This window comes from Thermobia domestica, chromosome 2 (genome assembly GCF_964235325.1).
Source record: "Thermobia domestica chromosome 2, izTheDome1.hap1.1, whole genome shotgun sequence".
Taxonomy (NCBI): domain Eukaryota; kingdom Metazoa; phylum Arthropoda; class Insecta; order Zygentoma; family Lepismatidae; genus Thermobia; species Thermobia domestica.
In genome coordinates, this window is record NC_137455.1 from 280,412,961 (window position 1) to 280,474,801 (window position 61,841).

The 61,841-nt window shown below is 34.6% G+C and overlaps 1 protein-coding gene across 1 annotated transcript; it reads right to left on the minus strand.

The window, feature by feature from the left end:
- Positions 1–55,431: 55,431 nt before the first annotated feature.
- Positions 55,432–60,302, minus strand: LOC145679815 (uncharacterized). The gene is made up of 2 exons (XM_081750342.1): positions 60,236–60,302; positions 55,432–55,933 (listed from the first exon to the last, which is right to left on the minus strand). Exon 2 carries the CDS (start codon positions 55,927–55,929, stop codon positions 55,471–55,473), a length of 459 nt encoding a protein of 152 aa, XP_081606468.1. The 5' UTR covers positions 55,930–55,933; positions 60,236–60,302; the 3' UTR covers positions 55,432–55,470.
- Positions 60,303–61,841: the final 1,539 nt, after the last annotated feature.

Consider the following 61,841-nt stretch of genomic DNA (forward strand, 5'->3'; position numbering starts at 1 on the left):
CGCTCATGCTCAAAACACGGCATTTATATGCATTAAGGCAAGAAGACACACATAAAACATACATATAACAAAGAAACAATTCAATATTTCACATCAAAATATAAACTAAGTGATCTTCTTTGCAGACAATTCATTTTAAAAACAAAAGGTAGGAAAAGGGTAAGAAAAATGTTGGTGTTGTCAACTTAGAATTATTTCTACACAAGAAATAAAACCTTTTACGTGCAAAGCTGTTCATCAATTACTGTGTATAAAGATGGATTTATTAAAGGTATTTAGCATCCACTTTCCAGTGACGGTATGTTTCAATCATTGAAAAACCAGAGACGGTATGCCTGCATCACTGAAAAAACAGGCGGTATGGCATACCACCGCATACCGCCTCACTTCGACCACTGATGTTGTTCAATTGTAATGGAGTTTGAAACTGCAGTTTACACACAGTATGCAGAATATTGGGCATGGTCGTGGAGTAGATCATACTCGTGTAATAATAATAATAATAATAATAATAATAATAATAATAATAATAATAATAATAGTACAAACCTGCGTTAGTTACTTATCCATGCAAAAATTAGAAACTAGCCGTAGCTCATATGATAGTCATTGATTGCTATCAAAGGGGCTTGTGTTCAAATCTGTTAGTCATTTATTATAATTTTTCATTGTATTCGCGAGTCAAATACATTTGTAGTCACGAGTCATAGCATTTTTTCAGTTTTGGTCGTAGTGTTCCTTCTTGTTAGATTAAAAATTCTTGACACATCCTTTCAACGATACTGTTTACACCTTAACACGTTTTCATTAATGTTCATTGAATATAATTGAAATGACCTCTAACTAATGCAAAGTATCCTTAATCATGCTGTTCTCAGATTATTCCTCAAATTTACATGTTTTATGAATGTGTCAATAATACTCTGTATCAGCTAGAGGTCATTGTATCTATATTAAATGAACATGAATTTGAAATAAATGTTATTTTCTAAGCAAGAGGATTAAAAAGTATGTCTCAAGCGGTATTCCAAAAGCTAAACCTTTTACGCCCAAAAATGAAAACACTCTGCACAACAACTGAAACACGACCACTTCGACACATTTAAAAGATAATAAATGGTCGACATTTGAATACAGGTTCTCTAAGTAGCAGTCTAGACGTGTGTGAAGTCGGCCCCCACATTCAAATTTCGACTCTAAACCAAAACCAATCGTTTGTTTTTCGTTTATTATTGATTGCTTTGAAGAAAAAATTGTTTGTTTCGAAAAATTTCAAGAGATATTTACAAAATAAAGTTGGGGGAACAATTTCACACGGGCCCCCACTTTCAAATTTTAATTCGAAACTGAAGCCAATCGTTTGTTTTCATTTGTTATTGATTGTTTTTGAAGAAAAATCGTTTGTTTCGAAAAATTTCAAGAGATATTTTCAAAATACTGTTGGGGTCTATACTTTCAAATTTTGATTTGAAACCGAAGCTAATGATTTGCTTTTCGTTTGTTTTTCATTGTTTTGAAGAAAAATCATTTGTTTTGAAAAGCATAAAGAGATATTTGCAAAAGAAAGTTGGGGGCCCAACTTCACACTGCTCCCACTTTCAAATTTTGATTTGAAACCGAAGCTAATGATTTGTTTTTCGTTTGTTTTTCATTGTTTCGAAGAAAAATAATTTGTTTTGAAAATCATAAAGAGATATTCGCAAAAGAAAGTTGGGGACCCAACTTCACACTGCTCCCACTTTCAAATTTTGATTCAAAACCGAAGCTAATTATTTGTTTTTCGTTTGTTATTGTTTGTTTTGAAGAAAAAATAGTTTGTTTCGAAAATCATAAGGAGATATTTACGAAATAAAGTTAGGGTGTAGCTAACGTCACCCTGGTCTCTCAAATTAAAATTTCGATTCAAAATCCAAACAAATCATACGTTTTCGTTCGTTATTTATTGTTTTGAAGAAAACAAGAAGTTGTTTCGAAATATTATATAAGAGGAATTTACACTTTCACTGGCCTTCCCTCCACTTCACACACTTTCAAACTTCGATCAAAAACCTAGCCAATCGTTTGTTTTTCGTTTGTTATTGATCGTTTTGAAGAAACAATGTTTGATTCGAAAATCTCAAAGGAATATTTACAAATTAAAGTTGGGATGGGGCCGAAATTATCCTGGTCCATCCACTTACAAATTTCAATTGAAAACCGAAATCAATCGTTTGATATTCTCGTATGTTTGTTGTTCATTATTTTAAAGAAAGACTAGTTTGTTTCGAAAACCATAAAGTGTTTACAAAAGAAAAGAGTGATGCAACTTCCCAATGGCGCCACCTCAAAATTTCGATTCAAAATCCTAAATATATTCTTCTGCACTATAATCTCTACTAAAACCAAAGTGGCAGAAGTCAACCATTTGTGGATTTAACGTTCATCGCTATTGAGTACGGTAATAAATAGAAGCAGGTTCCTGCAATCGATTGAACATCTTAAGTACACATGTAAGTTTTATCCTGGAGTCTAGTAAAACCGGAATTGGTAGAAATCCACTACGATTGCACATTGTAAAAAATTTCACCTTAAATTTACTGACCGATTACCGTCAACCCTCGTTGCCATCCGATTACCCTAAATTTTACGGATCTCTGTTTTTTCATAGAAACGGTAGTCCGTATATTTAGAAGCAAAATAATATTTACCGTGTTTAGAAACAAATTTGTTACCGTATATTTTACGGTAATTTACCGTAATATTTAGGGATCGTTTTTTTTTAAAAAAAAAAGCACAGGTGTGTTATTACCGTAGAAGATTTACGGTAATCATCACACCGATTCCCTATCTAGAGGACATTGCCGGTCCAGCATGAACTCTTGCTAGATCCAGTAAGAATTCTTGCTGGGCAATATATATTGATCCAATTTTCATCGAATTGCTGGAAACTGTATCAGTACACACACTGGCTAGCAATATTTTTTGCTGGAACGATGCAACTAGAGTGCACACTGGTCTACTGTTGTTAAAGAATACTTAACTAAAGAAAGCACAAAAGTGAACGAAAGAAGCGTTGCACCTACGACATGCATAATATCCTTAAGAATAAAAGTTGAAATTAATTCTTAGTTTGTAATATCAAACCCTTGTTCTGATATCATCTTGAACATACATTCTTTTTTTTAAAAAAAAAAAACATACCAATTTTGTCGTATTGAACAGGACACCAGAAGAAGGGTTCGATATTATAAACAAACAAACAAAAAACTGTATTTCTTGAATTTTATAGCTGAGTTTTCGCACGCTTTGGAGATGTAGTTGGAACAGTCCTTTTAAGATATTCATAAATTGATATTCTGTTGCTGTATTAAGACTAACTTTATTGCATGTATTGTCGCTATGAGTACCAGTAGACTAATAGACCTCAAATATTTTAATCAGCGATTCATTAGATTAGTAGCATTATTACGGTTTCAGATAACAGAGCAGGCACCCTACAACATAGCTGAAAATGACCAGAAGTACGACAAAACAAGTGTAAAACCATATGACTTCTCACAACACTGCCTACAGTATCCAGTATCCGTTATCCCAAATTAATAAATACGTGTTTGCATAATTATGTAACACTGGCATCAATGCTCAAAAAAAAAGTCACCAAACTTCCAGAGTATCGAACTTTTGCATATTTATTAAACGCTCAAATGTATTAACAAGACACCAGAACAGATTATATTTACTCAGAACAAAACTAAAGATAAAAACAACATTTACAGAAATATTTTTCAAATCTAACAATTCAATTAATTAAGAAAAAATAGTGACAGCATGGGCGCCCAATGAAAATTTTCTAAGGGACTCATCTCCCTGGTGGGACTCTAGGTTACTATATATCCTATTACATTTGGTATTTTTTGTTTGTATTAAGAAATTTAATACGTTTTCATTAGCTAGGGGAGTGAACCCCTGCCCCTGCTTCGGGCACACATGAGTGACAGTATACTTTTATTTCTGTAACATGAAAAATTCCAGTTGATTCAACACAATTTATGTAATGCTGTACTAAGTACGGTAAACTACGAAGAACTTTTCCTAAAAGTTTTTTTTTTTTTTTTTTTGTATTTCAACATTGTGATTCTAATTCTAGCTTCACCACCACTCGTACTTGTTTACATTATCATAAGAACTTTAGTTTATACATCCAGCAGCTTCTTGGTTTCGCATCTTTGCACTTTGGAGCGATCTGCTTGCCACGATAGACAACTAAAGTTTTGTTTGCATCGAACAAAGTTCAAATATTAACATAGTGCTTTCCCATACATTAGCTTGCTTAATGTTGAATTTCCAGGATATCTTCAACACTAGTGCTGTATATCACACCAGAAAACCACACTAAACAAACAAACAAACAAACAAAAGAAAGAAACGAAACAAAACAAAGCACAACACATCCGAACCTACGCGCCATCAATAATCGATTAGAACATGTGCTTTTTTTCTCCAATGCGCATGCCCGACACAAATATCTGACAGGAAAACGGTGTCCTACCATTATTTTAGAAAAATGATAAACCGTATATTTTTCATGGTAGAAGGCACTTATTTTCACGGTTATTGCTTACAGTGCTGGTCTCAATATTGCTCTATATACAGCAAAAAATAGTATAGTATGAAAACAGTTATGTAATAGAGAACAATTAAATGTAATTCGGTTGATGTTGACAACCAAAAACAAATTGAAGTTAAAACTACAATACGACCAACCATATGACTGTAGCCACAGCCACATGATTCTAGTTCGAACGTCACACTCTGGAAGAAATTCTGCTCAACTCGGGGGTTATAATTAGCAGCTAAGCCGGGTGAGCTCGTACCAGATTCTGGAAGGATGACCAGTCTCACCTATATTAATTTTTTAAAAAACACGCTACTGCCATCCCTTCAAAAACATTTCCCGGAACAGGTTGAATTCGTTTTTATGCACGACAATAGTGCTGTTCATGCATGAAGAAAAACGATGGAATGGTTCGACGATCATCCTGAACTGATCTGCAATAGATTGATATCCCAAACCTCTTGATCTTAACATCATAGAACATCTTTTTGGTTCTCTGGTTCAAGAATGGGAAATACGTCGACAGGACAAGGGTATGTTATTGTAGTCGTATAGCCTAAAGTAAAGTTTGCTATTGTAGTCGTATGTGAAAATTTTATTTCTTTCATTTTTCTTCTATATTTAAACATCTTGTTTCTTTTGCAGCTCTCAGTCAAATTAAATTCTCTGTTATCCTTATTACTATAAATTCCACTAGAAATTTTGGCAAGAGTGAAGTTTACGTTTTTATATGTTTTGTTATTTAACATATAGAAACATTTTTACGTATTTCCCATTCATATGTTGTTATGATATTTTAATAGTTAAGTAACTATTGCCTCAATATCTCAAAGAGCGATCTTTTAGTTTATTGCATTACTTTCTGTTAATGTTTCTAAATGTGAAAGAAAAATTACCTCTCACGTTCACACAAATTCAAAGTTTTTACTTTTGTTTAATGTATATTTTATTCTCCTTTCTGTTAAGAGTGAACGCAAGCCTCTTGTTTTCCAACAGAACATAGATAATTTAGTTTCTTCTTTCATTTATACTCGTATTCCTAGGCAGAGACAACACATATTTCCTCCATTTTATTGTCTCTTTAAAAAAGTCACGCAATAACTCATACCTTTGGTTTGATCTTATTTGTTAGCTATAGACTTCATGTTTCTCGGTTCGATTTTTTGCCTTCTCTACTTGTGCTCAAAAATAAAAATTGTAGTGCGTGAGCGGGAATCGATCCGCGGACCACAAGATCTTCAGACTACCTATCGAATACTCTATGAGGGATGATGGGTGGAGGAGACAAACTGATTTATTTGTTTCGAGCGACATACGCACATTACTCTGACCTCGTTAGTTCGATCCGTGTCCGAATTTACCCAACTGACTCGGTCTTCGAATTTTACTCGTAATTTCACCAATAAATTATTATTATTAGTTTTAACGCTACATGAACAGTTCATAAAGCATTAAAGAAACGACACAAATTATAAATAGTCATCGAACTTGCAACTCTACTCACAAGAACGATTCTATTCAAAGCGTCACTTCACCTTCCTATTTAAAAGAAGGGCGAAACAAAATGCATTATTGCTACCAGCTAATAAATATTTATACTCCATTTCTTGTTGTCGTAAAATAATAGTTCTATCTGTAAATTCATAAACGTAATAATATTATTACGTTTATGTGTAAACCTAAGAAGCAGCTGACATACAGTATATCTCTTTTGTTCCTATCAATAGTTTCGAACATGTGGCTTCTTCTTTCATTCTTTGGTTATTCTAATAAATAATAATAATAATAATAATAATAATAATAATAATAATAATAATAATAATAATAATAATAATAATAATAATAATAGGCTGTTTTCGTCAGAAACTTGTGTCTTTAACATCTACCTAGGTATAATGTAGAACTTTGCCGACAACAATACATTGGACATTGTATATAAAAAAGATCGAAAAACGTTATTCACCAACTCATTCTCCACGGTTTGAACTGCAAGAAATGTATTTCTACGCGATTTGCTTTTCTCGTGTGACTAGATAATTTTAGAAAAACTATTGTTGTAAAGAAAATAAAACATATGCCTTCAGCGGGAATCGATCTGAGCACCCTATGAACTCGAGTACACGTTTTTACCTATTACACCATCAAGACTTACGTAGAAGGAAAAGGATACATTCAGTGATTTGTCGAGAGAGTCACTTTTCAATATTTTTCCTTGTTTCATTTTTATTACGTTCACTCTTTGTGTTTTTCGTACAATGCATGAAAAAGCAAATACATTTTTTGCTACGGTGTCCAGGATTAGTTTTAACTGATCAGCAAAAAAGAAACTACTGGCGAAATGATATGGGGTAATATGTAGTATTTTATTTTCATGCCATTGACAGCAGCAAGGGGCGAGATTCTATTCCGCGAAAAACATGCATTTAATTGTTTGACAGGTAGTACTATACACAGTTACTAACTTCTAGAAATGTATAACCTTACATTATTATAATTTATATTATTATTAATAATAAACAATCAATTCTGTCGCGATGTCGTGGTCGTTAAGTAGTGTTGACACACAAAAAAAAATTAAGACCACTGTCTTACTTAATAATATTCAATATCATACTTAATCCATTACGACAGGGACATGCACATAGAAACTTTGAGAACAATCTTCGACGCCCATGCTCTTCAATGGAACTCGAATCCATGACGAATTATGATTCATGATCTGAAGTCTAATGTCCAAAGCCACTCCGCTATTGCAACTGTCTATCACTGAGCCACCATGTCTCATCATGACGTCAGTGTTGCATTCGGACGCAAAACCAGAAACGTGAATTCTTAACATTACCAGTGGATGAGTAGTGGTAATTCGAGTGATAAAGAGTATCAGATTGTGCTGAATCCACGTCCATGTCATAGTCGAAGCTATACCCTGAGACAGTGGATAACAATCTATAAAGGTAACTATGAAAGTTCTGTCACTTTTTGTGGAGGTTGGCTTTTGTTCAATTGCTTGGTTGGTTGTTTTTTGTTCAATTGACACTCACACTGTGAGTTCAATGCGAATGGAGATAAAGCGAAGACCAGTTGTTGGTGTGGGTATATCCAACATACTACTTGGTTGTCGCAATTCCGTTACACTGTGAACTTGCGTCAGGAATTAACATGGGACCTCCACAGAGCATCAAAAGGTCGTGTATGCTGTACTAGTTCAAACTGGAGTCAAACGCCGCTGCAGCCAGGCCTTTGGTGAGGGTGTCGTGACTACCCGGACAATGCAGCGGTGGTTTAACAAGTTTAAAGATGGAGACGAAACACTCGAAGATGCACCACGTGCGGAAGACCAACATATGTACAAAATGAACATCTTCAGACAGCATATGTGGCTAACAGTGGCCAGACGTTTGAGGAACTGGGACTACAATTCAGTGTGAGTGGAGAAACATTCGGCAGCACCTCCATCATCTTGGGAAGCACTACAAGTTGAGTTGATAGGTCCCACATGATTTGACTCTGGGCCAGAAGGCAACGCGAGCAGACACTTGTATTTCCTTGCTGTCTCGTCTGAGGAAGAAGCCATTTCTGGACAGGGTTTGACATGTGATGAGAAGTGGCTCCTGTACAAAGCTCTACGGGTCCGTCATCATTGGTTAGCATCCCATGAACAGGTTCCAAAACAGCCGAAACCAGCACTGCACCGGAAGAAGTTCCTCCTGTGTGTTTGGTTTACTGCTCGCGGTATCGTGCATCGGGAACTGCTACCAGCTGGTCAGAGCATCAATGCAACTTGTACTGTCAGCAGTTGAGCAGTGTTCAAGAAAAACTCAAAACTCTAAAGCCAGCACTTCTGAATCGGAAAGAGGTCCTCCTATTACAGGACAACGCCCATGTGACTGGGAAACACTATTGCATCCGCCATACTCCTCGGACATTGCACCGTACTATTATCACCTGTTCCATTCCTTGGACAAGCACATTAGAGGACGCCAGTTCAAATCCCTAGTAGAAGTGCAAAGGGCACTTGATACCTTCCTCGCTTCACGGCCCACCAAATTCTACTGCGATGGAATCCGTGGCCTTCCAGAACGTTGGCAGAAGGTCGTCGATGCTAATGGGGACTACTTTTGATCTTCCAGGTACGTCTTAGGTGACATATCGATGTTCGAAGGTGGTGGGTGAAAAAACGACAGAACTTTCTTAGTTACCTTTATATTTTGACTGACGATACACTTTACTGAACACCACGACATCGTGACACATTTGATTTATTATTTATTAATAGTAATTCAAATTATAATAGTGTACCACCGGATCCGGACCCCATTGTCAAAAAAAAAAAAAAAACTTCGTACTTGACATACATTGTACTCATTCTTAATGATGTTTAGTGGAGAAATAATTGATTGTAGCATAAAAACTTGATCTTGCACCTTTCAGTATATAAAATCTTTCTTCTCTTCTATTTTGAGAATATAGACGGTCTTACTTAACAATTACTTATCGTCTGTTATAGAATAACAACGATTCAATTTTACACAGACACAGTGTCTTGTAGTATTCCCCCTGCTCCAAAAATCTTTGGATCCCTCCAACAAAAATTTCTTTGTGCGCACCTGCTGTAAGGCTGTAAATTAGATTTGTATAAATCAGTGATTTTATGCAGACTGATTATTAAATGCTTTATGATTTTAAATTTTAAAATTTCGCTACACACCAAATGGGACTCTGCGACACGCCGGCTGTTTATTACTAGCCTCAGAAGTGAGGAGTACATATAGTTTTACACAGAGAACAACAATACATTAAATAATATACAGGGTGATTTTTTTAAAACTCATGGATTTCATTTGGGTTTAGAATGTCTAACTGAAGTCAGTAGTTTGTTACCATTATTTCGACATTCATAAATATTCATGAGTGTCGATAATTTGTACATTGTAGCACTTCCTAATGCACATTTGAAAAAATGGATACACCCTTTTACGCATATTAATGACACATAATGTATGCAGGTGCGGCCGGAGGTTGTATAAAGAACATGACACGTAATAAATTGGTTTCCGGTGAAAAAGAAATGTTAATTGGACAAGCAGAATACAGAAAAGACCTTTCGGAAATAAAATATGCAGATCACACACGTAGAACAAGGTAATTCATTAATATGCAGCACATGTAACGCGGCAGCTGCTGGAGAATATTCTAGAAATTTGGATCGTTGGAATGAGTGAAAGAAAGTACTAGAAACTTCCAGATCTTTTTTTTTTAAATTTATTATTGTTGGAATAGGGGAAAGAACACACTCGAAACTTCTGGAAAGATTGAAGGGTATGAAAAATACTGATGCATTTGCATGATGTGTACATTTAGAAAGAATACAGCAGGAACATCAAGTGTTAACTTTGCGAAGAAGATATTTTACTACTAGGAGAGATTGGAAGATTGGTAAGTACTAACGTTGTAGTTTTCTTGTATTATACTTGTTCATTTTTATATGGGAAAGGGACATATTGTAATTGTCTGGAGTATAAGGGGAAGGAAGTGTTTGGTTTTATCGGGAATTGATTGCGGATTTTCCGGCATTGAAAATGATATGACTCGGTGTACTTTTATGGAATTATAACTTGACTAAGATATAGTATAATGTAATATGTAGGGAATCAACATTAATGATTGCACCGGGAATCGAATTAGTATTCTCCCAGGTGGAGAACCGTACGCTAAATTGTATGCTTGAAGTGTGAACTTATTACTTATACATAACTATGAATTGTGTAAGACATAACAGGTATATATAAATTATATTGTACAGAAAGTTAGCAGAATGCGCCCCCGGGAATCGAACCAGGGCTATTCCACGTGAAAAGCCGTACGATAAACATTTTGCTTAGCAGATATTGTTACTTATATGTAGCTATGAATTGTGTAAGACGTATAACTGGTATTTAGAAAGTATATGGGAAGTTTTATTGAGCAGGGAGTCATGACACTGCCGGAACTCGAACCAAGACTGCCCCACGTGGAGAACCGTACGCTTGCTTGCACTGTAGACTTTTCTCAGTTATAAATGGTATATTTTTACTGTGTATGAAGAAACTTATATTGGAGAGGTAGTTAACAGAATCTGCACCGCGAATCGAACCATGGCTCTCTTACATGCAAAGGCAATATGGTTGAGAACATTAGTGCTATGTTGAATATCATATTTTTTGTAATTTGAAAAGTCGTAATAGGGTAACTAAGTACACTTTTTTTCTTTTCTGTTTTAGGTGCTGAAGCAAATAAGTGATAGGAGCGAGAAAAAGCAGAGAGCACGAAAGACGTGGATTTCAATTGGATCATCACTTAAACAGAGATAAACTAATATTCGGTAAGTATTATTATTATTATTATTATTATTATTATTATTATTATTATTATTATTATTATTATTATTATTATTATTATTGTTATTATTATTATTTACAAAATTTTGTTTGTTTTCAGGTTTTTTAGTCATTGTATACATATATTGATTGCACTTTTTTATGTCTTGTATTTTACAGAAAAAAATGGAGTTTTACTTTGAGGAATTTAACGTGATTGATGAAACCATTTTCCAGGGAAGACTGAGAGGGTTGGATACTGCTGAACGTGTTTTACATACGTGGCAGCAGGTAGTGGACCTGCAAGCAGCAGGGTATATTGGATCGTCTGAAATTGTAAGTGATCTACTATCGCTTTTGTACCTATATTATAAAAATAATCAATATATCATACTGAATAATGTTCGCTCAGGAGCGGACATTATAGAGTTTTTTGACCACGGATTTTTCCGTGAAGATCGATTGTATGATGCGGCATTTATGTCATATTTAAATTATATGGCCTCTGAGAAGGGGCAGTTAGAGCGAGTGAGTTATAAAAGTGTATCCGCGTTCTTTTCATTTACGGGAAATCGAGAAAATGTTCAATCAGAACATAATGATGATGATGATGATGACTCATTACATATTGATTGGGCACTATTAAATGAAATTAATTTGGATGAACCATTAGAAATTCAAAATTCCGAAACTGACTTTACAGAGATGTTGTGGCAAAAATTACAAGAAATTGAGGAAGAAAATGCGCGTGTTGATCGTCTGAATAATGCACATTATTCAGAAGATATGCGGCCCACAACTTCTCAGCACCCTCCATTGCGAGGGTATGGAGGGAATGAAAGAGAGTGTAATATGTTTGAAATTGTGGGGAGAAATGTAAGAGAGTACCCGCGTTTCAATATGAAAGGGGTGGAAATTATTGTAAAACCAACGGTGCAACATATAATCACAAATCCCATGGATTATATTACATCCATGATGGATTATGCGCTTTCTACTCTATAATCGGATACACTACCCCACGATTTTGTTGGTTTAAGAATAAATTCCGACCGAGATCTCCTGAATAAAGAAGTGTTTGTTCCATGGCGAAAACGTCAAAATTTGAATACCGATGTGGTTCTTAGAACGGTGGAGAACGTACTCAATAGCAATGAATCATTTCTTTTAGGGAATCAATTAGAATTTCGGTTTGACATCGTTGAAGGATTACACGGACAGGGTATACCTAAACGCGCAGCGGTAAGAAAATATGCAGAAATGAGTATTTTTCTCAAGGATCATGTGGTGGCCACAAAGGCTAGTGATTTTCTTTGTCTGCCAAAATCCATAGTATATTGGATTACGAAACATGAACAAAGTAAGCAGGCTTTATATGATATGACCCTGCCTACACGCAAAACATGGGGAAATAAAGCACAAAAATTGTGTAACGATGCGAAAATGTATGTTGAACGGAAACAGGGATTTGATTTGGAAGATGTAGTTGCTTTTCAAAATTATTTAGTGAAAAAGAATTATCAAATTGTAGTATATGAATTACCGGAAAATTCCAGAACACCTGTGGTACGCTACCCAGGAATAAATGCTGAGAAAAAGATATTTATTCTGTATCAGAGAGGGGATACTGTGGGTCATTTTCAGCCCATTAAGAATATTAATTCATTTATGGGTAAGACAAGTTTTGCTTTTCGTGCTTGGAAGGATTTTATGAAACACGTGCGGCTCACCAATGTCAGATGAGATGTTCGTACTGTGAACATTTTCATAGTAAAGAAACTAACGCGAAATTGGTACATTGTACACAATGTAATAGAAACTTTGCTGAAGGCACTTGTTTTACTAACCATTTAACACTAAATAAAGTAAAGAAATCCACATGTGATTACGTGAAATTGTGTAACGCATGTGGTGTAATTTACGATGTGAGAAAAAGAAAATCAGCTCATGTATGCGGCGACTACTATTGTAGTCTTCGTAAAGTGCACGTAACTGTTGGCCATCGATGTTTCGTTCAAAAGTGTAAACTAAAACGCACTGAACGGTTTTTGTATATTATATTTGATGTGGAACCATGCTATTAGCACCAAATGAGAAAGGTGAACGGGAGCATGCCGTAAATTTATGTTGTTGTTTGAATGTATGTTTTCACTGCATAAATACTGGAGTAGATAGTTTGTGTTTCAAGTGCGGAGATAAAATATCCGGGAACCGTATGTTTTCTTTCACAACTATGGAGGCGTTTATTGAACATGTGCTTATGGAAAGGCCAGAGTATCAGATTATTGTGGCACTTGCTCACAATAATTCGCGATATGATGGTCTATTTTGTGTGCGGACACTTATTGAGAAACAAAAAATAACTCCACATGTTCTTATGCACGGTCAAAAGATATTTCAAATTAGTATTAGTAATCGTTTTTATTTTCGGGACACTTTTCTTTATCTTGGTGTAAAATTATCCAAATTACCGAAAACCTTAGGATTGAATGTGGAATTGAAAAAAGGAGATTTTCCATACCTCTTTAATACAGAGGAACATCAAAATTACGTTGGAGAATGGCCAGCATTGTATTATTATGACCCGGACTCACGTAGTACGGCAGACCGGGCAGAACTTATGCTGTGGCATGAAGAGCGAGTACGGAATGGTGATATTTTTGATTTTCAGAAAGAATTGTTGGAGTACTGCCGGAACGATGTGCGTATATTGGCGGAGGCAGTAATTAAATTTACCTCCATGATTGAAGAGAAAACAAATGGTATTCAATGTTTTATTTCCAGCACAACAATCGCTAGTCTAGCAATGTTGACGTACCGGTGTCATCACCTGATTGAAAACACAATTCCAGTTATTCCTCCAAACGGGCTCCAACTTACTCAACAACAGAGTATTAAAGCATTAAAATGGTTGAAGTATATGGAACACGTAACAAAGAGATCTATTGTTACTTCGAATAATGCGTTGGAGGAACGGTTTGGCAGATATAAAGTCGATGGTTTTGACGCTAAAACAAACACTATATATCAGTTCATGGGATTTTACTGGCATTCCTGTAAAAGCTGTTATAAAGATAATAGAAATAGCATTTTATGCAAAGAAAATGGTGCGTACAACACTTTTGAAAAGAGATACGAACAAACAGTGCACTGCCGCAACTATTTGAAAAAATTAGGTTATAATTTAATAGAAATTTGGGAATGTGAATGGGATGCAATGGTAAAACGTGATAAACGCATACAGAAGATTCTCGAACAACGGTGCAAACATATTCGTGATCCTCTCATTCCGAAATCTGCCTATCAAAGAGGTAGAACAGAAAATTTTAAGTTATATGTAGACTGTGCAGAGGACGAATATGTAGTTTACGTATATGTCACTTCGCTTTATCCCGCAACAATGTGTAAACGAGGCATGCCTGTGAATGTACCTAAAGTACACAATGGCCCCAATTTCCCCAATGTGCGAAACATTCATGGACTTGTAAAATGCAGTGTTCTTCCACCCCCCGATTTATATTTTCCAATCCTCCCTTATGTTACGGGAGGAAGATTAATTTTTGGATTGTGTAAATCGTGCATGGATGAACAAAATGATGATGAATGTACGCACATAGATCTTGAACGTATCATTACCGGTACGTTTTGTACCCCCGAACTGCACAAAGCATTAGACAATGGGTATGAGCTAATTGAAATTCATGAAATATGGGAGTTTGATTTATTAGTCCCGGAAAAAGATGTTTGTGAAGGATTATTTGGGTCATATGTGAAATCCTTTTTACAAATGAAACAAGAAGCTTCAGGCTTTCCTGCAGAATGCAGTACAAAAGAAGAGCAGGAAAAGTACATTCAAGAATATTTCAGGCATGAGGGAATACAGTTAAATTATGAGAACATAGAATATAATCCAGGCCTGCGCAGTACAGCGAAACTGTTTTTGAATTCGCTATACGGGAAATGGGGACAAAGAACAGACCTTTCACAGTGCACAATGGTTGATACAGCAGAGGATTTTTTAAAAATTTTAACAGATCCTAAATATGAAATTCAAGCTGTAACACCAGTTGGTGAAACTCATTTAATTGTTCAATATAAAGACTGTGAGAGTGAAAATATTCCATTAGCATTTTCAAATGTTGTGCTGGCAGCATTTATAACCTCATGGGCACAACTGTGGCTGTATGATCTACTAACAAGTGTTGGAGAACAGAATGTAATCTATTGCGATACGGACAGTATCATGTTTATACAAAGAAAAGATGAGCAACTCCCATTAAAATTAAGTTCGTATTTGGGTGGGTTAACAAATGAAGTTCCCGAAGGTTGGGAAATACGTAAAGTAATAGCATTAGGTGCAAAGAATTACGCCTACGCTTTACACAATGCTAGTGGGGAAATGAAATATGTCTATAAAATACGTGGAATAACATTAAATCACAGAACAAGTGATAAAATTAATTTTGATAGTTTTTATGATTTAGTGACGGGGAATCGGGAGGCAACTGTAATCGAAATGCCATCCAAAATTGTTCGGAAACCAGATTTGCGCATCTTTTCTCGAAGAGAACTAAAGACACATCGAATGGTGACCAGTAAACGCAGACGAATAGACGCTGACATTGTGACTGACGTACCAAAAAGTGTTACTGTTCCGTATGGCTATAGATCTCATAAATGATTGGCCAGAGACTCGTTTTTTGGGGAATAAAAAGCAGAGTTTCTATCACATTGTGTCATTTGCAACGAAGATGTTACGTTTTGAACATCCGTGCACTATTCTCATAGCCGGCCCTTCCCGTGCTGGTAAAACTCACTTTGTGAATCGATTAATCAAAGAAAGAAATGATATGTTTAATGTTTCCTTTAAAGAAATTGTATGGTGTTATGGCGCAGTTATACCAAACTTGGACGTTGATGCAAAAATACGTTTTCTGGAAGGAAACCCCGATATAAATACTTTTGATATAAATGAAAATTCATTACTTATATTAGATGATTTAATGTCAGAAACAAATGACGATGTGGCCAAATTATTTACCAAGTACGCTCACCACAAGAAATTGACCGTAATATTTATTGTTCAAAATTTATTTCCAAAAAACCGGCATGCTCGAGACATTAGTTTAAATGCACATTATATAGTGGTATTTAAGAATCCACGTGATAAGTTACAAATTGAATATTTAGCAAGACAAATTATGCCTCGTGAAAGCAAACAACTCGTGAATGTCTTTGAGGAAATTACACAGAAACCACACACGTATTTATTGTTTGATCTTACACAACAAACACATGATGCCCTACGACTGAGAACAAATATATTTCCCGGAGAAATAATGCATGTGTACAGTAGTGTTAAAAACGCGGCCACACCGTTTTATGTTTAGTTGGCATCAAGATGTTGAAGGTAAAACATTATAATACGCTCTGCACGCTTGCGAAATGCAAGCCATCCGATCGGAAAGTTATTCTTCAAAACGCACCGGGTGATTTGATTCGTACCATATCACAAGTAGCAAAAAATACTATAAAAGGAAATATCCCCATATCATTAATTCAGAAGCAAAGGCTCCGTAGACATAAGATCTTACGTGCTCTCTCCTCAAAACTTTCTCTTAAAAAGAAAAAGAAATTATTACTACAGAAAGGTGGTGCATTACTTCCATTAATTCTTGGGCCACTCATTGGTGCCTTAGCCTCAACAATTTTTGGAAGATAACATGTCGGAATTACGTAAAATGCTATTAGTTCCAGAAAATGCACTTCATAGAATACAATCTAATTTAAAGACGCATGAAGCACATCAATCAAGACTAGATAAAGATATGAGCGAAATCTTACATCGTACAGATTTGAGTAGAGAACAAAAATGGAAATTGTATCAGCAAGTATTACATCAATATTTACATTATAAATCGGGTCCCACACCGGAAAATCCTATTGCCCTACCCATTGTTGACTCAGAAAATGCAAGTAGTCGTACAGATAGTGGTATTTTAACTCTTGTACCCGATATATTACAATCAGTACCAAAAACACTTCGAAGGAAAACGGATTTATTACTTAAACAACTCATTAATTCACAGAAAATCTCGTGGGATCAAACACGTACAGTAGCTATCGATGGAAATATCATTCCCGGTTCCAATATTATCGATTTAGTAAATGATGTCGTTCGTACACGGAAATATTCAACACAACCAGTAGGATTACAGCCATTTAAAACGTTATTGGATGATATTAATGTTCCTCGGGAGTTTGTTAGTTCACGTACACCAGGACCGCCTTCACCTGCTTTTACAACCCCGAAAGTGACTGGCAGTAAAATTCGAAAACGGCATTCTTCTTCGACTGCAGTATCTCCCGCAATTGCAGCTAACGTATTTCGGTATTGGAAAGAATATAAAATGTAAAATAAGAAATGACAAAATTATCAAAAATCTATTACAAGTATTCACATCCTGCATGTTTATCCAGTGTTAGTACATTAGAACGTAAAACAAAATTATCCCGAGAGAAAATTAAAGAATGGTTAGCATCACAAGATGCATATACAATGCACGCTCCAATACGAAAAACATTTCCACGGAAACAATATTATGTTAGTGGTCCTAATGAAACATTACAATGCGATTTGGCGGACATGCAAAATATTGCAAAGTATAATGACGGATATCGCTATATTTTATGTGCAATTGACATTTTTTCGCGGTACTTGTATTGCATTCCTGTGAAAACAAAGACAGGGCCTGAAATGGCTAATACAATAACTTCAATTTTAAATCAAGTGCCATTACTGGTTCACGTTCAAACTGACTTAGGGTCAGAATTTTATAATCGCCATGTAAAGAAAGTGTTTAAAGATTTTGGGATTAATCATTATAGTGCACATTCGGAAATGAAATGTGCGTTAGTAGAAAGAGTAATTCGTACCATTAAAAGTAAAATATATCGTTATTTTACTGCAGAAAATACGTATCGGTACATTGATGTGTTGGATCAAATTGTACACAATTATAATCATAGTTATCATTCAACTATTAAAATGGCACCCGCAGAAGTAAATGATTCAAATATCAATCAAGTGTGGAATACGCTGTACGGAAAGACTGTACATAAGAAGAAATTAACTTGTAAATTTCAAGCAGGAGATTATGTTCGTATTACTAAATATAAACATAAGCTTGAAAAAGGATATTTGCCAAATTGGTCTCGAGAAATATTTCTCGTTGATAAATGTATAAAATCAAATCCTGTAACTTATAAATTAAAAGACTGGAATGGTGGTGAAATTAAAGGAATATTTTATGCTGAAGAATTACAAAAAATAGTCTCAAACAAGACCTATTTAATTGAAAAAGTTCTTCAACGTAAGAAGGGGTGGGTTTTCGTAAAATGGTTAGGCTACCCAGAAAGTATGAATTCGTGGATTCGAGTATCTAGTATTCAGTCTGCATAATGAATTCGTCATTGAAACACGGTTTTTACGTGACGTTACCTTCCAACTCAAGTAGTACACTTTTTGATAATACAACATCCTCATTTCGAGTAAAACTTGCAAGGGCCATAGATTTAAGGACGGAGAGTGGGTTGTGGGCTTAACACAAATTAATATACCGTGGAGTTTTTATAATATTGGTCCGGGTGAACAAATTACAATCGATACATTTATTGATGGTGAATATATTCGATATCCTGTTAAAGTAACGGAGGGATATTATGCATCCATTAAAGCCATCTTAAATATAATTCCCGAGAAAGTACGTATAATAAAATATAATTATTTTAAGAATCAAGTGTATATTCAACATTCCTTCCGGTCACGTGATCGGTGTATTCTAGACATAACAAAAGGTTTACAACATATACTCGGTTTTATGAATGAAAATTCAAATTTTTATAATTCAGTGGTGTATATAAAAGATCAACATTGGGAACAATTTCTGGCTCCTCAGGGAAAATATCCCTGTAACCTTGATTATAATATTCCAACAGAAGTTAACGTATGTGTGGATATTGTAAAACAACAAGAAGAAATTGGACCTTTACTTCGTAAAATTAGTATATTTTACGAGCGGTATGGACGAATCAAAAATATTTTATTTCATAACCCGCAGTACGTGAAAGTTGAAAAGAAATATTTTGATACGACAGAAGTAAACTTAAAAGATGAACTCGGTATAAATTTACCATTTCGTTTTGGAACTTCGAACTTGACACTTCACTTTAAACGAAAATGATTTCTGAAAGCATTGAAGACAGCTTCTACATTACACTGGTTTCAAATGCAAGTACAGATGTTTATCCTAAAAATAGTCCAACTCATTTCATTAATAATTTGAAAAATGCTGTACGTTTAACAGATACGGATTGGTGTGTCGGATTAAGTGAAATACATATTCCTTTAACGTGTCATAATGTCACCGAAGATGAAAATATCGTTTGGTACAAATTAGAAGGTCATGAAATTATGAAAAGTAAAATTACTCCTGGATATTATGCAAACATTGAACACATACTGGAAGAATTAAATAAAGTTTCAGAATTTATACGATTTAACGCTTCCAATATTATTCATGTTACTTCTGAACCAAACGTTGAATTTATAACACTTTCACCTACTTTGGCTATACAACTAGGTTTTCATGAAAAAAATGATCTCATTATTTAAAAACAGGGATTTAAACAACCATACTTAGATATTGGATATCCATTTCAAATTTTTGTGTATACTGATCTTATTGAATATCAATTGGTGGGAGATACGCAAGCTCCCTTACTACGTATTGCAACTGTTGGCAATATGACTTATGGAAAAGTTCAAACGTTACGATATCAAGATATTCACTATATACCACTCTCTAAATTTTGCTTTAACAGTGTTGAAATACTACTAAAGGACCACGCAGGACGAAATTTATCATTTCGTTCCGGGACATTGACAGTGACACTTCATTTTAAACGTTCTCCTGGAAAATGAAAAAGCAACATACGTATTATCAGCGGGGACGTGGCCTTCCCTTCTTTTCAGGTCCAGTTTATCAACGGGGTCATGGGATTGGTAGTTTCTTTAAAGGTTTATTTCGTTTTGCATTGCCTTTATTAAAACAAGGTGCCAAAGCTGTAGGCCGGCAAGCGTTACAAACAGGAATACAAGTTGCAGGTGATGTACTAAAAGACTGTCCATTTAAAGAATCTGTTCGTGCTCGCGTAGAAGAAGCTGGAGAAACATTAAAAACTAAAGCTGCAAATAAACTTAGTCAGTTGTTAACCGGTAGTGGTAAGAGACGTCCACGAAAACGTAAGGCTCCTGCTATTGTACAATTCGGTCCTCCGGTCAAACGTAATCGAAAATATTCCGGTGATATATTTAGTTAATCATGGCTTTACTCAGTGGAAGTAGTCCTGAATGTTGTACAAGTGAACTTGATTTGTTTACTATTCCAATGACTCAAACTGCTATTGAGTCATCTTCCACTGTTGAATATCGTCCGGTTTCTACTTTATCGTCAGAAGGACCAATTGAATTTGTTGTACCTGGTGAAACTGGTGATTTTATTCACATTGCATACTTGTATCTCTATGTAAAATGTAAAATTACAAAAAACGATAATACAAATTTAGTTGCGGCAGATATTGTTGCACCTGTAAATAATTTTCTTCATTCGTTATTTAGTCAAGTTGATGTTTTATTAAACGATAAATTAATTAGTTCATCATCTGGTTCATATCCGTACCGTGCTTATATCGAAACATTATTAAATTATGGTAGTGATGCCGCTCGAACCCATTTAACTGGGGGATTATGGTATAAAGATACTGCAAACCAATTTAATGTATTAGATAATGCAAATACTGGATTTACAAATCGTGCCCAGTATGTTAGAAATAGTGCATCATTCGATATGTATGGCCGTATCCATGCTGATATTGCCGGTGTGGGATGTATGCTTCCTAATAAAGTAAGCTTACGTGTAAAATTACATCGTACAAAAGATACGTTTTGTTTAATGTCTGCTGAAAATACAGCGTATAAAGTCAAACTTGAAGACGTAACACTTCACGTGCGGCGTCTAGATATTGCTGCCGACTTAGCTATGCAAATCAATGCTGGCATGGAACACATTCCGGCCAGCATACCTCTTACTCGTGTTGAAACTCGTACCTATACCATTCCCGCAGAAGTAAGTTCATATAATCTCGATAATTTATTTTTGGGTAAAGTACCAAAAGGTGTTGTTATAGGTTTTGTATCAAACGCTGCATTTAATGGTCAACCACATGTAAATCCTTTTGAATTTCAACATTTTAACGTTAACAAACTGCAATTACAAGTTGGTTCAAAATCATTTCCACCGACACCTCTCACTCCTAATTTTGAAAATGGATTATATGTTCAAACATATTCCACTCTGTTTTCCGGTACCGGTATATATTATCAAGATCATTCACATACAATTTCCCGTGAAGAATTTCGACATGGATACACTTTGTACCCGTTCATTCTATCTCCAACAGGAACATTAGATGATTCTACGTGGGATGTCATACGTGATTCCCCTGTCAATTTAAAATTATCATTTTCTCAACCTCTACAAAATTCCATTACATGCATTGTGTACGCTCAATTTGACTCTCTCATTCAAATCGATAAAGACAGGAATGTATATACTGATCATACAACGTAAAATTTCGTCATTTGAGTGCCATGAGGGTTATTGTTCACTTCTCTGCGTTCAACGATAATGATGATCATATTATTATTAAGGAACTTGCAATTGTAAATCCTGATATCCCCTTTGTACAAAGCTGGATTTTTAAACCACCATATCCATTACATGAATTACGTGTGCCGCTCATACTTTCGAATAAACATCTAGTACAACATGATTATGGTATTGACTGGTACAATGGCGATGTAGATTACTCATTGTTACCTACTATATTGAAACAATATTGTGCTAATACATGTACCTTGTATACTTATGGAAAAACACGTCAGGACTATCTGCAGCAACTATTGGAACGGACTGTTGTGAATTTAGAAGATTTACAGTGCCCAAAAGCGTCTTCCTTGGGATTTCATGTTTACTCTTGTGCTTATTTAAAACATAGATTTGGACAATTTAAGTGTTGTGTGCGTGAAGCTTTATTATATGCCGAATACTTAAAAGTCTATGGTTATGTTTTATACGTAAATCCAAATAGTGCAACGTATGTTCCATCCAAAATAAAACAAGAGGAGGAAAGTAAGGATGAAATAGACTAATAAACATGTATAGTGATCAATTATTACAAGTGTTACTAAAGGACTGTATTACCGGTGCAAATGTGACTGGAATTTATCCCATTGATCGTTTACCTATACTTGTTCAACACCCTGTAGGGCTGATTATTAATTTGGACCAGTCTGATTTATCTGGTAGCCATTGGGTAGCGATCTATATCAATAACAATAAACATGGGTACTATTTTGATTCTCTGGCACAGGGTGTGCCTAAACTAATTCAACAGTTCCTACAAAGGAATTGTAAACTCTATTTTGTAAATACTGTACAAGTTCAAGATAATCATTCTATCATGTGTGGATATTTTGTATTATATTTTCTGTATTATATGATACGTGGTGTTTCATTTGACAAATGTATTGCAATGTTTAATCATAAAAAATTAAAAAATAATGATAAGCTTGTCAAAAAACATTTGTAGATTTTTAGAAATAAATAAATACCAATTTTTTTAAAAGTTTTATATTTTTATTTCTCCATAAAATATATCTTCCTTACAATAGTTTTAAGATTACAATGAAAACATTAAACTTGCTATGCCCTTAGTAAGGGTTGTGGATCGCTCATTTTTCCACCAATAATTCAATTGTTGTGCATTTCGATATGCACATGCCGATTTTGATTCTACTTGCTTATGAAATGAACAAATTTCATTACAAACGGTACCTTGTAATTCTGCTAATGGTGGACAACCTTTTCTTTCCAGATCCACAACGTTTGCTAACGCAAAGATTTTCTTTATCCAAATGGATTTTTCCCCACCTTTACAAAGAAAAGTTGCATCTGGTGCACAAAAATCATACATAATATTCCGAATATGTGATACGAAATAGCCAGTCTTACTAGACCATGACAAGCCATGCAAGTGGTTTGTAAGCCAATCGATTTGTTTTTGGCAACCTATTGGTAAATCGTTAAATTCACATGGTACTTTTACTAAACAATGAAAATTTAAAGTATCATCACACGCAGTAAGACAAAATTCACGTATCACAAATTCATTCGGGGAAATCTTAAATCCCTGTATGTCTACAATATACATTTTATGGCAAACTGAAATTTCACACGAACGTTCCATGACAACTGGAATAAGTTGTCCAATAAATTCAGTATTTTTTAAACATTCACCAGTTTTTAACATAAAGTTTGTGATTGAAATTTCACGATGCCGTTCATGAAAAATTTCAAAGAGTTCTACTAAAGTCTTATCATTCAACAAGTGCTTTTCAAGAAAAGTTCCAGGATTATGCTGCATACCACTTATTCCATTTGAGCGTAAGTATACAGTTATCGTTTCTAACACACAACTTTCACTAATGTTTTGTCCACAATTCTCATTATCACAATACATGATTACTAATAAAAGGAAATCAAACAATTAAACAATTTACCATATGTCCACGTATTTCCCATAATCTTTTTCTAGTAAAATTTTTAATAGAGTGGGTCTATATTCAAAGTCAAACACAAGATCTCGAAAACGTTCAATGAAATTCCATATCATCGCAAAAGGCTGTCCATGCTTTTTTCTGTAAATTGATAATAATTCTTCACGAACTTCAAATTTCGTTACAGCATCTATAGCTTTCCGTTCAAGAGATTCCGTATCCAACACCAAACAATCATGTGTCCATTGACTGCCGTCTCCGAACCCGCATGCAAAACAAATACATATATCGTCTGGTTTCCAGTATATTATACAGTCTTTTATACAATCCAATGATGTACGTTCCACAGTACACTCACATGGCAAATTCAAAAATTCTTCCAACTCCCAATTCTCCACCGGGGAATTACTCACTGTTGGTGAAGGTGTAGGGGGATATTCTATTTCATGATCCACATCAAGTAACGGGAAAACTTCTGTTTCCAGTGGCGGAGGTTGCGGGCTCACCACCGGTTGGGATGAAAATTCTGTTCCCGGTAATACATCCAAGTTGGCCGGGGTAACTTCTGTTTCCAGTGGCGGAAGTTGCGGGGTCACCACCGGTTGGGATAAAAATTCTGTTCTCGGTAATACATCCGAGTTGGCCGGGGTAACTTCTGTTTCCAGTGGCGGAAGTTGCGGGGTCACCACCGGTTGGGATAAAACCTCTGTCCCCGGCAAAGATGACGATTCTGCGAGATCACTTTCGCCTCTTGTACTAAAATTCAAAGGTTTCGGTAAATCCATGCTTTAAAACCAATCTATAACTCCTTTTCACTAAAAACACTGGGTATTTAATATGCTTCGTCCATCACGTGATATCCCATTCCAACGATCAAAATTTCTAGAATATTCTCCAGCAGCAGCTGCCGCGTTACATGTGCTGCATATTAATGAATTACCTTGTTCTACGTGTGTGATCTGCATATTTTATTTCCGAAAGGTCTTTTCTGTATTCTGCTTGTCCAATTAACATTTCTTTTTCACCGGAAACCAATTTATTACGTGTCATGTTCTTTATACAACCTCCGGCCGCACCTGCATACATTATGTGTCATTAATATGCGTAAAAGGGTGTATCCATTTTTTCAAATGTGCATTAGGAACTGCTACCATGTCAGAAATATCGACACTCATGAATATTTATGAATGTCGAAATAATGGTAACAAACTACTGAAGTCCGATTTTCATGTGTTTTGTTGCAAATGATCAAGTCAAGATGGGAGATTTATGGAACTATGTTTACTTTTTAAATTCATGCGGGGTAATATCGGTCATGACTCAAAAAAAAACAGCAAATATTCGCCAGTGTACCTTACAATTGCAATGAGGTGTGATGCGGTATAGAGATTTGAGTTTTCTTCGTAGATAGCAACATCGCCAAGGTCAATAAGAAACAGGAAACCGGGCCGTTGTATTGGGATTGTGCTGTACAGTTTTGTGCTGCTACTGTGTGAATATGATCAGGACACAAGGAGAATAGTGTACTCTTTGAAGTAACATGAGCTTATTGTTAAAAGTTTCTGGAGAACGAAATCTGTTGTTGCTACGCAGAGGGCATTTAGAAACAAATTTGCCTCACGTTCTGCCCCAGCCAGGAACATAATATGGTTGTTAGTGAATAAATTGCAAGAAACAAGATCCCTTCCCAGTCGGGCAGGGAAGTATCGGACCCCGCAGGCGGGTGTTATGGAAATGGTCAGTTATCGACTCCTTAGGTCGCCCAAGAAATCTCTTCATCGTTTGTCGCAAGAAACAAGCTACCCAGGGGCTGCTAAATATGCGATTCGAAGTGGCATTGGTCGCTGGAAGTGTGACGTCACGCGGAAGAGAGGAAATCGCGTCTTCTGCTTTCAGTATATCCTTTTTGTATACTACGAGCATATTCTAACTTCATTTGATTGTTGAAACTACATAGAAGTAGTAATCGCGTCACTTTGCCTCACTTTGGACTTTGACCCCGACCTTTGTGACGTCATAGGTCAAAGGTCAATGACCTTGGCCCGGGGTCAATGACCTAGGGGTACCTAGGACCACCCCCTCTAAATTTTGGCAGGGGTACCTTGGCCCACCCCCTAAATTTTGGCAGGGGTGCCTAGGACCACCCCCCTTAAATTTTGGAAATTGCCAAATCTAAAAATTTGGTGTGGTAGCCTAGGACCATAGTATGTACCTCTATCAGTATTGGGTGTCTATGTCGTTCCCTTTCATGAGTAAAAAATTGCCAAAAAGTCAAATTTCGGGGGTTTTTGACCTAATTTATCTCCTTGGATGAGGTATTATTACCTTATATGATTATATGGTCATGTATAGGGGTCCATTACTTTTCATAACATATGGGTATATTAATGCACCCCTTTAAATTTTTGGGAGCGGTACCTTGGCCCACCCCTTAAATTTTGGAAATTGGCCAATTTAAACATTGGGTATTATAGTACAGGACCCTAATATGTATCATGATAAATTTGGGCAGTCCACCTCGTTCCCTTCCAGGGGCACAAAATTGCCAAAATATAAACGTAAGCAATACGTTATACCACGTGTTTGGTTTTTGGTCGATTTTATCCCCTTTGATGAGATGTTATTACCTTATATGGTTATATGGTCATGTATAGGGGTCCATTACCTTTCATAAGATATCGGTATATTTGTACAATCCTTTAAAAATTTGGGAGGGGTACTTTGGCCCACCCCTTAAATTTTGGAAATTGCCCAATTTAAACATTTGGTATTATAGTACCGGACCTTAACATGTATTATGATAAATTTGGGTGGTCCACCTCGTTCCCTTTTAGGGGTACAAAATTGTCAAAAATATAAACGTAAGCAATACGTTGTACCACGTGTTTGGTCTTTTGGCCCAATTTATCCTCTTGGATGAGGTTCTATTACCTTATATGGTTATATGGTTATGTATAGGGGTCTATTCCCTATCATAAGACATAGGTACATTTGTGCACCCCCGGGAGGGGTACCTTGGCCCACCCCTTAAATTTTGGAAATTGCTCATTTTATATATTTGGTATTATAGTACTGGACCCTAACATGTATTATGATAAATTTGGGTGGTCCACCTCGTTCCCTTCCATGGGTACGAAATTGCCAAATTTTACTACAACCACGTGTTTGGTCTTTTGGCCCAATTTATCCTCTTGGATGAGGTTCTATTACCTTATATGGTTATATGGTTATGTATAGGGGTCTATTCCTATCATAAGACATAGGTACATTTGTGCACTCCTTTAAAAATTTGGGAGGGGTACTTTGGCCCACCCCTTAAATTTTGGAAATTGACCAATTTAAACATTTGGTATTATAGTACCGGACCTTAACATGTATTATTATGATAAATTTGGGTGTTCCACCTCGTTCCCTTTTAGGGGTACGAAATTGCCAAATTTTAGTACAACCACGTGTTTGGTCTTTTGGCCCAATTTATCCTCTTGGATGAGGTCCTATTACCTTATATGGTTATATGGTCATGTATAGGGGTCCATTACCTATCATAAGACATAGGTACATTTGTGCACTCTTTAAATTTTTGGGAGGGGTACTTTGGCCCACCCCTTAAATTTTGGAAATTGCCCAATTTAAACATTTGGTATTATAGTACAAGACCCTAATATGTATTATGATAAATTTGGGTGGTTCACCTCGTTCCCTTTTAGGGTACAAAATTGCCAAAAATATAAACGTAAGCATTACGTTGTACCACGTGTTTGGTTTTTGACCTAATTTATTCCTTTGGATGAGGTCCTATTACCTTATATGGTAATGTATAGGTGTTCATTCCCTATCATAAGACATAGGTACATTGATGCACCCCGGGAGGGGATTCGGTATCATAGTACATGACTCAACATGTATCATGATAAATTTGGGTGGTCCACATCGTTCTCTTTTAGGGGTACAAAATTGCTAAAATATAAACATAAGCAATATGTTGTACCATGTGTTTGGTTTTTGGCCCAATTTCTTCCCTTTGATGAGGTTTTATTACCTTATATGGTCATGTATATAGGTTCATTTCATATCATAAGACATGAGTACATTGATGCATCCTTTAAAAATTTGGGAGGGGTATCTTGGCTCATCCACTCGGTTTTAGAAATTGTTTAATATAAGCATTTGGTATCATAGTACAGGTCTCCAATATGCACCACTATAAATTTGGATGGTCCACATCGTTCCCTTTTCATAGGTAAAGAACTACCAAAAATCAAATTTCGGAGGTTATTGACCCCAATTTAGCATGTTATATGGTTTATTACCTTTATATGTTTATGTTCCCTTTTAAATTTGGGAATTATCAAATAACAAAATTCGGTAAACGTTTTTTAGGGCCCATTGTAGATGTTGATGTTCCTCTTATGGCCAAATATTCAAAATTTAAATGTTATTGACCGGCTTTATTATTGAATAAGTACAGGATTTATTACTTTTTTCATAAGACACAGGTGTATTTGTGTACCAATCTTAAATTTTGGAAGGGATACATTTCTTATTGTCGTATCAATAATTGGTAATTGGATAGTATCTCATTCATTGGTTAAATCATTATGATCACGTGATCGGTTATTGACCTATGATGGGATTAGGAGTTCAGGACATTGGTACATTGAAACTTTGTAGGATAATTTGATAATGCGTCATTGGTTTTGATTATTCCCGCCAAATATAAACGTAAGCAAGACGTTGTACCACGTGATTGTCCTTGATGAGGTAGTGTACAGGGATTCATTTCCTTTGTTGTGGTACTTCTTAAGTTTGAGTACACACACACTTCTAGAAAACAGTTGGTTCTACTCAGGTAAACAATTGACGGACATTATTGACATTATTGAACATATAATGATATGATTAACTCTAAGACTTAGGTATATCAAGAGAAGTATTCTTTAAATTTGGGAATGGTGATAAACAGAATTTTAACATAAGGTGCGAAATTTGAAACAATACATTGAACTTTAGTCACAGCTCATAGTCTAAGATCATTGGTGGTGATTGATTTGAAAACTGATAGCTAACCTTATTGAATCTTATGACTCATAGACGAAAGGCAATACATGCTACAACACTGGCAAAGTTATTGTTAATGCAATTTGATTGGTTGATCACTATCTGTCGTGCAATCTGATTGGTTGATCACTATCTTTCGTGCAATCTGATTGGTTGATGATTTTCAAATCTTTGCTGTATTCAGTTTTAAGTTTTGTTTAACATTTAAAAATCTTGGTTTCGTTCAACATTTTACACTCACTGATAAATATGATCAAAACCGTTTATTTGTTAATCGAATAGTTAAAAACCGGATAAAGTTTGACGGTTAACCGTGAAACGTAAAATTTTTAGTTTGAAATTTTTTTGTTTGAAAATTTTGTTTAAAATTTTTGTTTGAAATTTTTCGTTTCCAAATTTTTTCGTTTGAAATTTTTTGTTTGAAAATTTTTGTTCGAAAATTTTGTTTAAAATTTTTTGTTTGAAATTTTTCGTTTCCAAATTTTTTGTTTGAAATTTTTTGTTTCAAAATTTTTTCGTTTGAAATTTTTTGTTTGAATTTTTTTCGTTTCAAAATTTTGTTTCAAAGATTTTTTTGTTCTAAATTTTTGTTTCAAAGTTTGGTTTGACATTTTTAAAAGTTTGTGCACTCATTAGTAAAGAACCGGAACTGTTTAGAGCAAAAACCTTTGACAACATTGTGGTGCAATAGTACACGTCAGAACCTGGGGTTGTACTTGAAATGAAAAAAACACAATTCATTGAAATGGATCATTTTATTACACTCCACATACATCCATACCAGATATTGGTTCTGGATATTGTCGATACAATGTATTTTGAACTTCTTGCACTAGTTTGTCTTTAGCATATAATTTTAATTCCAATTGAAGTCTTTTAAGGTCTATTGCGATATCAATTGGTGGAAACTCAATGTCCATTTGATCACAAATAAACTGTTTATCAATACAGGTATGCACCCACGAACGATGTTGACAACCATCACAATATCTAGATACATGTTGTACAATATGCATAACACATTTTTCAAAATAGTACTTTTTCAGGAATATACTAGTTTTGTTGCACACTTCCACTGCATGTTTCACACACTGAAATACGCTGATGAATTTGTTCCATTCTGTTTCCGTTAGATACACCATATTGCGAGGGACATGAAATGTACTCTTTTTACGTAACAGCACCATCTTCTCTTCGAGGACTGTACGCAGCACCACTTCATGATTTGAGCCTAATGATTTGACTATGGTCACATTTAGCTCATCATGAAAATAATCGTTCATTTGGTCGATTCGTGAACATAATATTTGCCATTCTTCACAGGTCAGTTGTACACCAAATTGTTCTGCTTTGCCCAATCGAATCACAGGTTCAAATGTTCTAGCACTGATACCAATCATCACATGTTTTGTTTGAAATATATTTATTGGATAATAGCTTGCGAAGATGAACTCTTTATCGTTAGAAGTACACCTCTTTCCTCCTGAAAAGCACTTGCTCAAATGATTTCGTGGGATGACACTGTATTTGCTGGTTTATAGTTATTGCTGACGTCATTGGTAAGGAATGTGCTGACGTTTGAATTCATGATTTCATCACAGTTGCTGACGTCATGCCGACCAACCACATTCATACAACTACGGCTGACGTCATTGGAAAGAAATGTGCTGACGTTTGAATTCATGATTTCATCACAATTGCTGACGAATCTGGCTGTGTACTAAATTCAAGTTGATGACTTCGACCCAAGAATCCTTTATAACATAAAGATACAGATCCAGAATTTAAGAAACGCAGCAGTTCTTCTTGTTTTGATGCTTCCATGGGTAAATATCTTGCTGGTAAAATTATATTCTTATCATTTTCAAGCTTCACTACGATTCTTAATCCAAACTTTGTAGGGATCATTTGGCTAGCTAAGATTCTATAAGGTACATTCTGTTGTAAATCAGTAATCTTGGTAAATGATTTCATCACATCACGCGTGTTTAGAAACTGCAGACAAGTAGCCATGATGATGTTATCATGAATACTAACTCGAACGATACTTATATATGATGCAAAACTGATGACGTTGCATTATCATGTTCTGACGTGCACCACAACGTTGCCAGAGGTTTTTGCTCTAAACAGTTCCGGTTCTTTACTAATGAGTGCACAAACTTTTAAAAATGTCAAACCAAACTTTGAAACAAAAATTTAGAACAAAAAAATCTTTGAAACAAAATTTTGAAACGAAAAAAATTCAAACAAAAAATTTCAAACGAAAAAATTTTGAAACAAAAAATTTCAAACAAAAAATTTGGAAACGAAAAATTTCAAACAAAAAATTTTAAACAAAATTTTCGAACAAAAATTTTCAAACAAAAAATTTCAAACGAAAAAATTTGGAAACGAAAAATTTCAAACAAAAATTTTAAACAAAATTTTCAAACAAAAAAATTTCAAACTAAAAATTTTACGTTTCACGGTTAACCGTCAAACTTTATCCGGTTTTTAACTATTCGATTAACAAATAAACGGTTTTGATCATATTTATCAGTGAGTGTAAAATGTTGAACGAAACCAAGATTTTTAAATGTTAAACAAAACTTAAAACTGAATACAGCAAAGATTTGAAAATCATCAACCAATCAGATTGCACGAAAGATAGTGATCAACCAATCAGATTGCACGACAGATAGTGATCAACCAATCAAATTGCATTAACAATAACTTTGCCAGTGTTGTAGCATGTATTGCCTTTCGTCTATGAGTCATAAGATTCAATAAGGTTAGCTATCAGTTTTCAAATCAATCACCACCAATGATCTTAGACTATGAGCTGTGACTAAAGTTCAATGTATTGTTTCAAATTTCGCACCTTATGTTAAAATTCTGTTTATCACCATTCCCAAATTTAAAGAATACTTCTCTTGATATACCTAAGTCTTAGAGTTAATCATATCATTATATGTTCAATAATGTCAATAATGTCCGTCAATTGTTTACCTGAGTAGAACCAACTGTTTTCTAGAAGTGTGTGTGTACTCAAACTTAAGAAGTACCACAACAAAGGAAATGAATCCCTGTACACTACCTCATCAAGGACAATCACGTGGTACAACGTCTTGCTTACGTTTATATTTGGCGGGAATAATCAAAACCAATGACGCATTATCAAATTATCCTACAAAGTTTCAATGTACCAATGTCCTGAACTCCTAATCCCATCATAGGTCAATAACCGATCACGTGATCATAATGATTTAACCAATGAATGAGATACTATCCAATTACCAATTATTGATACGACAATAAGAAATGTATCCCTTCCAAAATTTAAGATTGGTACACAAATACACCTGTGTCTTATGAAAAAAGTAATAAATCCTGTACTTATTCAATAATAAAGCCGGTCAATAACATTTAAATTTTGAATATTTGGCCATAAGAGGAACATCAACATCTACAATGGGCCCTAAAAAACGTTTACCGAATTTTGTTATTTGATAATTCCCAAATTTAAAAGGGAACATAAACATATAAAGGTAATAAACCATATAACATGCTAAATTGGGGTCAATAACCTCCGAAATTTGATTTTTGGTAGTTCTTTACCTATGAAAAGGGAACGATGTGGACCATCCAAATTTATAGTGGTGCCTATTGGAGACCTGTACTATGATACCAAATGCTTATATTAAACAATTTCTAAAACCGAGTGGATGAGCCAAGATACCCCTCCCAAATTTTTAAAGGATGCATCAATGTACTCATGTCTTATGATATGAAATGAACCTATATACATGACCATATAAGGTAATAAAACCTCATCAAAGGGAAGAAATTGGGCCAAAAACCAAACACATGGTACAACATATTGCTTATGTTTATATTTTAGCAATTTTGTACCCCTAAAAGAGAACGATGTGGACCACCCAAATTTATCATGATACATGTTGAGTCATGTACTATGATACCGAATCCCCTCCCGGGGTGCATCAATGTACCTATGTCTTATGATAGGGAATGAACACCTATACATTACCATATAAGGTAATAGGACCTCATCCAAAGGAATAAATTAGGTCAAAAACCAAACACGTGGTACAACGTAATGCTTACGTTTATATTTTTGGCAATTTTGTACCCTAAAAGGGAACGAGGTGAACCACCCAAATTTATCATAATACATATTAGGGTCTTGTACTATAATACCAAATGTTTAAATTGGGCAATTTCCAAAATTTAAGGGGTGGGCCAAAGTACCCCTCCCAAAAATTTAAAGAGTGCACAAATGTACCTATGTCTTATGATAGGTAATGGACCCCTATACATGACCATATAACCATATAAGGTAATAGGACCTCATCCAAGAGGATAAATTGGGCCAAAAGACCAAACACGTGGTTGTACTAAAATTTGGCAATTTCGTACCCCTAAAAGGGAACGAGGTGGAACACCCAAATTTATCATAATAATACATGTTAAGGTCCGGTACTATAATACCAAATGTTTAAATTGGTCAATTTCCAAAATTTAAGGGGTGGGCCAAAGTACCCCTCCCAAATTTTTAAAGGAGTGCACAAATGTACCTATGTCTTATGATAGGAATAGACCCCTATACATAACCATATAACCATATAAGGTAATAGAACCTCATCCAAGAGGATAAATTGGGCCAAAAGACCAAACACGTGGTTGTAGTAAAATTTGGCAATTTCGTACCCATGGAAGGGAACGAGGTGGACCACCCAAATTTATCATAATACATGTTAGGGTCCAGTACTATAATACCAAATATATAAAATGAGCAATTTCCAAAATTTAAGGGGTGGGCCAAGGTACCCCTCCCGGGGGTGCACAAATGTACCTATGTCTTATGATAGGGAATAGACCCCTATACATAACCATATAACCATATAAGGTAATAGAACCTCATCCAAGAGGATAAATTGGGCCAAAAGACCAAACACGTGGTACAACGTATTGCTTACGTTTATATTTTTGACAATTTTGTACCCCTAAAAGGGAACGAGGTGGACCACCCAAATTTATCATAATACATGTTAAGGTCCGGTACTATAATACCAAATGTTTAAATTGGGCAATTTCCAAAATTTAAGGGGTGGGCCAAAGTACCCCTCCCAAATTTTTAAAGGATTGTACAAATATACCGATATCTTATGAAAGGTAATGGACCCCTATACATGACCATATAACCATATAAGGTAATAACATCTCATCAAAGGGGATAAAATCGACCAAAAACCAAACACGTGGTATAACGTATTGCTTACGTTTATATTTTGGCAATTTTGTGCCCCTGGAAGGGAACGAGGTGGACTGCCCAAATTTATCATGATACATATTAGGGTCCTGTACTATAATACCCAATGTTTAAATTGGCCAATTTCCAAAATTTAAGGGGTGGGCCAAGGTACCGCTCCCAAAAATTTAAAGGGGTGCATTAATATACCCATATGTTATGAAAAGTAATGGACCCCTATACATGACCATATAATCATATAAGGTAATAATACCTCATCCAAGGAGATAAATTAGGTCAAAAACCCCCGAAATTTGACTTTTTGGCAATTTTTTACTCATGAAAGGGAACGACATAGACACCCAATACTGATAGAGGTACATACTATGGTCCTAGGCTACCACACCAAATTTTTAGATTTGGCAATTTCCAAAATTTAAGGGGGGTGGTCCTAGGCACCCCTGCCAAAATTTAGGGGGTGGGCCAAGGTACCCCTGCCAAAATTTAGAGGGGGTGGTCCTAGGTACCCCTAGGTCATTGACCCCGGGCCAAGGTCATTGACCTTTGACCTATGACGTCACAAAGGTCGGGGTCAAAGTCCAAAGTGAGGCAAAGTGACGCGATTACTACTTCTATGTAGTTTCAACAATCAAATGAAGTTAGAATATGCTCGTAGTATACAAAAAGGATATACTGAAAGCAGAAGACGCGATTTCCTCTCTTCCGCGTGACGTCACACTTCCAGCGACCAATGCCACTTCGAATCGCATATTTAGCAGCCCCTGGGTAGCTTGTTTCTTGCGACAAACGATGAAGAGATTTCTTGGGCGACCTAAGGAGTCGATAACTGACCATTTCCATAACACCCGCCTGCGGGGTCCGATACTTCCCTGCCCGACTGGGAAGGGATCTTGTTTCTTGCAATTTATTCACTAACAACCATATTATGTTCCTGGCTGGGGCAGAACGTGAGGCAAATTTGTTTCCAAATGCCCTCTGCGTAGCAACAACAGATTTCGTTCTCCAGAAACTTTTAACAATAAGCTCATGTTACTTCAAAGAGTACACTATTCTCCTTGTGTCCTGATCATATTCACACAGTAGCAGCACAAAACTGTACAGCACAATCCCAATACAACGGCCCGGTTTCCTGTTTCTTATTGACCTTGGCGATGTTGCTATCTACGAAGAAAACTCAAATCTCTATACCGCATCACACCTCATTGCAATTGTAAGGTACACTGGCGAATATTTGCTGTTTTTTTTTGAGTCATGACCGATATTACCCCGCATGAATTTAAAAAGTAAACATAGTTCCATAAATCTCCCATCTTGACTTGATCATTTGCAACAAAACACATGAAAATCGGACTTCAGTAGTTTGTTACCATTATTTCGACATTCATAAATATTCATGAGTGTCGATATTTCTGACATGGTAGCAGTTCCTAATGCACATTTGAAAAAATGGATACACCCTTTTACGCATATTAATGACACATAATGTATGCAGGTGCGGCCGGAGGTTGTATAAAGAACATGACACGTAATAAATTGGTTTCCGGTGAAAAAGAAATGTTAATTGGACAAGCAGAATACAGAAAAGACCTTTCGGAAATAAAATATGCAGATCACACACGTAGAACAAGGTAATTCATTAATATGCAGCACATGTAACGCGGCAGCTGCTGCTGGAGAATATTCTAGAAATTTTGATCGTTGGAATGGGATATCACGTGATGGACGAAGCATATTAAATACCCAGTGTTTTTAGTGAAAAGGAGTTATAGATTGGTTTTAAAGCATGGATTTACCGAAACCTTTGAATTTTAGTACAAGAGGCGAAAGTGATCTCGCAGAATCGTCATCTTTGCCGGGGACAGAGGTTTTATCCCAACCGGTGGTGACCCCGCAACTTCCGCCACTGGAAACAGAAGTTACCCCGGCCAACTCGGATGTATTACCGAGAACAGAATTTTTATCCCAACCGGTGGTGACCCCGCAACTTCCGCCACTGGAAACAGAAGTTACCCCGGCCAACTTGGATGTATTACCGGGAACAGAATTTTCATCCCAACCGGTGGTGAGCCCGCAACCTCCGCCACTGGAAACAGAAGTTTTCCCGTTACTTGATGTGGATCATGAAATAGAATATCCCCCTACACCTTCACCAACAGTGAGTAATTCCCCGGTGGAGAATTGGGAGTTGGAAGAATTTTTGAATTTGCCATGTGAGTGTACTGTGGAACGTACATCATTGGATTGTATAAAAGACTGTATAATATACTGGAAACCAGACGATATATGTATTTGTTTTGCATGCGGGTTCGGAGACGGCAGTCAATGGACACATGATTGTTTGGTGTTGGATACGGAATCTCTTGAACGGAAAGCTATAGATGCTGTAACGAAATTTGAAGTTCGTGAAGAATTATTATCAATTTACAGAAAAAAGCATGGACAGCCTTTTGCGATGATATGGAATTTCATTGAACGTTTTCGAGATCTTGTGTTTGACTTTGAATATAGACCCACTCTATTAAAAATTTTACTAGAAAAAGATTATGGGAAATACGTGGACATATGGTAAATTGTTTAATTGTTTGATTTCCTTTTATTAGTAATCATGTATTGTGATAATGAGAATTGTGGACAAAACATTAGTGAAAGTTGTGTGTTAGAAACGATAACTGTATACTTACGCTCAAATGGAATAAGTGGTATGCAGCATAATCCTGGAACTTTTCTTGAAAAGCACTTGTTGAATGATAAGACTTTAGTAGAACTCTTTGAAATTTTTCATGAACGGCATCGTGAAATTTCAATCACAAACTTTATGTTAAAAACTGGTGAATGTTTAAAAAATACTGAATTTATTGGACAACTTATTCCAGTTGTCATGGAACGTTCGTGTGAAATTTCAGTTTGCCATAAAATGTATATTGTAGACATACAGGGATTTAAGATTTCCCCGAATGAATTTGTGATACGTGAATTTTGTCTTACTGCGTGTGATGATACTTTAAATTTTCATTGTTTAGTAAAAGTACCATGTGAATTTAACGATTTACCAATAGGTTGCCAAAAACAAATCGATTGGCTTACAAACCACTTGCATGGCTTGTCATGGTCTAGTAAGACTGGCTATTTCGTATCACATATTCGGAATATTATGTATGATTTTTGTGCACCAGATGCAACTTTTCTTTGTAAAGGTGGGGAAAAATCCATTTGGATAAAGAAAATCTTTGCGTTAGCAAACGTTGTGGATCTGGAAAGAAAAGGTTGTCCACCATTAGCAGAATTACAAGGTACCGTTTGTAATGAAATTTGTTCATTTCATAAGCAAGTAGAATCAAAATCGGCATGTGCATATCGAAATGCACAACAATTGAATTATTGGTGGAAAAATGAGCGATCCACAACCCTTACTAAGGGCATAGCAAGTTTAATGTTTTCATTGTAATCTTAAAACTATTGTAAGGAAGATATATTTTATGGAGAAATAAAAATATAAAACTTTTAAAAAAATTGGTATTTATTTATTTCTAAAAATCTACAAATGTTTTTTGACAAGCTTATCATTATTTTTTAATTTTTTATGATTAAACATTGCAATACATTTGTCAAATGAAACACCACGTATCATATAATACAGAAAATATAATACAAAATATCCACACATGATAGAATGATTATCTTGAACTTGTACAGTATTTACAAAATAGAGTTTACAATTCCTTTGTAGGAACTGTTGAATTAGTTTAGGCACACCCTGTGCCAGAGAATCAAAATAGTACCCATGTTTATTGTTATTGATATAGATCGCTACCCAATGGCTACCAGATAAATCAGACTGGTCCAAATTAATAATCAGCCCTACAGGGTGTTGAACAAGTATAGGTAAACGATCAATGGGATAAATTCCAGTCACATTTGCACCGGTAATACAGTCCTTTAGTAACACTTGTAATAATTGATCACTATACATGTTTATTAGTCTATTTCATCCTTACTTTCCTCCTCTTGTTTTATTTTGGATGGAACATACGTTGCACTATTTGGATTTACGTATAAAACATAACCATAGACTTTTAAGTATTCGGCATATAATAAAGCTTCACGCACACAACACTTAAATTGTCCAAATCTATGTTTTAAATAAGCACAAGAGTAAACATGAAATCCCAAGGAAGACGCTTTTGGGCACTGTAAATCTTCTAAATTCACAACAGTCCGTTCCAATAGTTGCTGCAGATAGTCCTGACGTGTTTTTCCATAAGTATACAAGGTACATGTATTAGCACAATATTGTTTCAATATAGTAGGTAACAATGAGTAATCTACATCGCCATTGTACCAGTCAATACCATAATCATGTTGTACTAGATGTTTATTCGAAAGTATGAGCGGCACACGTAATTCATGTAATGGATATGGTGGTTTAAAAATCCAGCTTTGTACAAAGGGGATATCAGGATTTACAATTGCAAGTTCCTTAATAATAATATGATCATCATTATCGTTGAACGCAGAGAAGTGAACAATAACCCTCATGGCACTCAAATGACGAAATTTTACGTTGTATGATCAGTATATACATTCCTGTCTTTATCGATTTGAATGAGAGAGTCAAATTGAGCGTACACAATGCATGTAATGGAATTTTGTAGAGGGTGAGAAAATGATAATTTTAAATTGACAGGGGAATCACGTATGACATCCCACGTAGAATCATCTAATGTTCCTGTTGGAGATAGAATGAACGGGTACAAAGTGTATCCATGTCGAAATTCTTCACGGGAAATTGTATGTAATGAACCTATATACATGACCATATAAGGTAATAAAACCTCATCAAAGGGAGGAAATTGGGCCAAAAACCAAACACATGGTACAACATATTGCTTATGTTTATATTTTAGCAATTTTGTACCCCTAAAAGAGAACGATGTGGACCACCCAAATTTATCATGATACATGTTGAGTCATGTACTATGATACCGAATCCCCTCCCGGGGTGCATCAATGTACCTATGTCTTATGATAGGGAATGAACACCTATACATTACCATATAAGGTAATAGGACCTCATCCAAAGGAATAAATTAGGTCAAAAACCAAACACGTGGTACAACGTAATGCTTACGTTTATATTTTTGGCAATTTTGTACCCTAAAAGGGAACGAGGTGAACCACCCAAATTTATCATAATACATATTAGGGTCTTGTACTATAATACCAAATGTTTAAATTGGGCAATTTCCAAAATTTAAGGGGTGGGCCAAAGTACCCCTCCCAAAAATTTAAAGAGTGCACAAATGTACCTATGTCTTATGATAGGTAATGGACCCCTATACATGACCATATAACCATATAAGGTAATAGGACCTCATCCAAGAGGATAAATTGGGCCAAAAGACCAAACACGTGGTTGTACTAAAATTTGGCAATTTCGTACCCCTAAAAGGGAACGAGGTGGAACACCCAAATTTATCATAATAATACATGTTAAGGTCCGGTACTATAATACCAAATGTTTAAATTGGTCAATTTCCAAAATTTAAGGGGTGGGCCAAAGTACCCCTCCCAAATTTTTAAAGGAGTGCACAAATGTACCTATGTCTTATGATAGGAATAGACCCCTATACATAACCATATAACCATATAAGGTAATAGAACCTCATCCAAGAGGATAAATTGGGCCAAAAGACCAAACACGTGGTTGTAGTAAAATTTGGCAATTTCGTACCCATGGAAGGGAACGAGGTGGACCACCCAAATTTATCATAATACATGTTAGGGTCCAGTACTATAATACCAAATATATAAAATGAGCAATTTCCAAAATTTAAGGGGTGGGCCAAGGTACCCCTCCCGGGGGTGCACAAATGTACCTATGTCTTATGATAGGGAATAGACCCCTATACATAACCATATAACCATATAAGGTAATAGAACCTCATCCAAGAGGATAAATTGGGCCAAAAGACCAAACACGTGGTACAACGTATTGCTTACGTTTATATTTTTGACAATTTTGTACCCCTAAAAGGGAACGAGGTGGACCACCCAAATTTATCATAATACATGTTAAGGTCCGGTACTATAATACCAAATGTTTAAATTGGGCAATTTCCAAAATTTAAGGGGTGGGCCAAAGTACCCCTCCCAAATTTTTAAAGGATTGTACAAATATACCGATATCTTATGAAAGGTAATGGACCCCTATACATGACCATATAACCATATAAGGTAATAACATCTCATCAAAGGGGATAAAATCGACCAAAAACCAAACACGTGGTATAACGTATTGCTTACGTTTATATTTTGGCAATTTTGTGCCCCTGGAAGGGAACGAGGTGGACCGCCCAAATTTATCATGATACATATTAGGGTCCTGTACTATAATACCCAATGTTTAAATTGGTCAATTTCCAAAATTTAAGGGGTGGGCCAAGGTACCGCTCCCAAAAATTTAAAGGGGTGCATTAATATACCCATATGTTATGAAAAGTAATGGACCCCTATACATGACCATATAATCATATAAGGTAATAATACCTCATCCAAGGAGATAAATTAGGTCAAAAACCCCCGAAATTTGACTTTTTGGCAATTTTTTACTCATGAAAGGGAACGACATAGACACCCAATACTGATAGAGGTACATACTATGGTCCTAGGCTACCACACCAAATTTTTAGATTTGGCAATTTCCAAAATTTAAGGGGGGTGGTCCTAGGCACCCCTGCCAAAATTTAGGGGGTGGGCCAAGGTACCCCTGCCAAAATTTAGAGGGGGTGGTCCTAGGTACCCCTAGGTCATTGACCCCGGGCCAAGGTCATTGACCTTTGACCTATGACGTCACAAAGGTCGGGGTCAAAGTCCAAAGTGAGGCAAAGTGACGCGATTACTACTATAGAGACAAAAATATTACTAATTCTAACACTACAAATACGCAGGGTAAATTGCTATATTATAATAAATTTCTATTAATGTTATCATCCACTCATTGTTGTTGTTTTATGAATATTGATAGGAAATGTTAGTGATAATTCTAATTGCAGCCCTCATAAGTCACAGAGCCCGGAACGCATTGATTGTTTTTCCTTGCACTGTGTTTCTTCATTGTTTGGGCCTTATTTTTTTAGGTTGAGATTGCTCAAATAAATGTTCTTGTTTTTACGTGTTTCTACTATATTTTGGGTTTAGTTCGCGGAAAATGTGCCCGAACAAAATTCGTAAGCGCGAGTGCCAGGAGGCTCATAACTGCAAGTCTCATTAAAGGATCTGAGCCAGAACCTGACTAAGCACGAGCCTGAATGAAGGATGTGAGCCCAGGCAAAAATGAGTACAAGCCCTACTAACGCCAGTGAGCTCGAGTCCAACTGAGTGTTAAGTCTGAGCCCAAGTAAGCGCTTGCCCGAAAGAGATCAGAGAGCACAAGCTACAAGGAACTTAGTTAGTGCAAGCCTCATTGAAAGATATGAGCCCGGGACCAAATAAGCACGAGCTTCAACGAGAATAATGAGCACGAGCACACTAAAGATAACGAACCCAAGCCCACATTAGTGAAAACCACGCTGATGTCAGTGAACTCGAGTTACATTGATGGTAGCGAGATCGAGACCAGTTGACGGAAGTGAGACAACACGAGTGAGCACGAGTCCAATCCAAATTAGTGTGCCCGAATCCAAGCAAGTGCGTGACCGAAGGAGATTAGAGAGCGCGAGTTCCAAGGAGCCTAGTAAGTTCGAACCTCATTAAAGAATGTGAGTCCTAGACCAAGAAAGCTCAAGCCTCAACGAGAATAAGTAGCGCGAGCCCCACTGAAAATATGGAATCCGAGCCCGCATTAATACACACTTCTGTCAGTGAGTTTGAGCCCCACTGATAAGTGAGCTCGAGCCCAGTTGACGGAAGATAGCACGCGCGAGTGAGCAAGAGTCTAATTAAGGTTAGTGACCCCGAACCTAACTAATCGTGTGCTCGCTCGAAATAGATTAGGGTGCGCGATCTCCAAGAAGCCTAGTGAGAGTGAGCCTCACTCGAAGATGTGAGACCGAGATCGGGTAAACTCGAGCCTAGTAGAAGCAGACAAAGTATTCTACAGGTACCGTTAGGTACTATAATTAATATAGAAAGTACTATGATGTGTTGGCAGCCGGTTGGGTTAGGTTATTAGGGTTTGATGACCTGGTTACGTGTATTGGAAAGTTGTTATATTTCTGTTTTTAGTTGTGCTGACATGGAAAGGTCATGTGATCTTTTTTTCGAGTTTGTATACGTGTTTGTAGAGACTTTATACTGGCTATTTTTAAAAATAATAATAATAATGGAAATTTGAATTAAATCTGTTGATACGTCATTCTGAGAGAATATTTTATTCGTTCACATGTATAACATGTTGAACAATATGTGAGAGAGAGAGAATAAAAGATTACACGAACAATATGTGAGAGAGAGAGAATAAAAGATTACACGAGCAATATGTGAGAGAGAATGTGTGATACGCACTGGGATTGAACCCAGAACCCTTAGCAACAGTGGTGAACACTGTATTGTACTGTGAATAAACCTGGTACCCTTAGCACAAGAGATGAACGTTGCATTGTACGGGGAATGAATATGGGACCCTTAGCACAAGAGATGAACGTTGCATTGTACGGGGAATGAATATGAGACCATTAGCACAAGAGGTGAACGCTGTATTGTACTGGAATTGAACCCCTGGTTCTTAGCAACAGAGGTGAACAATACATTGTATTGAGAATGAGCCTGGAACTCCCAAGCACCAGAGATGAACGTTGCATTGTACGGGGACCCTTAACACCTGTGGTGAACGCTGTATTGTACGGGAATTGAATATGGGACTTTTAGCACCAGAGATGAATGCTGTATTGTACGGGGATCGAACCCGGGACCCTTATTATTGGAGCTGAATACTGTATGATGGGAGGGAAATATTTATTCATACGTGACTTTTTTTTAATTTGTTGGTTTGTATGCATAGCATACTCCTAAAAGCAACTATGTTGTGAGCGTGGTAAAACTTCGTGTACGGTATGATACACTATGATGGTACATATACAGAGCGTGGTTTCCGTACGTCTGTTGCTGATGAACTTAAGACATGAACTGAACTTTTCCCGCGCTTTTTTGGAAAACCCGGTTGGGTAAGAGTGGTGATGTGTGCTTGCAGAGCCTTGCTAAAACTTGAATTCAAATACAAAGGAAGACCGTTGACACGTTTGGTAAACATTACAGAATACCGCCAGACCAATAGAAATAACTTTGGTATCGTGGTAGATGAACAAAAGACATTGTCGGTGAAAACATAAAAGAAAGATTGCACATGTAAAACATCAGAAATTGTGGACAAACTAATAGAAATAACTTTGGCGATGTCGGTGAAAACATAAAAGAAAGTTTGGGCACGCGGAAGATAAACATCACAGGTTGGAGACAGACTAATAAAAAAACAAGTTTTATGATAGTTTGTTAATAATGAATACAAAGAAAGTTTTACATTACGAATGGTAAAACATATGAGGTTATTGAACGCGAATGCAAAAGAACATTCACCTATTGAATGATGATCATGTTGAAACATGAAGGGGTGTTAAATACGATTGCAATAGAAGATTGTTATATTATTGTAATAATAATGAATGAATGAATGCAAATACAAAGATAGTTTGTGGCATCCGTTATTTTACGTGGACAACATGCTGGTGTATGTAGGGACATGAATAATAATAGAAGTTGTAAATAACAGATTTTATTTTAAAAGCATGTAAACTATTTATTTATTTACACGTGATGTATCTAAATCTGCACATAGATGACAGATGATTAAATAGTACGCCTTATGAATACCGTTGTAAAATGTGTGGAATGATTTTACCAAAGTGAAAATACCAAATGTTGATATTTTAAAAGATTATATGAGAACATGTTTGCTATTTCTATATTTATAAAAATTCCATAGAGAATTGGAAAAGTATATGTGAAAATATTTTAATTGGCGTGGTAGGACTGTTTGAAAAATGTTTAAAGTACCACGTGATATGATGTTATCGGTAAAGTTTTCCTTATATACTGGGTATGATGAGAAGACTAGCATAGTATCATCATGGATTCGTCTGGCAGTATAGTACAGCGAGAAATTCAACTTTGCAACGAAGTAGATTGGGATTCTACATTTGACTTTGTAGAATCTCCAAGGAAAAAGTTTAAAACTGCGAGAGATTTACCAGATATATTTATTGACGAGGAAACTCAGTATTTTTCTCCAGCTTCACCAGTATCCTCAGAAATTATTATAGAGGAAGAAATTATTGACTTAAGAGAAGACCCAGTATTAATCCCATCATCTCCTGTTGGAGTGAGGACATCTTTACCAACACTTCCAGCATCCTCGTCATTATTAGGAGTAAAAAACATTCAACCAACATCTTTAAAGTGGACACTAGATAGTAAAGAAGAAGAAGAAAGAACACCATCACCTGATTTATTTACCGCAGAAGAAGAGGAGGTGGATGGAGAAGAAGAAAGAACACCATCACCTGATTTATTTACTGAAGAAGAGGAGGAGGATGAAGAAGAAGAAGAAAGACTACCTTCACATGACTTATTTAGTGAAGGGGAGGAAGAAGAAATTTTGCGATTATTTGACGAACTGGACGAGTGTAAACCCGACACACCACATGCAAGTGTTACACCTTCACCTTCACCTTCACCAGCACCACCACCACCACCAACACCACAAACGGAGCCCTTAGACTTATCAATGAAGAAGAAGAACGAAGAAGAAGAAGAAGAAAAGTGTAAGTGTACACAAGTGTTTGTGGATGAAAAGTGCATCAAAAACACTATTTTAAATTGGAACCCTAATTGTGTATTATTATGTGAGGGTTGTTTTTTTGACTGTCCGCAACAAATGTCTCACCGCTGCCTTTTTATGGACATTGAAGCTTTAGAAACAGAGACATGGTTAATTTTTATTAAAGAAAATGTGAGAAAAGAACTTTATAACATATTTCGAAACTCACATAGAATGTGTGTAAATACAATCATATTTGAAGAAGAATATTTCAAATTAATAAGAAACCCAAGATATTTGAATGAATTAGTAGATATTCTACTGTCAAAGAATAAGAAATATTAATTTTCGGTGATTCTGTATATATTGTCTAACTTTTATGTAATATTATTATTATTTTGCTTGTATATTATTTTGATTGTATATATTATTATTTTCCTTGTATATTATTTTGATTGTATATATATTATTATTTTCCTTGTATATTATTTGCTTGTATATTATTATGTTGATTGTATATATTATTATTATTATTATTATTATTTTGCTTGTATATATATAATATTACCGAAATAAATATATACGAATTTCATTTCTTGATTCTTATTTAATATTAAAACTTTCCTAAATAAAAGGTATTATTGACATTTTACAAGGTGAAACTCCTTTATGCTTTCTATCGTTTACTTTTTTTTTTGGAAAAGCGTTTAAAATTGGTATTTGATGAGTGTTTTATATATATTTTTTTTTTACTAATACTTTGAAGTATTTAAAAGTTTGATGAGTATTTTACATTGACAAGTTTGCGATTTTTGAAAACATAGTTTCTTGTAGTTGCTCTTATGAGTTTCCATAGGAATTTAAATGTTCGCAGCGTAGCTGCTTTTACGACTTTCTAATTTTAAAACGAGTGTTATTTTAAATAACACGAACGAATAAAATAATCGCAGCATAGCTGCTCTAGCGAGTTTGCTTCGCAAACAAACCAATAAAATATTTAAAAAAAACGAGCTTAGTATTTTCGAAATTATTTGTAGGTTCACACTACAAGTGTTCTGAGATTTCATAGAAATCGAACCAATAAATAAGTTGAATTTGCTAAGCAATGAACCAATAAAATAAAATAACACGAACGAATAAAATAATTACACTGTAAGTGTTCTGAGTTTGCTTAGCAAACGAATTATTTACAAGTTCACACGAAGTGTTCGACTAATTTATTAGGAGAGAATGAATATTTTACAAGTTTACAGGGTACATGCTCTGAGCTTCTTATTTTAAAAACGAGTGTTATTTTAAATAACACGATCCAATAAATAAAAAAAGAAGCGAAATAATAAAAAAGATACGAACCAATAAAAATAAGAAGCGAAATAATGAAAAAAATAAGATTTTTTTCTAAGTTCACATGAAGTGTTCGAGTAATTTATTACGAGCTTTTTAATATTTCGCAGCGTAGCTGCTCTTAGGAGTTTCCATAGGAATTTAAATGTTCGCAGCGTAGCTGCTCTGAGCTTGTGTACCAAGCAATCGGTAAAAGATACGAACCAATAAAAAAAAATAAGAAGTGATTGAACAAAATTAAAAGTGAAAATGTAATTTTCAAAAAAATTTTTAGAAATGCAAGTTACGAAAATGAAAATGCAAGTTGTCAAAATGAAAATGCAAGTTGTCAAAATGAAAATGCAAGTTGTGAAAATTCAAAACCGTAAACTAAAAAATGTGAAAAGTTTTTTTTTTTTTTTTTCACATGCATGCAATATAAAATGCACAAACAAATTTTATGTAGGCGAATCATAACATACGGATTTTTGTTAAAGTTCTAATTTCATGAAAAAATTTTTTAAAGAATTTTTCCCTACGTATAAATTGTAAGTCATATTTGAAACATAGTTTACTTTTACACTGTAAGTGTATTGAAAAAATTTTCGCGTTGAAGTAAAATATATAAGATGTGTAAGGAAATAAATAAAACATGTAATATAAAATGAGAAAAAAATTTTATTTACAAATTTCAATAATATATATATAGTTTACATACAGATACATTCCTTGATATATTGTTTAATACAATCTATATTTATATTAGTATATGCACAATTACATACTGGCCAATTTATTGCTGAAAGTCTTTTATCATGTGCCTTTGTTAATTTATACACATTGTTTTTATTATTATTATTTTGTAATTGATTAACAGAAGAGTTTTTGTTTTCCATTATTACTATTTCTTATGCATATTATAATGTAAATCTTTTACTAAGAATAACTCTGTAATTAACTGAATGTTATCTTTGTTTAATAAAATGTTATATAATGTCCATGTAAATTCCCAATCATCAATTTCAGTATCACAATGCACTCTTGCAAATTCTTCATATAAATCATCAAAAGTTTGTCCGTTTACCATTGTACGCCATGCATTATAACATAACATATTATAGTCCGAAGTAATACAATCGTGTTCTTCTATTTTGCTCCTGTTTTGAAAACACCCATAACACAAAAGTTCTCGTGGTGGTTTCCAACGGTCAATACACATTAATACACATTGTTCTTTTATAGAAAAAGAAGAACATTGATATTCGCAATTGTCGTATGTCTTTAGGAAACGACATTGGTACTCACAGTCTGGATTGTTGATACACATCTTTATCGTGCTCAAGATATGCTTCTCTTAAGTCAGAAATATGATAATCATTAAACGTGATTTCTTGATATGAATAATTAAATTTGTTTATAAGATGGGGAATAATGTTTACATCTATATATTTCACATGAATCTTTAGATATTGTTTTAATATTTGATCACGTGTTGATTTCTTGATTAGGAAATTCCACACAATAGTATTTAATTCTTCATCACTTTCACTCACACATTTATGATCAGTTTCTTTCTCACTACGATTTGCACAGCCTTCACAAAGTAATGGTTCAGAAAGTTTATATTTTTCTAGTAACTGTTTTACACAAACTTCATTTTACTTCATTAGGAGTACAACCACACTTCACACCATTGAATATCAGAATATCATTAGAAATTGTATTTTGATTTACTACAACTTCCTCTTCAAAGGGTATTTCATTTGGATATCTGAAATTTCGTCTATACACAGTATCGTCTATGGTAATTTCCTGTGTTGGATAAATAATCCTATATTTTTCAGCGTCTTCTTCAGGAATGTCAGGATCATTTGGATGTACAAGAATAATTTTCTTTTGTTTTTCAAGTTGAAAACGTTTTTCACGTGGTGAAATGTATTTAGATTTTACACATTCACTTTGCAATAAAGAAAGATTGGTTTCAATTTCACCTTTTCGTTTCTTATTATTATAAGATGAAGAACCAGAATTTGTTTTTTGCTTTTTAACTGCGGAAACAGAATGCTTTTGACTGTACATTGTAACAACGTATCACTTCCTTTATATGATTTACTACATCTATACGCATGCGCGCTTTTATATTATATTGTGACATGCGCGAAGACCAAGTACAAGTATACATACACATCTGACATGCGCGAAGACCAAGTACAAGTATACATACGCATCTGACATGCGCAAAGACCAAGTACAAGTATACACATGTATCTGACATGCGTGAAAATTTAGCACGAGTATGCGCACGCATAGAATTTATATTGTTATGTCTAAATACATCGTGAAAAGAAATAGGTGTAATTATATAAAGTTTTTCATACCATTATTATATCATTAGAACATTTATATGTAATAATAGACATGTACGTGATTTGTTAGGGATGAAATTAATAATATTAACAATTTCATACTTTGTAACTCATTTACTAACACTTAGTGTTTGCTAAAGCAATCTTGGTACAAACGATATATATATTGAAAAATAAATAAATAAATAAATAAATAAATTATGATATCAGAGAAAACAAGATTGGATTTTATTTCATGTGCTTACAAACTTAGTAATTCAGATAGTTTGCTTAAAGACTATGTGAATTCTTTCCTTCAAATGAAGCAGGAATCTTCAGGATTTCCTGTTTGGTGCAAAACCAAAGGAGACAAACAAAAATACATTAAAGAGTATCATACCCACGAAGGCATAGAGTTAATGGAAAATAATATTGGATTGAACCCAGGATTGAGGTATATCTCCAAGATATTCCTCAACTCGCTTTATGGGAAATGTGGACAAAGAACGGACTTGTTGCAATTCATGATTGTTGACACATTGGAAAATTTTTGTATTATCTATGGGCACAACAATACGAAGTACAAAGCGTATTACCCATTGGAGATAAACATCTTATTCTTACGTATCACAATACAGAGAATAAGAATAAGCCCTGGAAATTTTCAAACGTTGTGCTTGCTTCGTTCATCACATCGTGGGCAAGACTTCGTCTTCATGACCTATTGACTGCTGTAGGTCCTGAAGCCATATTATATTGTGACACAGACAGCATTATGTTTATACAACAACGAAATAGAGAATCCAATCTTACAATCGGATCCTACTTGGGTGAACTAACCAACGAAGTAAAAGATGGGTGGGAAATAGACAAATTTATAGGATTTTTTATTATTATTATTTCAATAGAAGAATACATTATTTCGATTACAGATGACTTCTACAAGTGAAAACGAACTAACTCAAGTGGTAATCATGGCAAAACGTTTCGGATATGAAGCATCCGAAGTTGTTTACTACAGATGGAAAATGATAGTAGATAAATTTTATAGCAATGGGTGCATGTACGTAGTTTTGAGTAGAAACGATTTTTGGAAGCGTTTGGTAGATACTTATCATTCTAAGGGTGTGCGTGTACCCAATGAAAAATATTATCAAATGTTAACAGAGTTATTAAAACAATTTAAAGGAAGACAGGATGTTATTTTGACAAGCTGTGAAACCGCTGCTGATATTTCTGATTTATATTGAACAGGGTTCTTTCGAGAGGATAATATAAAAAATCAGGCTTGTGAAAAAGTTCAAGCAGCTGACTTATTTGTTAAGGACAATGCTAAACTACTATTAGGCAAGCTTACCACAACCAAGTTTTCCTAGTTCTGGGGAACCTAAGAACTAAATTGTGTTTTTCAAGAAGTACCTAAGATAATGGATGCATCAGAATTTGAAATAGTAAAGAGTATATCAGAAACATATGTTTACTTTGGGTTAAAAGGGACAGAAATAACCATTAAGTGTATGGAATCGAAGATCCGGAAAAATATATACGAAATCTGTTTGATTTCGGAATGACTCATGCATTAAAGGATGTTGACAAGAACACCTATATAGGAATAACTATCGAGAGCACTACCTTAAACTTAAAACAATGTACACAACATGACGTCCTAAAAAGAAATTGAACCCTGATGTATTATTCCATACAGTTGAAAATGTTTTAAATAGTAACGAACATTTTCTTTTGGGAAAAAAGGTGGATTTTAAGATCCACATTGTTAATCCATGCAAGGGAAGATGTCGAACCCGTGGATCGACCAAATATGAGGAATATACAACTCTTTTGGAAAAGTGTACTATCCCATTAAACAAGGACATATAATGTCTTTCTAAGGCTATTATCCTCGAAAAAGGTTAAGGCCAATCAAAATTGCTTTCAAGTATACAAGTTAAAAACAATCCTGAGCGATTGTTGAAGCAGGCCAAGGATTTGTGTGATGATGCTAATGTTACTATTGGACATCAAAATGGGTGTACTATTAATGATGTGAAAAATTTCAACAATACCTGACACCCAAATACCAAATCATTGTCTTTGAAAAGAAACTTAATAGTCGTGAATTTTATGGAATGTATCCTGGAATAAAGGGTAGTAAGCAAATATATTTACTGTACAAAGATAATTACTACCAATTAATAACTAGTGTACGTAAACTTTTGCTAGCCGAAGGCTTTTGCGATTATTATTGTTGCAAAAAGTACAATAAAAAAATCTCCGATTTTATTATTATTATTAGTATAAAGTCTTCATTTATTCATCAATATGAAGCTTGTATAAAGTCTTCATTTATTCAGCAATATGAAACATCTTTCATTAGTTTATATTGGTTTTTTTTTACACAAGTTTTTTTTTTTTTTTTTAAATTTGTATTGTGTTAATTAGTTTTCAACTCATACACATAAATATTTGAAGAAATGTTTAGTATGATAGCACTGCACTGCACTACACAGTAAGTATTTTTCTTAGATATTTACTTGAGTAAAATTTACTTGTAACGTTCACAGAAAAAAAAAGCATGGCAAAATGTGCCTTTTTTACAGTTTGTACATGTAATATACCTACAGAAGAGTAACATTTTCATCCATACGTCTTCATATTTTTTCAATCACAAACACTATCACTATCACTATCACGTTGGTTTTTATTCCAAATTAAGAATTTCTTAAAATCTTTCTGCAAAAATATTTCTATCAGTTGATTAACAAATGTATCATTATGAATGGCATCATCATATATATGAAAAAACTGTTCTAATTTATTAAAAGTATTGTCGTGCATTTTTTGAAACGTATACCAAATTTCATTTTGTGTGTTCATATCCATAATAACACTTAGTACTTTTGTTTTCAATATATTTTTATGTAACAGAATGCAGTCATGGTTTATTGCGTCTTTCAATCCACGTGCACACCCACTGCAAAGAAGCATACTTCTTCTTTTAGATTCCCACATTTGAAAAGCATTTATTAAGCACTGAATGGTGATGTGAATATTATCGCAGAAACAAACCAATACGTTTTCAGCATTAGACATTTTTCAGTTCGACAGAGTAAACGAATTATATAATAGTTCTCAGCTTTCTTAGCAAACGAACGAATAAAATAATCACAACGTTGTTGCTTTTACGACTTTTTAATTTTAAATAACACTGTAAGTGTTCGAGTAATTTATTACGAGAGGATAAATTAATATGAAGTGATCAAACAAAAATAAAAACACTAGGCACAAATATCTTCATTGACCACCATACGAAGAAGAAAAAATCTTTTCATCGACTACAACCAGAACAAGAATATTCTTATGTAGCTTTCTTAACCGCGGTATTTATACTTTTCACCGTGGGATGTAATGACATGTTTGAATTAACCAATGAAAACAGGTTTAAACAAGTTTAAGGTAGACCTGAAACTCATAGTTCCCACCCCCTATTAGTTTTAGATACTATTCTTTTATTATTCAAATTAGCTTGAATATTTCATCTTTGCGTCAGTTTTACAAGCGACAAAGTCACCCAAACCGTTTACTGCGCGTGCTTGAATTTTTATATACTAACATTGAAAACAATAATTAGAAATTACTATACCCGAACCCCAATAGCTCCTTTGTATTTACTTGTTTTTTTTTTTTTTTTTTTTTAAATTAGCCTGTTGGATTCCAACGTATTGATAAATAATGCTTTTAAATCCTTTTAAAATATGCTTTTGGTTATTTTACATTTAAGACATGGTGGATTACTTCATTTTGTGACAACTTTTAGCAACGAGTGGTGCTATCTTATCTACAAAATACTCCGCACTTGAAAAATTTATTACTGTTGTTATCATAAGACAATAATTATTGAACTTTCGCTAAATATGTTTACAAATAAAGTATCGCCTACAATAAGGAGAAACAAATGCTATCGAAAATTCGGCAAATGTTAAGGAATCTTGTAGACAATCGATATAGTAAGTTGTGAATATATGTTAAAACTGAAGCCTACATTATGTATTTGATCAGTGCTAGAAATTCCTGTGAATTTTCATTAGGTATGCTATATGTTAAAAAGCATAGGAAAGAAAAAAAAAACTAACACCAACTTTGCAATGGCAAAGGAGAATAAACTGTTTCACAAACTTCTTCTTCTTATGTCTGAAGTTTCATGAAAGTAAAATTTATTTATTTGTACAAGTAATCACCGATTTATTCCCTATTTATCGGTATTCTTTTTTCATGTCTATATGACATATATTCAAAGATCATTTACTTATTTAAACGGGTGTTTATATCAATGCGTTAGGTTATATATATCTATTGTATTGAATTAGATTCATTCACCCAACATGACCCTCCTCCTCTTTGCTAAGCGGATAGCGTCCATGTTAGCGGCGGTGACAAACCATAGTCCTGTGGGAAATCATCATTTTATTTACACTTTTCTTCACGAACAATAACTTTGTGAGATTATATATATAAAATACCCCATTACTGTTCAAAGGGGAGGTCAACTAAACTACCACCTTTTCCTATCATTTCATTTAACCACTTGTTTTTTAAAAAGAAGGCAAGTAGAATCAATTTTCAGTTCAAGTTCTTGAAAACAACCATCTTTTAGTATGTATTAATCTTACTTATTTGACACACATTTGTTCATTAATTTTACTTATGTACTGTTCAAAACAGAAAAGATTTGTTCAAAGATTTGATGATAAGTACGTTAGCAATAGTTCACTATTGTTTTCTTATCGAGACCAAACTTTTATTCTTTCATAACAGCTCCGTCTCAATGATTCACATTCAATTTTAACACTTTTGAAAATACAATTTCCTTGAGCATCCAATAAAATTATATGGATTACTATGCTGACAAAGTTTCAATGTTTAGTTTTTTCAGTGCTAGTTGGTTTCTACAGTTAGACTTTTTTTTTTTTTCATTAGGTATTCATTTATCAATATAGGATTATAATGGCTTAATGATAAAGCAGTCATTTTCACTGCTTAGGATTTTTGGTTCGATTACCGTTTGCATTAATTATTTCATTTGTCATAGCAAAGCTATAAGGGCTCAGTGGTAAAGCATCCATTTCCACTGTTTAGGGTCCCTGGTTCAATTACCGATTGCATTAATTATTTCATTTATCATAGCGGAGCCATAAGGGCTCAGTGGTAAAGCGTCCATTTTCACTGTTTAGGGTTTTTGGTTCGATTACCGCATGCATTAATTATTTTATTTCTCATAGCGAAGCCATAAGGGCTCAGTGGTAGACCGTCCATTTTCACTGTTTAGGGTTTTTGGTTCGATTACCGCATGCATTAATTATTTTATTTCTCATAGCGAAGCCATAAGGGCTCAGTGGTAGACCGTTCATTTCCACTGTTTATGGTTTTTGGTTCGATTACCGCATGCATCAATTATTTTATTTCTTATAGCGGAGCCATAAGGGTTCAGTGGTAAGGCGTTCATTTCCACTGTTTAGGGTTTTTGGTTCGATTACCGCATGCATCAATTGTTTCAACATTTTTATCACAACATTAAGTTTGGATTTATTTCTTATAAATTGTGCTGAACAAACAACGTGTTCTCCCACTTCTTCTTCATTCCACCAATTTCATAACCTTTCTAAAGTAATCCGACATAATCGTGGGACTCACAAATTTCATTTATTATTCAAAATAATTTCATAATTAACCGTACACAGACACAATAGTAAGTAAGTAAGTAATTTTTATTTCTAAGAAACAATTTGCTATTTAATCTTTACATTTATTCAGAGTTCGATTCCGTGCTGCACAAAGTATCTAAACTGAACTGAAGTTCTTCTTCTTTGGCAATTGCAATGGCTTAGTGGTCACCTTTAGTGCTTGGGGTTTGATCCTAGGATGCTCCAATTATGTAAACATTTTATGACAAGTATTTGTGTTTCTCATGGCCGCTTTTTTTTTATAAAGTGTCTAAAAGACAACAAATCACCATAGCCTAAGTGTATGGGACTCCATTTCATCCAAATAGATAATGGTATGCCAATTAACATATATGTCATTCTACACTGAAACCCTTTATCTATATTTACCTTAAATAGTTGGACATTATCGTGTTTTTGCACCTGCCGTGGCTCGCAAACCCAAAAGAAATACCTAGCTAATTATTCAAGGAATAAAAAACTGTTCTCAATGTATGTTCCCTGACACCAACTACATTTTAGTGTTCACAGAAAGAAAATGTATTCAAATTCTCTATCTTGTTTTTAATATGTTCGCAAATACAATTTGCTCTGAGTAATTTATTAGGAGAGTATCTTTTTATTCTCTCTTTACATATTCTTCGAACATCTTATACATGTGAGTGAATAAAATAAATTCATTCACTCATCTTAAACGGATTTAATCAAAAAGTAAAAAATTCAGACTTTTCTTTCAGTATACTATCATTTAATAACAACAACTAATTAGTAAACGAGAATGTTGTTAATTTAATTCTTATTTATGGACACCAGCAAATATCTCATTAAACTTGTTTCACCCTACAATTATGTATATTAATTTAAAAAATAAAAAATAAAAAATAAAAGGAAAACTCAAGTACAATTTGATATTGGAGGGAAATCAAAGTAGTTATGACAGCAAAAAATTGAAATCTTTTCAATGGTAACTGATAACTGAATAGTGACGCGTACTGAAAAGCATAAAGATTTTTTTCCTGCTTTTAAAAACTCTTCAATGGTAACTGTTAACTGAATAGTGCAGCGTACTGAAAAGCATAAAGATTTTTTCCTGCTTTTAAAAATTCTAACAACAATTCTTATTCTGAAAATATCTTTTTCTATGCTTCGAAACGTTACTCTTAATAAAAGGTATCTATAAGTTCAATATGATACGGAAAAAAAAAAGTTAAACATTTTTATGACCTTTGTTACACAGGTTTTAAAAATTCAAAGGAAAGGAAACTCAAAATTTTCCCATTCACCCAAAACATGATTTATTTACAGTTTTTTTTCTTTTACAAGTATTTTTGTTTCAGTTTTTTTATTTTTTCCATTCTTTCATATTTCTCCCATGCTTTTATAAACACGTCATCTTCCCCATCATTTAATAAATCCCAATCATTGTCATTTACCCCCTCCACCACTGGTGGTGATATTGGTACCACTGACATCACTTCTTCCACCAATACCACTTCGTCTTCCTCCACTGACATCATTTCTTTCACCAGTGATGATGTTATTGGCTCCACTTTTTCCTCCACCACTATTACTTTTTGGGGTACTTGTTCTTCCGCCACCACCACCGGGTTGTATCTTTTTCTCCTCTGTTCATCTCTTCTTCTTCTTTTTTTCCTCCCTTCGGCCACATCCAATAATTCTTCCATCTTATTAAACCACTGGATGTGGCGGTACGAAGAGGAGGAGGAGGAGAAGGAGGAGGACTCACCGGCGGAAGTGCTTGGCTGCGGTTCCATCTTTCTAAAATAAAATAAAAAAAAAGTATTATTAGTACAACTTATTTTCAGCAGAATGAAATCAATTATAATCAACACTAATAAAATTATATTATTCTAATCACAAACTCAATTACATTGTTTAAGTTGAACAACAACTTATATATAATTTTAAAGGAGTTAACTTCACAAAGATTTGACCTCTATGTAAAAAGTTATATCTGATTTCCGGTGTGGATTTTATGCTTCCAATTAGTGCTAAAATTTTTTTTTTCCAGGAGCAAAGTTTAAAGTTGTGTTTGTGTTTAATTTTCAGTTTTTTTGTTCTGAAAAACCTATAAGAAAAATATCACTCTTAAATCAAGTCTAGTGTTCCTGTGTAGCCTAACATAGTGATTAATGCTAATAATCACGCTATTGGTACAAACTGTTCCGGCTTCAATTTCCAGTTGTAATAAAATACTAGTTTCATATAGCCATGCTACTGAACAAAACAGCAAACTTAAAATCAATTCACTTTATGTATGTACACGTCTCATATGCCCATACTACTGAACGGGATAGCAACTTAAAATCAATTCACTTTATGTAGGTACACGTCTCATATACCCATACTATTGAACGGGATAGCAACAAACTCAAAATCAATTTAACTTAGGCAATAGCATACGTCCCAAAGTTTCCAATAATTGTTAGTTAATAGGTTCATGTTTCATATACCAATGCTGCTGAACGCCTTGATTAACTGAAATTAAGCTACTATTATTAAAATCTTACAGTATGTTCTTATATTTTAATAAACGCTGCTAACAAACACGAATTCAATTCCCGGTTGTATCCTAAAAGTTTCACGTTAAGGCTGACGCATTTTGTTAAAATGAATCACAATTTAATTTGTAATGGTTCAACATGTTCTAACCCCTTAATGCTTTTGCCTTTTGGTGCAAACAAAACCATAGTACCGTATTCACTAAGGCTACCATCTTTACTGCAAACATATTTCCGTTCTCAAGTACAAATTTCGCATGTCATAATTTTTTAATGTTATTGCCTTTCGTGCTAAGGCGTACAATTTTAATTTCCGGGCAAGCCTATTCGCATAAACAAAGTCACCTTAACAACGGCGTGCGGATTTAATTCCCGCGTAAACCTAATACTGTCGTGCAGGTTCAAATTTCGGGCAAGCCTACGCGCATAAACAAAGGCATCTTAACATTAAAAATGCCCATTTAATTTCCGCATAAATTTAACACTGGTACGTGGGTTCAAATTCCGAGCGGACATACGCGTATAAGCAAAGTCACCTTAACAGCGGTATTCGGGTTCAAATCCCAGGTGCGCTTACTCGTATAAGCAATTAGCCTTAAATGCCCTACAACAACAACAACACTGCAAAGGTTTGGAAATTAATTTTCAATAATAAGTATTATATTTAATCTCGGGTTTTATTCAATGTTACTCCAATCCAGTTAGCTATAAAATATTCTCCCACATTCAAATGTATTCTGCGATATTTAAATATATATCTTTCACGCCATTTCCCTCAAAATATGACGGACTAAACAAATTAAGTTATTATTTTATTTTTTCACTGTATATAAATCATATTTCCACCCGGACAAACTCAAACAAAGTAATTATTAAAAATAAAATACGTTCGCTTCATATAAGCATTGTCTCTAGTTCAAACCATGAGTCGGTCATAAATGAACAAACGAAATGTGTATCAGTTTTCTTATGCATCTCTATATCAATTTTTAAACTTATAAATATTCTTTCAACAAGAAACAAAAAATAAGATTGTGTATGTGTTTTCAATAACCATATTAAAACAGTAAAATTACATTTCTTCTTCTTCTATACTTATTTTTTTTTCTTTCTTTCATCGAATAACCCCGTACTAATCATTATATATAATTCTCTTCAATCATTTGTTTTCATTACTTTAATACAAAATTACCTATAATAGAAAATTGTAGTTCTATGCCATCTGTCGGAAAAATTTTAAATTAACTTTAGTTTAGTTTAAGCCGTGTTGACGTATTTGTTATTAGTCCTGAATATATATATTTATATTTTAAAGGTACAGTATGATATATATATTTCTTTTTAGCCATTAAATACTACTGATAGCATTAAATAAGTACCCTTCTCGCAGTTGTGTTCTGTTAATAAAACATAATTTGTGAGGGCATAGTTGATTCTTGTTCTATCAGTAAACCACCATACGTTCATTATATTACAAATCCCTAAGGGGGACCCTTCAGTTGAACATAATTATCATCATTATGTTATTACCTATTCAGAAAAAACCCGCAATTGTAGGAATTAACTAATGGGGAACTTTAACACATGTCAATGTATATGGTAAAACACATAATTCTCTTTTTGCTATAATACTGTTAAAATCTAGGATCGCCTATAATTAATGGGTCCCGCCAGTTATAGCTACGTGATTTTCCTTTTGCTATAATATAATACTGTTAAAAAATCTAAGTAAGCCTGGGGGCCGCGGTGGCTCGGTGGTAAAGCGTTCACCTCTGGTTGGTCAAGTGAGTTTGTGGTGGACAAACACAGTGTGCGTGGGTTTCCTCCCACTTCCTATATACTTTTAAGAGTTTATTTTAGCTCCCATATTTAGTTCAAGTTTGTAGAAACAAACGAAAGAATAAATAATCACACTGTAAGTGTTCAGAGATTTCATAGAAATCGAACCAATAAAAAAAAAAAACGGCATAACCGTGGGGACTCAAAAATTTCTAAATAATCCTGTGACTGGGACCCGCCAGTTATATTACAAATAGGACTACATAATTTCCTTGTAATACAATACTGTTTAAATCTATGGGGGGAATGTTGCCCGCCAATTATACGGTTATACTACAATAGGCATACATAATTTCCTTGTAATACAATACTGTTTAAATCTAGAAGAACCCCTAACTAAGGGGTAGGGCCTCCAACAGTTATAGCTATGTGTTACAATACTCGTACGTAATTCTCTTTTGCTATAAGATAATACTGGTAAATCTAGGCAATCTATCTTGCAGGCAAAAGCCCCTCGTTGAGGGACATGGTAGAAATAGGAATACCCATACATAATTTCAATTCGCTTCCTTGTAATACAATACTCCTAAAATCTAGAGGAACCCATAACTAATGGGGGGAAGGGCCCCCGTTACTTGTAAAATATACTACAAATAGTCATACATAATTCTCTTTTTGCTATAAGATAATACTGTTAAAATTTAGGCAATCTATTTGGCAGGCAAAGCCCCCTTCATTGAGGATCATGGTACAAATAGGAGTACATCATTTCATTTTGCTTCGCGGATACACAACAGGTTTTCAAGTCAAAAGACAGTGTTCAATAACCAATGTATTTAGGGGGTTTCGTAAAATTTTCTTTCTTGACATTAAAGCTATTCTATGCGTTATGTAACTACCATCCACGCAAATAACTAACATTCAGTAATATTTACTATTAAAACACAATAATGTTATGGGGAAAAGCGCTCCCCCCAAAACTAAAACATTTCTTTCTTTCTGCAAATACTAGTCTTAGTTCAAACATTTGCGTTCCTAAAAAGATTATCAGCTATATTACCAAAGCGTAATAGTATGCCATCTATTGACAAATGAGCTTACTTAAACAGTTCAAGTCCCATCTGTACAACATATATATATATATATATATATATATATATATATATATATATATATTAGGTATAACTGATTTAAAGTGATCGGTATAACAGTTAAAAAAATCGTAACAAATGAATCAAACATATTATAATTAAGCATCCTATAATTAAGCAAATAAAACTCTACAAGTGTTCTGAGTTTGCTTCGCAAACGACCCAATAAATAACACCAATTTTAAAACGTTCACAATCTATTTTAACAATTAGTTTGCACCGCAAACGATCCAATACATAAGCAGAGTATGTATAACATACGATCCGTAAAAATATGAAGTGATTGAACAAAAAGCAAATGATCCAATAAAATATTTAAAAACGAGCTTGTGTAACAAACGATTTATTTTACAAGTTTACAGCGTAGCTGCTATTAGCTTGTGTACCAAGCATGAAAGAATGCAATAATAATAATAATAATAATAATAATAATAATAATAACTTTAGTAATCGAAAATCGCAATTACATTTCAAGCGTTTTCAGTATATCGCAAAGCTTATCCTCTTGCATAATTACAAAAAAATGGTCGTAGGTTTATTCCCCCAATAATGTTTCTCAGAAGCAAATCGTGTATTATTTACTTAATTATAATGAAGTGAATAATACATGACATTTAAAAAGTTCTCACCTTAAAAAATCAGACTTCGCTCTGTTAAAATCACTGACGAAAAAGTTCAACACACACACACTATGGAACTGTGTAAAAACAATAATAACAAACTTTATTTCAATACTATATATATATAAGGATTTCATTATGTCCCTCCCCCAAGCATCATGTTTTTCAGCGGGTTTTCAACCCGATTTCATTAATTATAAATAAATAAATAAGGTCCGCTAACATTGTTTATTCATTGCCACAGCGAGAAATCTAAAAAATTTCTTATTTTCAAGTTCGTCAACCGCTGGAGAAATCTCATTCAGACAGGGTATCGATCGATCAACATTCAGGACAGTCTATGTACGGTTTTCATCTAATTAAGGAAAAATGCTTACATGTTCATCAGATATTAGATATTCTGCCAAAATCAGATATTGCCACAAAAATACATTTACGTGTTTGTCCCAAAACATCTTTTAAAGGGGGAAGAAACATAAAATTTCTATCTGTCTTCTTCATCACTGCCGATAACTATCGCTGTAACAACCATCGTTAATGGAAAAATATTTCAGTATGTTGCCAGACAGTTTTCTCATGGTCAAGGGAGAAAGTGTCTAAGGTTATTCCAGTACAAGCGGAAATAAAAATTAGAAAGTGCATTGACACTCTATACATGCGTGTCACAAGTCATAGTTCTATCGGGAGCAAGGTGAAAGCGTGTGAGGCAACGACCCGGAAGTAATGGCATTCTAAGCTAGTCTTCTGTAAGAGACGGAAGAACAATTCACTCGCTCCGTATTTCAAACTTGGCTGTAAACACGGAGTTAACTATAAGGAATAAAAACGATGAATAAATCATACATACATACACACTTCGTATTTCCCATATTTTTTTTTTCTCGCCAATTTACATGTGAGAATTGCAATAATTCTCAGTACAATACAATATACATCGCCGGTGCTTGGGGGTCCCGGGTTCAGTCCCCGTACAATACAGCATTCATCTCTGGTGCTAAAAGTCCCATATTCATTCCCCGTACAATACAGCGTTCACCTCTTGTGCTAAGGGTCCCATATTCATTCCCCGTACAATGCAACGTTCATCTCTGGTGCTTGGGAGTTCCAGGCTCATTCTCAATACAATGTATTGTTCACCTCTTGTGCTAATGGTCTCATATTCATTCCCCGTACAATACAGCGTTCACCTCTTGTGCTAATGGTCTCATATTCATTCCCCGTACAATGCAACGTTCATCTCTTGTGCTAAGGGTCCCATATTCATTCCCCGTACAATGCAACGTTCATCTCTTGTGCTAAGGGTACCAGGTTTATTCACAGTACAATACAGTGTTCACCACTGTTGCTAAGGGTTCTGGGTTCAATCCCAGTGCGTATCACACATTATAAGTGTTCTGAGCTTCTTATTTTTAACAAATAAAATAATCACACTGTAAGTGTTCGAGTAAATTTATTACGAGAGGTTAAATTAAATATATTAGGAGAATATCTTTTTATTCTCTCTCACATATTGTTCGTGTAATCTTTTATTCTCTCTCTCTCACATATTGTTCGTGTAATCTTTTATTCTCTCTCTCTCACATATTGTTCAACATGTTATACATGTGAACGAATA

Coding starts and splice junctions, on each gene's coding strand:
- LOC145679815 (XM_081750342.1), bottom strand. CDS start 55,929: ATGGAACCGCAGCCAAGCACTTCCGCCGGTGAGTCCTCCTCCTTCTCC.